The sequence below is a fragment of the Benincasa hispida genome, chromosome 12 (genome assembly GCF_027475165.1).
Source record: "Benincasa hispida cultivar pf3 chromosome 12, pf3_genome.v1.1, whole genome shotgun sequence".
NCBI lineage: Eukaryota > Viridiplantae > Streptophyta > Magnoliopsida > Cucurbitales > Cucurbitaceae > Benincasa > Benincasa hispida.
In genome coordinates this window covers 66,154,486-66,226,574 of record NC_143489.1, presented here as the reverse complement: position 1 = coordinate 66,226,574, position 72,089 = coordinate 66,154,486, and the positions used below count along the sequence as shown (strand labels likewise).

The window sequence follows — 72,089 nt, the reverse complement described above, 5'->3', positions numbered from 1 at the left end:
TATTTATAATAATATTAATTATTGGATAATTATCTATTTTTCTCTAATAACCAATTGAGTGGAAGGTTATTGGTTTTTTCATGGTAACCGTGAGATAAAAGGAAAAATGTTTTCCTAATTCTAGTAAGAAGTTAATTTGAGTTTTCCAATCCCGGAAAATACTCATGGAGAGTTATCAAGTAAATGAAATTTACTAAGCCACAACTTGGATGAACTAAACGATCGTGGAATGTTATTAGGCGATAAACACTTAGCTAAGCGATGAGCTAAACGATCGCATAGCTTTTGCTAGACGATCGCATAGATTTTTCTAAACGATTGGGTATCGATCTATACGATAGGTTCTTCCATCCCCCACTACTCAATCGTTTACATGATTGTGGTTCCTCCGGTGTTCTGCCTCAAACCAAGTTCACACAGAGCCCACCCTCTGGATTCTCACCCCAAGAATACCAAGGTAACCTTCTTGGTGGTGTCATACTCAACTTGACACTGGCGAGGTTCTGTGCAAGCTGTTCGTGGTGTTTGGGGTGTTCGTGACCTTGGCGATCACTTAGTTCGAGCGCGCGGTGTTTGTGTAGTGTAGCGATCGTGTTGGACGAGCGTTCGTGTGTTTCTTTGTTGCCGCGATCGAGCGTTCGTGATCAAGGAGCTTGAAGATGAGTCTGCTAAAGTGTGTTGTTCTTGTCCTTGATCTTTTGTGTAGCATGCTATAATTTATGTATTTTGCATAACCATTTGTTTCTGTTTGTGATTGTAATTGTAAAGTTCATAGACGATTGTAATTTGGAATGATCCTTCTGCTGCTCATGAAAATCCTCGTATTCGATTTCCTTCGCCAATGGACACATGAATATATCTGTAGTGCGAGGAGTACAATTGTCGGTCTTTAGTGGAGTACCCGACAATTAATGAATGTTGAATAATTTAATTAAAGGAGTTCAATTAATTATTCAAGTACCATTGGGGTTTCAAGCTACAGGTCCATGAGGTCCCCTCTGTAGCTCAATAGGGAATTTATGAGAATCATTTTTTGAATAATATTAATTGTTCAAATTATTTGAGATAATTAATTATATGTGATATATTTAATTTAATTTAATTATATATGATATAATTACTATAATCATTATAATATAAATTTTATTTAAGAAGAAATATATTTATTATATGAACTTGATTTATATAATTAAATTTAATATAAATGGGATTTATATTAAATACCATCAATGAGAGAAGTAAAACTATAGGTAATATCGTATGTGATAAAATATTGAACCATAGGTTATATGTTTTATGTCATGTAACCTCTCTCTCTATATATATAAGGTAGTTATTATATATAATAGATTTGACGATGTTTTTTGTATCTCTCTGAAAGATTGACAAAAAGTTTTTTTTTTCTTACCTCTCAATTTCCTTTCCATCTCTTTCACTCTCCAAAAATCACAGAGCCCACAAACTCATGTGATTCTCATCCTAAAAAGTATAGAAGGCTCCAACTGGTGGTGACCATTAAGATTTCGAATACGTTGCAGTTCGTGATCAATTCCAGAGAAGAGTGTTCGTGAAAAAGGTTATTCTTCAAAGGTACGGGTTTCTTGTAACCCTAAATTTCTTTTTCCTATTCATTAGAAATGCTGTAAATTTAGAATTTATGCATAATTTTTCCTGTTTGATTTTTGTAAAATTCTTTGTTCTGTGAAAATAATTTTTAGGACCGATCCCCGCTCTCGCACTGGATCTTCACCAATTCCATCACGGAGGACATTCTAAGATGAACCGTAAATCGTCAACAACTAGAACCGTATTCAAGTTGGACTTCCACATAGAGTAATTTTTGCCGATTAACTTTTCATTTTTAAGCAATGTGATAATTGAGGAAGACATTGTTGAAATTAAACAAACAATGACCATATTAGTTATTTTTTTCTTAACCCATTACACAAGCAAACAAAGTGCAAGGAATCCAATCATTTAACAAAAATAAGCAATCATAGAAACCCTAATAAACTATTAATTTACTTTTGCAACGATGCTTGAGAGGTTTTGAGCAACAACCACCGAAGGGTGATCAACTACTCCTCTGAAATGAGACAATTCTCAGCTAACTCTAATGCTAGAATAACTCATATTCCTATAGACATGCTAGAATAACTCAAAATAGATTTATATTAGAAAGTTTAATTAAAATATAAACTTTATATTATAACGTATCTCCATACATTATATTATTTTCCTTTAGTAAATTTGAACATTTCAAATTATTATAATTATGTCAATAGCCTTTATGATCTACTAGTGGGACCTAATGGACCTACAGATCAGAAGCACCAAAACATATGAGATTAATTGGCTAAACTCATTAACCAAATTAATCAATATTCGCTAATTGTGGGTACACTCCACTATAGACCCACAACTGCAGTTTACTACAGATATATTTCTGTGTCCACGAATATCGACCAATAACAGCAAGTTTGTTCTTCGCGAGTGTTCGTATTTCTAGTTACGTCAAACTACCGTTTTACCCCTGGGTTACCTCTACATCCTTAAGTACCAATGCTCCTCTAAGGAACAACCTGTTTATGGTCCTATCATTAAATAGAAACTCATCTCGAAACAGTGAGAGGGTAAGGGCTTTTGTTTAAAACCCGGTGATACCACTTAAGAGAACACTCATATGCTTACCTTAAAGTCGGGAAGGAGTGAATTCCAGCTCGTGAAAGTATGTTCTCAACTCACCACTCGATCTTGTCCCCAAAATTGTAGGCTTATTGAGTCGGCAAATTGGCCACTTTCACCCATACAAATCCAAGGACAATCCTTCATGAACAAGAGTCAATAACTCACTCAAGATTGAGATTAAGTTGTCTGGGTCATCCTAGTGAAATAGAAACCTAACTAGTCAACGGTGTTACATCTAGCGGTAACTATTTCGAGGTTCGGTCTTATGTAAACTCATTGCATAGGATACCTCACTTGCATGTCCCCTACATGAACGCGTTGGATCATTGCATTTGTATCAAATACAAAGTGGGTCGTATCCATAATGTCACAAGATAAGGTACCCAACCTTATCTATATACTATAGATCCTTTAGGCTATATCTTGAACACTGATCCCTGTATGTCTCCACATACGATTCAAGACTCATACAATAGTCTTGAATATTGGTTATTGGATTAGGGTTAGTTAGGCAAGATAAATACAAGATAAACAATAACTATATATTGTAATAAACATTAATAACACTTTATAAATGATCGGTTAAATGTTACATTTATTACTATGAGTTTTAGGGCATAAAACCTAACAAGCGCAACTAATAATATCAAATTAGACTAAATTAATTTTATTCAGTCCAACGATCATGATGAAAACATGTGGCATCATCGAGATTTGTCCATTTATATCTTCAATTTCAATTTTGGTACATATATCAACTTTTAATTAGTCTCAAATTTAATGATTTATAATTTTGTCATTAATTTGAGAAATGACATGACAATTTTTTATTGGTCCAAAATTTCTTCTTCAACGAAAACTAAATCATACGTTTTTAATTTTTCTATGATTATCTTTATTATAATTTTGTTATAAACGTGCAATATCAGAAAATATAGTTTAAAATATTGAATCATATTATTTATTTTAAAGATTATGTTAGGAAGAATAGAAAAATAGAAATTTCATCAAATTTCTAGTAAACACACTCTCACTCACGTGTTCCCACTTTTTTTTAACCGTAAAATGTCCTCATCTGGAATTTCAATTATACTGTAAGTAATTCTGCCCTTTGCAGATTTTTTAACATGAATCTTGATTTTCTCCTAAATTATCTCCTTACACTTTTTAAATTTTAAAAATCGAATGTGATCTTTTTAAAAAAAAAAATCCATATTTGATCTTATCTTCGATTTGTGATTTATTTTATCTAATTTTTAAATTTTATTTTATTTTTTTGCTCTTAGTCAACGACAAGTTTAATTAATTTGGAGGCTTGACTTAATCGATCAAATCCACTTGTGCATAGATGGAAGGCTCGACTTAATCGACCATCGACCAAGAGTTCAAGTTGTAAAATCTCTTCTTTCCAAACTAATTCCTATCGAGCCACCATGAAAAGGTAGGCCAAGCATATGGATAGTGTTGGTATCAACTAGCTTGCCTTGGCCGTCTAAACCTACCTTAATAGATTCAATCAAGGAAGGATGTCCCATTGTCAAATATTGTTTGTTTCTTTTCCGTTCATGAGATCTCCACAATTGGCATCAATACACATCATAATTGGTTAGTAATTTCAATTGACAATTTTTAATTGAGATTTTCATACTCCAATCTAAATTGGTTTCTTTTTTCATGAATGGTCAGTCCAACCTTCACTTTCTAAACTGATATTTTCGTTTTTTAAATCTTTTTTCAACTTATTTTTATTTTTATTTTTTTGCATTTTTATTTTTAAATTAGTTTGAAAAATTTATACAATCAAATATCATATTTAAATATATATAATGCCGGTTAATCTATTTTTGTTTTTAAAAAAGAAAACTTAAGTTATTTTAACTCAACAATGTTGCAGACCCTTTCCCCATCTTCTTCTTTATGTTGATGGCTTCCTTAAAGTAGTAGAGTGAAGATTGAAGACGGACCAATCACATTTAAAGTAGTAGAGTAGAGAAAATTATGGTTGCAATGAGAGATTCAGAGACACCATTGCTAGGGGTTGAGGTCGACAGTGGAGCATGTGTCAGAGGAGTTGAGATAGAAGAAGATGGTACTAGAGTGATCACTAGTGGCTCCGAATAAGCAATAAATGAAAACGATTGAGAAAGAGCTGACTATGATAGTGTAGACATACATGCAACGGAAGAAATCAAAATCAATAAGCACTCTAATTACACTTAATTTGAGTTTAAAAGCATGCATGGAAACCATTTACAAAGAAGGGGATTTCAAGAATTCAATATTTTTTATGAAACTCTTCAATTCCAGCACCTCTCCACAAATTGGATCTTCAAAATACCATGGACCATCAATATGATCTTCTCTACTATTCTACAGCTTAGATTGAGAAGTGGAATCTCAGATTGAGGTCAATTAAGTGAAGGAAGTGAGGAGGGTTTGAGAGAGATTTCAGAATTTCTGGAATTGAACCTGCTTGAAGTGCTCAACTTCAAAAATTGAGGCTTTTTATTTAGTAATAACATGCAGCCACTACTCAACTTCAAAAATTGAGGCTTTTTATTTAGTAATAACATGCAGCCACTAACTCCTCTTTTCCATTTTCAATTTTCTTTTTTCCAATTTAGTTTCCACCAAAATAAATAATAACCAAATTCAAATATGAATTTGAATTAAAAATTGAAAAATGTTTCAGTAAACAAATTTAATTAATTAATAATTTAATATCGAATATTAAATTAATTAAAATACCTAATTTATACATGAATCCTATTCATATTAATTAATATTTAAATTAATATTTAAATATTTTAATCTCTCTGATTACGTTTAATTTTGATAAATTAAACGTTTATTTATATCAAATATAATTATCCAAACCCTAAATTGAATTTTGAACCTTTCAAATTCAAAACCCTAATTTCAATTTTGAACATTTCAAATCCGCTCAATTCACTAATTCAAGGTATAATTTTACAAACTAGTAGAGGGACACACCACTATAGCTTGATAGTTGCACTTTCCTTACTGTAGATATATTTCTGTCCACTTTAACCATAATCAGTAAATCGATCCTTCACAGATTGTTCGTATTTACAGCTAAGCCAAAATTACTGTTTACCCTTATAAATACATCATGCTCCTTAAGGTCCCACTGATCATCTATTGAATAATTGGTTTATAGTCCAACTAGTAAACCATGTCCCTCTCGACCATGAGAGGGCGAAGCCCCATTGTTCAAAACCAGAAATCAGTACTTAAGGGAACAACTTATCTGCTAAACTTAAAACAGGTAGGAGTGGAATCCATCTTGCAAGACTATGCCCCCAGCTATCTATCCAGTCTTATCCCTAAAATTGGAGGCTTATTGAGTAGTATTGTTGAACTACTTTCACTTATGCAGATCAAAGGATAATCCCGAATAAACAGGAGTTCATAGTGAGCTCAAGATTAAGATCGAGTTACTCTAGGTCATTGAATTTGAAATAGTCAATTTTAACAGTTAACAGTCGTTATAAAGAAAAGTGACTATTTCGAAGTCCCGTCTTATGCAAACATCCTTTGCATATGATGCCTCCACTTACATGTCTTTACAAGAATGATTTTAGGATCACATCATTTGTATCAGTATACAAAGTGAGTCGCATCCAATAGTGTCACCAGGATAAAGTACCCAATTTTATCTATATACTTATAGATCATTTTGGCCATATACTAAAACTTGATCCACTTTTATGTCTTCACATAAAGTTAAAGTATTCATATTATAGTCGTGGATTCGTTTATTGGAATAACAGAGTGCAATATCAATAACCTTTTATTGAATGAATAACTCAATAATACGTTTATTGATAGATAGAATATGTTTCCATCATTTACGAACTGCGAGTTTTAGGACATTCCCAACAAACTAGTGGTGGCGTTATGGTGGAAGGAGAAGGAGCCACATCTGTCTGAGCAAGGATGAAGACATAACTGAAATTAGAGGTATTGTCATTATTGGTGGAGGAGCCAATTTTGAAAAGGAAAATGGCTGAGACTTGGTTGGAGAAGAGGTCAATGCAGTGCTCACAGCCTACCCAAGAGAGACATGGATAGTCTCTAGATGTTAGTTTTAATTACAGTGTAATTACGAATATTTATTAGTAAGTCAATTGTAATCTCATTTGTATGGTTGGGGGCAGTTTAGACTTTTATAAATTAGTTTTTTTTTTTAATTTGTTTTGCTATTTTTACGAATGAAATGTTGATTTTCTATTTTTGCAAATGAAATGTTGATTTGCTATTTTTACAAATGAAATGTTGATTTACTATTTTTACAAATGAAAAGTTAAAATATGTCATTCTTCTTGTTAGCCCTATTTTATTTTAAGACTCTGCACCATTATGATTATTATTATTAAAAGCTTATCCATCCTCTTTATGATGTTAGGTTATTGTGTAGTTATCAAGATCGTTGGCATTGGCTATTTGATCGTGCTTCATCCCAGGACGTGGATAAAATTGTGATCATTGTTTGATAGCTTTGGGAGGCTAAGAATAAGATGTTATTCCAATTGCAATCAGCCAACGTTGAGTCCATCTATGGATCAATAGACAAGCACTTGTATAAGAATTGCCTTGGAGTGGATGGCTTTGATGGAAAAGGCTCAGAGAAGACCCATCCTCCGAGGCCTCATTTATTATCTTGCAATATGAAGGATTGCAGTTCAGTTCATGGAAGTAGCACTCACTTGATTACTTTTATGACATTTACCCAATTCTATAAATGTAAAGCATTAGTAGAGCCCACGTTTTAACATTACTCACATTCTTGCAATTTAATTGCTCCCACTTGAGGTGTCAATCTGATTACAATGGATGAACGTATAGGACCTACTTGGATTTTGGCATACCTTGCCTTGCCTTCCCTCAGTTTATATACCTCAATTTAAGCAAAAACACACTACTCTTTCCTCTTAAGGCAAAAAAAACCCCAAAAATATCAAACTTCATACACATATTTTCTTTCCATCTAAGCACTTTTCCTGAATCCCTCATTTTCACTGCATTTTCACTTTTAGTCATGCTTGATCTTGCTCTCGGTCTCACTCAAGTAAAATATCGCTCTCGCTCTTTCTCCAATCCTTTCTATGTGAACAAAACCCAACACGCTAAGTATTTTTTGCTCTGATTTAAGATTGAAGAGCGAGATTATTGTTATTTTTTGGGCTTAAAAACTTGAATTCAAGTTCCAAATATGTGATTTCATCGATAAATTCCTCTCACTCTCGTTCAGGCTTGATCTTGCTCTCGCTCCAATTTACTCTATAAAAACCAAGCACGTTAGATATTTCTAGTTCTAGTTTAAGATTGTAGATCGAGATTATTATTATTTTTTAAACATAAAAAATAATATAATATTCATTATATAATTAAATATTTTGTTTATGTGTGCATATATATATATATATATATAATCAACTAGAAAATATCTATTAGAAATATTCTATCAGTTAAAAAAACTTATTTTGAAAGAATAGATCTACAATGAAATAAAAATGTGAATTAGATTAACGAAATTTAAAGTTATTATTGTTTCTTTTTATAAATCCTTAGTTTGAGTATTACATCTTTTAAAATTTTAAGGGTATTATGGTAAAACATCACTTTCTATTAACAATTACACAGGTAGGTAAACATAATCAAAAGTAATCTCATTATGTTTGGGTCCACTGTTTCTACATATTCATAAATACAACCAAAGATAATCCATTTACTATTACATTTCAATTACTTTACAATACAAATACAATTACACCAAAATCTTAAACGAGATGGTAAACATGACCTAAATTCATCTCCTCTTATTAGGTGGCAGCCTCCTGCAATGTCCTTGTGGAAACTCAACACTGATATTGTGTAAAATCCTATTGCTAACTCAAGAGGCTTAGGGATGGGTGATTTAAGATCACCTTGGTCGAGTTCATATTGGTGGATCAAAGTTCATTCCTAAATGCTATGAGGTTAAGGTTTGTTAAGCCATGACAATTTGCCTTGGATTCGAGAGCATTTTCACAATCCTTAAATCTAATCTCTTGGTTGAGTCTGATTGTTTGGAAGTGGTCCACCTATTGAATAATGGTACGACAGACATTTCTGATGTTTTTATTGAAGTAATCGAATTTCTTGTAGAAGCGTGTGAACACCATACAATTTGAAATTGTGAAATATAGAGAAGAATAAACAAAACAAAACAACTTAATAAGCATGTTGCTGAGATTTGAAAAAAGATCATGAGAAACTTACACTTAAAGACTCCTCTTCATGATGTTTCCTCTCCAAGGCTCGAACAATTTCGAACTTGATCTCCCTCAAACAAAAAACTTCTACAAACAGCACTGACCACGAGCAATAGACACCACTGAAAAAACTTCCTTGCTATTCTCTAACAAGGAATAAAGATTGTAAGATCCTTTATTTTGTAAGAATAAAATGATAGAGAGTTGGAGAGGAAGTGAAGGAGCTCGCGAGAATCATTTTTCACGTTAAAAAAACCTACACTTTTGCATTCACAATACGGATTGTGAAGAAAAAAGGAGGATGAGAGTCATTTTAACTTCCATTCATCGTGAAATGAAAATAACTCCCCTGTAATAAGGAGTTATTCAATATACATTATTATCATATAATAGGGTATATTATATGATTAATTAACTAACTTAATTATCTTACAATATGCATTTTAATCACATTGAAATGCACTTCTCTCTTATAACCTATAGTTTTAATATGAATCATATTCACAATTAAATTTTAACCTATAGTATTTGTATAAGTCTCATTTGTATAAATAGATTCAAACATATCACTCTCATATATTATATAGTATTAATTATAAATCAAATTTATAATTAACTATATGTTATAATGTATCAATTTGAATCTCATTCGAACATTTATCTCTTTTATTGATTATAAATCATATTCATAATACACTATAATGTATCAATATACACTATATTAATTCCCTTATGCATAGTGTTAATTATAAATCATATTCATAATTAACTTTGTATTTTAATGTATCAATATATATTATACTTTATATTAATCACATTAATTTTTCTTAAATAATTTGAACAATTCAAATTATTCCAAAACTATTTATTCATTGTTTTATCCTTAGTGAGCTAGTAAGGGAACCTAATGGACCAACAAATTAGAAGCTTCATTGATACGAGATTAATTAATTAAACCAATATTCATTAACTGTCGGTGACTCCCCTAAAGACTGAGAACTGCACTTTTCGCATCGTAGATATATTTATGTGTCCATGGATATAACCAATCAACAATCAGTTGACCCTTCACGAATCACTCATAACTATAGTTGGATCAAAATTATTGTTTTATCCCTGTAATTACATATAACTCTTTAAGTACCATTGATCCCTCTAATGAACAATTAGTTATAGTTCAACTATAAACTAGATCACTCTTTAGCCAGTGAGAGGGTGAGGTATCTCATCGTTCAAGACTTGGAATCGGTCCTTAAAGGAGCAATTCATCTACTTACCTTATGATCGGGAAGGAGTGAATTTCATCTTGTATAACTGTATTCCCAGCTTCCCACTCAGATAAATCTCCAAAATGATAAGCATATTGGATCGACGAATTAGGTCACTCTCACCCATACAGATCAAAGGATTTCCCTCATAAACAGGAGTTCACAACTCACTCAGGATTGAGGTCACTACCTATGGTCATCCTAGTGAAATGTAAGTCTTTTCAAGTAACGATGTTATAAAGAAAAACTAATAATTTCGTGGTCCGATCTTATACAAACTCTTTGTATAGGATATCTCCACTTACATCTCTCCACATGAATGATTAGGATCAAATCGTTTGTAACACTTAAATAATTGTAACAATTACAAAGTGGGTTGTATTTGTAGTGTCACCAGGATCAGGCACCCAACTTTATCCACATACTACAGATCATTTAGGTTATTACTTAACCATGATTCACCTATATGTCAACCACATACATGTTAAAGTTATATTAAATAACCTCAAATTTTATTTATTGGATTGAGTTACACAATTCTAAATGTCAAATAAAATAATTTCTTATTTTATTAAATAAATGCATATTGTCGTTTATACATTACAAACCACGAGATTTGGGGTACAATTCTCAACAATTGTATCATTGAGGAGGCCAAGCTATAGTGCAGTGCTTTCAAGGTTCTTTCTTTCTCACATATTCGTCGCTATCAAAATGCGTTGGCGTATTATTCTTTGACAAATAAGGGTTTAGCGGAGCAATAATCTTCCCTCTTTTCTACTCCTTATCACAAGTCATTTTTATGATTATGTCTCGTGATGCAAATTTATAGTTGTATGTTTTTTTTAGTTTTAATTGTTTTGTGATAAAACAAAAAACAATGAAAAAAGGTAGAAAATTTCTCCATATACAAGAATAAACTACCAAATTTAAAGCCTATTTTGAGCCACTAAGCATAATTCAATGTGTGAATGATTGACATGTGACTTTCCACAAGTTGCATCATTTTACATTCATGGATTGTGAGTCTTTCGCAAATTGCATCATTTTACATCCATGAGTTGTATTCCTTTACCTAATCATCAAGTCTTTTCACTTCTTCAACTAATTAATAAACTACAAAACCAAGTGTAATAACAATCTACACAACATTGAAATGCATAACTTTGTTGTGGTCGTCGAAGACCTATGATTGTATTCACTTGCATATCCTGATACAATGATGTTTTGTCAACTCTCATTCATGACTTCCCTTCAAATTTCCCCCTTAACGTAATACAACAATTTTTAGGTTATTATGTTGATTGTTTTCAAGAATACAGGGTGGGGTGAGCGATTTGAGTTTTGTAGGGTCAAGAAAAACTTTAAAAGTACATTATGATTGTCGAGTATTTTGTCAAATGCTTGATCGTGGTCATGAGTGAACACACTGAAGGGTTAGACAAATTTGAGGGCCCATTATTTATACTAGCACTTACAAGAATATAGCGTCGGAAGTGTTCCTAATTTCGTTGAAAATATGTAGACATCTTTGAAATATTAACCAAAAGAATTGAAGATGGAAGAAATGTGTCATTATCCTTCTTATAGAAATAAATTGTGTTATTGATAAGAGATTTTCAATGGAACATTCCAAACACATGTATTTGCATTTTTTTTTTCCAAATTTGTTAAAGCCTTATTAACACTAATTTTTTTTGTTATTCCAACACTGGATAGATTTTGGATGAGTTGCAAATACAAAGTATTTGAGTGCACTAAATGTTTTTGCCTCTATTATTCTTCTACCAATTTTCCAATTTTAAGTGAATTTTAAATCAAGTATTTGCATATTTTTCTCAAATCTATTAAGGTCTTCTTTACATTATTTTTTTTTACCTTTTGTTATTCCAACACATGAACACTTAGGTCCTGTTTGGTAATCTTTTATTTTTTTTCTTTTCGTTTTTTAAAATTAGGCCTATGAATATTACTTCCAACTCTAAACTTCATTTATTTGTTATCTACTTTTCACCAAAGGTTTAAAAAATCAAGTCAAATTTTGAAAACTAAAAAAATTGTTTTTAAAAAATTGTTTTTCTTTAGGAATCTAGTTAAGAATTAATCATTGTATTCAAGAAAGATGCATAAGAAATGTAGATGAAATAGGTTAAATTTTTAAAAATAAAAACAAAAAAATCAAATGGTTACGGCATGGGCCTTAGATTTTCAGTAAGTTACAAAAACCATGTGCTAAATATTTTTGCCTCTATGTGCCTACCGTGTTGGTGAATTATCATTGCAAATACCATGTATTGTATTACACATTGTAATTCTTATAAAATTCATTAAATTATTATTAATCAATTTAAAATAGATTTTTTAAGTGAAGATTAATCAAATATCGATTGTTATAATCCTTCTAAATCGATTGGACACAAATTTAATTACTAGTAATTTTGTTGACCTTTTTATAGTTGAATGATTTTTTATTCATGCAATTTTGTTTGATTTTGTTTCTATTCAAGATTTATTTTAGTTGTTATTTTATAATTCACGATTTCACAATTCCATGATTTAAGTAAATTTATTTATTTTTTATTTGCTTCACAATAGGTATATTCAAAATTTAAGTTTAGGAGTGTTGGAGTGGTTTAGTTTATGAGATCTAAGTTAGATTTTTTTTTTTTTTTTAAAAACACAATAATCATGGGAATTTGGCAGTGAAGGTATTTTTATCCATTGCTAAAATTTAAATAGGATCTAAATGAGTTGTTTGATCGTTTTTACAAACAAAATTCTATTTGGTCATTTTTCTAATGTAGTTCTGTTTTGATCATTTATTCGATCGTCGTCCTTTACAATATTGAATACAGTATCCGACGCGGTTAGTGAACTTTGACAACTACAAAGGATCATCATTATTTTCAAAGTTTGGTCAAATGGCATTATAAAGCCTTCAAATTTTAGGTCATCTATATATATAAAAGAAACCCATACAACTGAAGACAAAAATATATTTTCACAACAAACAAGAGAGAGAGGAGGATTTTATGCACGAAACTACATGTCGAAAAATGATACGACAGATCGTTAAATCGACGAACCGTCCAGATTGCGTAAAGGAAGAATTGCGTGTAGCGAGTCGTGCTTGTGAATTCGCCTCTCGAAAATTTCATGGCCAAAGCCCTGAGCCCTCTCCTGTAAGACTGCAACCTCATCATGTCGACATTCCAGTTCCAGCTTCAACTTCAATTCTTCGGTCCCACATTGATTCTTCGCGCTTAAGCAAATCAATCTGGTTTACGAGACACCGATTCGTTCATAAAGGAGTTTCTACTGGGACTTCTTCAGATTTATTGCTATCTTTTGTCTTCAATTGAAGATGAAGATCAACATCGATAGGGAGGCGCGGAAAGTTGCCGTTGATAATCGAATTCCCCTCCGGAATTACTTCCGGATCGCCGATAATCTCTTAAAACAGGTGATCTTTCTGGAACCGTTGTTTTCGATTGTTACGATTGATTATCGATGTTGAATTGTTAATGGTTGACGATTAATTCGAAGCTTTTTTAATTTTTTCTTTCTCTACATGGATTTTGAATTGATTTTCGTTGCAGTTTTCTTTATCGGTGGTTTAAGTACTAGAATTGCGCTATGGTTGCCATGAATCCTTTTCCTACGTGCTTCTTATTGTATTTTGATATTATTGAGTTGTTTTCTTAAAATGGCAGGCTGATATTTATCGGGAGGAGAATAATGTTGTGGATTTGTTTATTATACTTCTTAGGTTTTCAAGGTAAGGGTCTAGTTCATACTTGTATTTTCCATTGCCTAGGGTTGTCGATTCTTTGTGGAGGAATTCGCTTCTCAACTTGTTCTTATTTTCTCAGCTTGGTTTCTGAAACTATACCACGGCATCGTGATTATCAAGCATTTTTCCCAAAGGAGAAGATATTTTATAAGAAGGTGAGTTAAAATTCCATATTTCGCTCCTTTTTCAAGAATGGTGTATGAATGTTGTTAATATTGTTTCATGTTGTCCTGCCAGAAACTATTGAGTGTAGTAGATGAACTTGAGTCCTTGAAGCCTGAATTTGATCGTCGAGTGAATGAACTGGAGAAAGTGTATGGAAGGCCTCGTCTTCCACCACCTGACGAGCAGGGAAGTGTTTCAAACAGTCTGCGGCCTTCTTCTATGGAACAGCCATACGCGAATGGAAATTATTCGTTGGTCTTGGATCAAAAGCAGGTATCAACCTTTTTTTTTTTTTAATGATACTTCCTTCTCTTGTAAATGCATCAGTTATCAATGGAATTTCTACCAGTTATTTACAGTTTCTATTTTATGATTACTTTCAAACTTTCTCCATAGACATTTGACTGTTGTTCTATTGCTAGTGATTTAACTTTAGTAATTCACATCCTCCCCTCTCCTCTTGTTTCATAGCATTCGAATTCCCGTCCCCAATCTTCATGGAGGTACGGTGATGACCGAGGTCATGTTTCACAATCAAATTCCTTAAGGATTGAGAATAAGTTCTCTAGCCTGTGAGTATACTTCTTGCCCATTTATTTCATGCATGCTTATAGAAATCCATTAAGGGCATAGAAGCAAAAAACAAATACTTCTCTTGATGATGTATGGAGATAAATCACTCCAATATTCATATTTTAGTGTAAGCCAGAAGAGGTCATTTTGTAGTTCAAGTAGCTAGTTAGAGAGTAGAAGATAGAATGACACTGGCTACAAGTTGCATTCTGAACATAGTTGACTGAAAATGAGAAAGTATGTTGATAATGTCAAAGATCTTCTGCCGCTGGTCTCAAGATTGAATTGAAAGACTGTGTCTTTAGTACAAGGGCTATAAATAATATATTGTCATAACTTGAATGGAGGCCATAAGAATAAAATTGTAGGCATACTCATCTCGTCACCAATTTTAGTAAATACGGACGAAGGATCTGATTATTGGTGCTGGAAATATGCAGGTCTCTTAATGTACCGCTCCCCAAACCCGAAACTTTGTCTAGACATTCTATTTTGGGACCCAGTGGTCTTCAGGGCCAATGGAAGGGACCAAGTACAGATAAGGTGAGTTATTGCATATTATTATTATTATTTTTTATGTTGTTTCTTTTGTTTCTGCCGACTCTGAAATTCATTAACAGGTTAATCCTATTGTTCTTTACAGATTCAATATCCAAGAAATCAGGATTTTACGCCTGAGGATTCAAGGTTAGAGGCGTGTATAACTCATATTAGTATCTGAATATTTAAAATCCTTGTCTTCTGTGTTTTGAATATTTACTTTCCTGATGACAAACACGTAATGATATTAATATCTTGGTATTGTTAACTTTTCCTTTGATCATCTTTTTTTGAAATGTTTTATCTGGAACCTTCGAATTCTTTCAGACTGAATCAAATTGAACAATGTGATCTAGTGGCACATAAAGATAGTGGTCCAGGAGGTGTTATGTCGATGATGGAGTCAGTGCTCTCACTAGATGATGGTAGATGGCCTCATCCCGCAGACATGTCTACTCCTCCGTTGATAACAGAAGCAAGGGAGGATCCTTTCCCATTGGTCAAACAACCTTCTCCTCCTCCTGTTCTTGCTAAGGTTCAGCAGGAGTATGCGACGATTCCCCCATCTAAAGTTGCGGATCCAAGACCTGGAGTGGCAAAACAATCTCTGGATGAATCTGAATCATTTCAACGTTTACACATTGTAGGCATTTTCTTTTTCATCATTGTTTAACTTCAGAAAGCAATTAATTATTCACTACGTTCCTTTGCTATGTAGTGATTCCTTTTGCCATGTCTATCTGCAAACATACTTTTACTTATTGCTGCAGCCAGTAAAAATGCTTGATGATTTCTTGAGATTGGCTCGGGAAAATACAAATAAGAATCTGGAGACTTGTGGTGTTTTAGCTGGCTCTCTGGTAAGAGCAAATTAATGGTTTAAACTTTAATGTAATTTTTTAAAAAAGATTTTCTAATATTGTTCTCATACATCGTTATATATTGCAGAAAAACAGGGTTTTTTACATATCTACGCTCATAATCCCAAAGCAAGAATCAACATCAGATTCCGTAAGATTATATTTACTTTTCAATTGTTTCAAGTTTAAATAGCCATGCATTCCATGTTATTGTTTTTCCTTGCCTTTGAATGTTTGGTTTTCATTTGACTGGTGATTGTAGCTTTGAACATGTAAGCTGAAGTAGGTTGTGCATATGTTTGAGTTTTAATTGTTTTATGTCTTGTGCATGTTCTATTACTTTTACGTACATTCCTATGCTACTGGTTCATATATGGTAAGGGTTGACTCGAGGATTGCTTGATTAAGCTTCAGTTAGTTACAACTGTTGCCTTTAATCAATACGTAGAATTGTTTTATGTCTTGTGCATGTTCTATTACTTTTATGTACATTCCTATGCTGCTGGTTCATATATGGTAAGGGTTGACTTGAGGATTACTTGATTAAGCTTAAGTTAGTTACAACTGTTGCCTTTAATCAATACTTAGAAAGCATTTTTTCTTTTTTTGTAATGTTCAGTGTCAGACGTTGAACGAAGAGGAAATATTTGAAGTTCAAGACAGATTATCACTTTTCCCTCTTGGTTGGATCCATGTAAGCTTGTTGGCTCTCTATGCAATAGATAGTTTATGAATCTGATTATTACCAAAAAAGAATCTTTGTTTCCAGAATTTGGGAACACAAAATTAGAAAAGTTGGTTATCTGAATTCTATTGGTGCTTCATAATTAATTTGCTTTTGTATTTACTGTTCATCGCATGCTCTCCATAGTCCCTTTATGATTTACGATACAGATAGAACAGAAGACAAATTGCGGTAATATTCTCTTGCACATAAGAAAAGGTCACAATCTAGATAGACATTCAAGAGGTCTGACACTCTACTCTCTCACCAAAGTTGACTCATTTTTGCCCATGGACAAACCACATTCCACATATAGACAAACATAACATTAGACAATGCAGCTACCTACAAGTATAACCATCCATAACCATCCATAACTGCCCATAACTACCCACAACAGCTCATAACCATTATTTTAAAAAGCTATTGAGGCTTACACCTTGAGGCTTGTCTCAAGGCAAGACAGTTTTAGCCTCGAGACTTGTGTCTTTTTGAAAATGCATAGAGGCTTTTAGAAATATTTGATTAAGTGAAAATTATGGGGGTGAATTTTTTTATTTATACTTTTTATATGACTATCAAGTTTAGTACCAATTTATGATTTGTAAAATGTTTTTAATTCATTACTTCAGGCTTATGCCTCATACCACCTCGCCTCTTCGAGAGAAAAAGCCTCAAGTCCAGCTTTAGCCTTTTAAAACATTGCTCATAACTATCCAAAAGACTCTCCTGCCTCTAGTCTTCTTTATGATCCTTGCGTTTTTGCATGGTGCTTATCTTCTCATCTTATAGGGTTACCGTAGAATACTCATCGGACTATATTCAGTCCAAGGATGGAAAGCAAAACATTTCCTTGATAGGATGTTATTCGTAGAGTTTCCTTGGGAAATATTTTCCAACTCTTCGCAATTTTATGTGCAAACATCAAGCAATATGTAAATAGGGAGACTTTAGTGTGCATTGGGCATGCACTTCTTACTGTCATTAATAAGAAGTGGAGAGAGTATCGTTACCGTTCTTTATAATTAATACCTTGCATTATTTCACTTAAGTTGACTGGCTATGCAGTGATGCCTTGACTTGGTATGCAGTCTTGTGGGGCATTTAGATTGAGAGGAACAATAAAATATTTAGATAAGTGGAGAGAGCGGGTGAAAAAAGCTTGAGAGATAGCTAGGTTAGCTACTCCTTGTGGCCATCAGTCACTAGGTTTTTTATTGTAATATTATGAGCTTGGTCTCATTCTCTTGGATTGGAGTCCTATTCTTTTCTAAAGTTAGGGTTGCACTTTTTTTTTTAGACGTATTTTTTGTGTGCCTTGTATATTCTTTTATTTATTTCCATTAAAGTGTGGATTCTTAAAAAATAAATATAAAAATGCAAAGTAGAACAGTGGGATATAACTTCCATTATATATTTTCTCGAGAATATATGATTTTTTGGCGTTAAAGTTTCTATTTGGTCGTATTATTTGTTCAAGAACCTTCTGTTTTACCTCTTTCTGATTCTGGTTTGATTCTCAGACACATCCATCACAAACCTGTTTCATGTCGTCTGTGGATTTGCACACGCATTACTCATACCAGGTAAGATAACAATTCTACTAATTTTTGCTCTTCAGAACAATCTATTTTTTCTGAGTATCCACTCACAGAATAGGTTTAGGATATGTATTTGGTTTAACTTTTCAAGTATTTAATTTTCAAAATAAATCATTTTAGAAAAAATTGAAGTGTTTAGCAACCACTCAAAATAGCTTTTGAGATACTTTCAAAGTGTATTTTAAATAGTTTTTCTCAAAAGAGTTTAAATAAAAATGTTTTTTCTTTAAAAGAACACTATTTTTCTCTAGTCAATTCAAACAAACCCTTAGTTATTTTCATATTGTAAAAGGTTCCATCATGAAATAGGAGTGCTAACTTGTGAAAACTTTTAACCTTCACAACTAACGGAAAAGCTTTGTGGTTTTGCCGGTTTGCATTTTTTTTTCTTCCTGTTCTAGTTTCTTCTGCCTCTTCTAAGGAAATTTTGGCTTCTTCAGATTATGCTACCAGAAGCAATTGCAATCGTCATGGCTCCAACTGATGCGTCAAGGTGCATTTCCCCCCCTCCATTTATTCAACTAACCGTTCTCATTTCTCCGATCTTGTATTTGTAACATTGGCTAACATTTGTCAATACTGTTGCAGTCCATATGGAATATTTCATCTGTCTGATCCAGGTGGTGTGTCGGTCATCCGCAACTGTCAACAGCGTGGATTTCATCCCCACGAGGAGCCTGAAGATGGGAGTCCACTCTATGAACACTGCTCTCATGTTTTGATGAATCCAAACGCAAAGTTTGACGTTATCGATCTGAGGTAAAATTTTGATTGCTGACACTATTTAAGGGAACTTGTATAGCACCCTGGAAATAGGTGAAGACTTACACTCCAACAACCGCTCTGTAAATTTTGTAATTTGCAAATCCAATTGAGTTACTGGCATTGTTGCGAGACTTCGGACGGTGGCTATAATAAGCCTTTGTTGTGCCGAAGATCTCTTAGATTAAGGTTACTCTTTGTTGAAAGAATAGCTTCAAGTTATATAATGTACATGATAACTTCATCTCTTTTCTGGGGCAGTTTTTACCATCTTTACATGTAAACTTCTGTTGTGGACATTATTTGTGATATGGTATTATTTTGGGGTTTATTGCATCTCTACTCTCCAACAAATTATAGATTTAAATTTTCTTCCCTATTTTTGTGATGTAATCTTTTAAAATAAAGGAATTTGAGGGGATTAGTTCAATTTCACGATGACCGTTTATAGTTACTTTGATTGGAATACCAGAAGGGGGTAGTAGTTCTTTTTCTTGAGGCTCAGGTGGAATAGCTAAGCAAGTACAAGTGTTAGTAAAATAGGAAGTACAAGTGTTAGTAAAATAGCAAAATTGTGTTCCTCATCATTAATATAGCTTCGAAACAAGTAACTACCGTAGGTATGGGTACCAACTAACATTAAGAACTTTTCATACCAGTGGAGTATTCACTATGGGATCCTACTACGTAGAATTTCATATTATGAGTTTCTTTGATGCCTAAGTTTTATTAGAGAAAAATACACTTATGGTCTGTAAGGTTTTGATTTAGATTGCATTTGGTTTCGTGAAGTTTCAAGCTCAACAATTTTATTTTCTGAGATTTGCTTTATAGGAGGACCTCTATTAGGTTTTCCCTTAATTCCTAAGGGAAAGCTGTGATATTTTTCAGTATATAATTTATTCGTTTTTCCCGTTTTTCCTCTTCTCTTCTTTCTCCCTCCCTCTCATGGTTGCCATCTCCATCAAACATGAAAGAAGAAAAATATTATTTGTCTCTATTTTTTTTTCTTTTGGGATGAAAGGAAAACTTTGTTTTTTGTTTTTCAATTTGGTTAAAATATGGAAAATATACATTTTCAATTATGCCACTAAAATTTCAGAAGTTTCATGTTTACTTTTAATGTTTCACATTTGATTTAGAAAATACCCTGGGTTGAAAAAGAAACTTCTTTCCAAATAGAAAATAGCCTTGGTTTAAAAAGAAAGTTCCATATTGACACGATAGCTCATGTAAAATTCAGTAAAAATTTGATTGTATGTGATTATTTATAAAAATTACATGAAGATTCCTTCTTTTTTTTTTCTTTTTTTTTCTTTTTTTGAAAATTTTAAATTGTAGTAACAACTAAAAACATATCATAAATTATTTACACACCGAATTTTTACGCATCTGTCGCATCAAATTATGTGAATGGTGCTGTAATTAATGTCACAAATATTTTAGCTTTTATACATTTGTGGCTGCATCAATTTCCGAAAGAACCCTCAAATAATATTCTTTTAACAACTTTTAAAGTTCAATTTTTTAATATTTCAATTTTATCTGCCTTTATTCGTCTATTTGCATCATAATTGAAAGTTTTTCCCCCTGAAATCGAAATTTAAAGAACTCTCAGAAAGCATTTCAAACTGCTGGAGGAAACTTTCGTTGGAAATCGTTTTAAATTGAGAAAATTTCTTCTTGTAATTTGAAATGTTTTTCTTACAAAAAATTTTAAAAGTATTTTCGACTATATAAATATTTAGAAGTTAAATACATTTTCTAAAATATGCGAATGTCCACAGTATAGCTTTTTCCTGCCATTTCTAATGTCGAGTCTTTTCGATTCGATTGCATTTTATTAGTAGCCTTAGGTTAAATTACAACCTATTTAGCTTTTAAACTTTAACAAGTGAATATGACCCGTAATAATTATATGTGCATCTCTTTAGTCTATGAGCTTATTAAAAAAAATGTTTAATAGGTCTATTGAATGAAAAATTTTGATCAATCACGAATCAACTTGTCATTTCTCAAATTAACAGTAGTTGGGAATGACTTAGGCCAAGGTCTATAGCAAAAGTAAAGAGGGAAAGGATTAAAACGTCGTACATTAAATTATATCATAATGGTTGGATCTAAAATGGTTTCTTCGTTTTTTTGTCCATTGGAATGCCCTAGCTGGTATCTTCATCTTCTTCACAAATAGTGGACATGAATCTATTTTTTTCTTCTCTACTGTTTTTCTATATTGTTCTGAGCATACTCTTCCAATAATTCCAATCCTTTCTCCGACGAGTGCACACTTGAGCTTGGAGTTGTGTTAACCTTGGGGAGCGACTGGCATATGCGATTTAGCATCAAATTTTCTTTCAAGACATTGGATCTTGCACGACATAACAAACAATCGACATTTGGTTCCTACAATTTGAAAGCAAATTATTTTTGTCGATCTAATGTGTTCTCAAATCTATTCGGACTCGAGATCAACCAAATTGACTCTTCAATTGGATTCTCTCTTGGCCTCAAATCTCAAGATCTTACCGCCATCACTAGATTTCACTAGATTTAGTGAAATCAGGATCTAAAGGCAACATTAGAGGGGTGAATAGGGTTGACTACCAATTTTTTTTTTTTTCTAAAATAATTTTATCTTCAAACAATGCTCAATAAAGTTAACCCACTAATTTGATTAAAGAAAATTTATGCAAGACAAAACTTAAATCATGCAAGCTATGATAACTTCAAATTTAAAGACAATTTAATCAAGGATAAATTTAAATAACACACTAAAAATTAAATTATACAATTTGGAAAGATTAAAAAAAACTAAGACAAGAAGCAAAAAAATTTGAAAACAAGAAATAAAAGAGAGGGAGGAAGAGAAAACACCGAGAATTATAGTGGTTCGGTAAATTGCCTACTCTACCCTCCAAGATTCCTTCTTAGGTATTTCACTAAGAAACCCAAGATCCTTTTTACTGGTTAAGAATCAAACCAATTTCTTTTTCTCACAACCCAAAGTGTACCCACACCTTAATATAATTCCCAATTTTTTTTTTTTTAAAAAAAAGCAATAACTCACAAAAATAACTCTAGGCCAATTTAGGAGCAAGGAGGACAAGAATTTGAGAGTAGAGAGAATTGAGAGCTTAAGACTTGATAGCTTTTTTGTGTGTCCATGAAGAGTAAAATCAAGTCGAATTTATAGGCGATGGGGATAAATTTTGGCCATTGGATATGATTACAAATGAAGGGTGGAGATTGAATAAAAATAGAAAATGAAAGGATTTGAAAAGGAATTTTGAAAGATTGAAATTATTGAGATTTTGAGAATAAAAAGGATTTGAATGATGAAAATTTAGAAAGGAAATCAAATTTGAAAATGCTGAAATTTGGTGAGAATTTGGAGAAAATTGGATCAAGAAATTAAAGAAAAATAAGAAAATGAAAATGAAAATAAAAAATAGCCAGATGATATGAGCACCACGCGCACAGGAGAGGAGATTGAGCGTCACGCGCCGCATTCTGTGAAGAAACCACAGGCACGTGCGGCACACGCGTGCGTCCGCGCGTAAAGTTGGGTGACTGCCACTTGTCATTATCTCATTCGTCTACAGTTGCCATGTCACCTCCACATTATGTGCCACGTCAGCTTCCATGTCATCAATATTGACCGTTTGTGTGCCACGTCGGATGCCACGTCAGCAAGGTGCCACGTGTCACTGCCATGTTGGATTTCCTCTCTAATTTTCTTTTGCTTATAACTTTCTCGTTTGAACTCCGATTTGAGTGATTCAAATTGCGTTGGAATCATCTTTCCGAGCTCTACAAGAGAGTGACTCTGAAACACTAAAAATTAGTATAAAAATCTGAATTTGTTATCATCAAAATACTTGGTTTGATTAAAGCCCTAAAACTAACAATCTCCCCCTTTTTGATGATGACAAACCACCATATACCAAAAATACTTCTCCCCCGTTTGTTATCAACAAAAAGATATACAAGTGATTTTTCTCCCCCTTAATCATACAAATAATGTTCCCCCTCAATAAATTATAACACATAAATTCATAGAAATATGAATAATGCTCCCCCTATCAAACATAATTAGGCAATTCTAATAATACCAAGTGCAAGTTTATTTTTACAAAAGGCTTCTTTATTTAAGCCTTTGTAAGAATATCTGCTACCTAGTTCTCAATATTAACATAATTAATGACAATATTCTTATTTTGCACATGCTCTCGAAGAAAATGATGTCTAATATCTATATGCTTTGTTCTAGAATGTTGAATGAGATTTTTAGTTAAATTAATTGAACTAGTATTATCATAAAAGATTGGTACTTGTTCAAAATTTAAACCAAAATCATGCAACGTTTGTTTCATCCATAAAACTTGAGAACAACAACTAGCAACACCAATATATTCAGCCTTAGATAATGCAATAGAATTTTGCTTTTTACTATACCAAGATACTAAAGAACTACCTAGAAAATGACATGTTCCACTAGTACTTTTTCTATCAGTTAGACTACCAGCAAAACCAGCATCAGAATATGCAATCAAATTTAAAGATGCATTTTTAGGATACCATAAGCCTAAATCAACGGTACTAAGCAAATATTTAAAAATTCTTTTTACAGCATGCAAGTGCGATTCTTTAGGACATGATTGAAATCTAGCACACATGATACACTAAACATAATATCAGGCCTACTCGCAGTTAAGTAAAGCAAGGATCCGATCATACCTCTATAAGCTTTAATATCTACATTTTTACCTTTTTCATCCTTATCAAGCTTTATAGTGGTATTCATCGAGGTCTTTGCTACTTTTGCATTATCGAACTTAAACCTTTTGAGTAGATCCCTTGTGTACTTTTCTTGATTTATGAAGATTCCATCTTCAAGTTGTTTAATTTGAAGCCCAAGGAAGAATTTAAGTTCTTTGATCATGCTCATTTCAAACTCACTATGCATACACTTAGAAAATTCTTCACAAAGAGAAGAGTTAGTATCACCAAATATAATATCATCAACATAGATTTGCACTAATAAACTATCATTATCTTTAATTTTGATAAAAAGAGTAGTATCAATAAGTCCCATTTTAAAACCATTTTCTAGCAAAAATTTACTCAAACGGTCATACCAAGCTCTAGGAGCTTGTTTAAGACCATAAAATGTTTTATTTAATTTAAAAACATGATGTGGATTATCAAAGCTTTCAAAACCAGGAGGTTATTCAACATACACTTCCTCCATTATGAAACTATTTAAGAAAGCACTTTTTACATCCATTTGAAATAAAGTAAAACTCTTATGAGATGCAAATGCAAACAACATGCGAATAGATTCTAATCTAGCAATAGGAGCAAATATTTCCTCATAATCTATCTTTCTTCTTGACTATAGTCTTGAGCAATTAGTCTAACTTTATTTCTAACAATATTACCAGATTCATCCATTTTATTTCTAAATATCCATTTAGTACCTATAACAGGATGATCACTAGGACGCGGGACTAGTTCCCACACATTATTTCTTTCAAATTGATTTAATTCTTCTTGCATAGCAATTAACCAAAACTCATCAGATTCAACATCTTTAAAAGACTTTGGTTCAATTTGAGACACGAAAGCAACATTATTGAAAGCATTTAAAGAAGAGCGAGTTCTTACCCCTTGAGATACATCACATATTATTAACTCCTAAGGATGGTGAGTGGAGAATCTCCAATCCTGAGGGAGGGATTTTTCTGGCTCTTTCTAAGATTCATTTGATACTGCTTCCCTATCTTTAATACTAAGATCTTCAACAGGTATTTCTAATTCATAAACTTTATTAGTGGCAACATGTGTTTCATCAAAAACAACATTCATTGACTCTTCAAGTACATGAGTTCTTTTATTAAAAACTCTATATGCTTTACTACATGTAGAATATCCTAAGAATATGCCAATGCCCATTTTTGACTCAAACTTTCCAAGTTTCCCTTTGTTTTCAAAATAAAACATTTACAACCAAAGACTTTGAAATAGCTAATATTTGGAGTTTTATTATTAAAAAGCTCATAAGGAGTTTTATCTAAAACAGGTCTTATTAAAACATGATTCATTACATAAGATGCAGTATTAATAGCTTCAGCCCAAAAAGATTTTGGTAAATCATATTCATTAAGCATGGAGGTAGCTAATTCTTGTAAAGATCGATTTTTCCTTTCTACAACACCATTTTGTTTAGGTGTTTTCGGAGAGGAAAACTCATGAGAAATTCCATTTTCTTCACAAAAATTTTCAAAATAAGTATTTTCAAATTCTCCTCCATGATCACTTCTAATTTTCGAAATCATAAAACCTTTTTCATTTTGAATTCTTTTTGAAAAGCTAATAAAAGATTTTAAAGCTTTATCCTTATGAGATAAAAATAAAACCCAAATAAATCTCGAAAAATCATCAACTATAACAAACGCATAATGTTTTCCACTTAGACTTGCAACTCTAGTAGGTCCAAAAAGGTATATATGTAACAGTTGCAAAGGTCTAGAAGTAGAAACCATTTTCTTTGGTTTGAAAGAAGACTTAGTTTGTTTACCCATTTGACAAGCATCACAAACTTTATCTTTTTCAAAGTTTAATTTTGGAAGACCTCTAACAAGGAATTTCTTAGAAATATTTGAAATTAAATACATGCTAGCATGACCTAACCTTCTATGCCATAACCACAAATCTTCATGTAATGCAGATAAACATTTATTTTCTACTATAGGACAATCTAATAGATCAATAGTATAAATATTTTTATCTCTATTTCCTACAAACAGAACTTTTCCATCACATGCATTTTCTATTGTACAATTTTTATCACTAAAAATTACTCTATATCCTTTATCACATAATTGACTAGTACTTAATAAATCATGTTTTAAACCATCAACCAATAAAACATTTTCAATAAGAAAATTCGAACCGTTACTAATATTACATTTGCCAACAATATTACCCTTTTTATTGTCACCGAAGGTAACGTATCCTCCATATTTCTTTTCTAGGTATGTGAATTTTGTGTGGTCCCCAGTCATATGTTTTGAACATCCACTGTCTAAGTACCACTTATTCTTTATAGATCTCAAACATACCTGAGAGAATTAATTCTCAAGATGTAACCTTAGGTACCCAAATTTGTTTGGGTCCATGGGCGTTAGCTAACAAAAATTTAGGAATCCATCTCTTTTCATTCATAATATTGATTTTTCTTAAATTGCATGCATAAGCTTTATGACCATGTTTTCTACATGCATGACAAATAATAGAACCTTCTTTGACAAAGTAGTTTGTAAATTTCTTTTGTTTTTGGTGAGGTTTATAACCTAAGCCACTTTTATCAAATATTCATTGTTGCTTACCCATCATGATATCTAAATTCTTTTTCCATTTGTAAACTTTAAAAGAGTAGCTGAAATATCTTCATTTTTATTTTCTAATAATTTATACTCTTCTTTTAAAGCATGCAAATTTGATTTAGATAAATCTAGATCTTTTCCTAATGTCTCATTTTTCTCGTTTAGATTATCTAGCTCAATTAATAAATTATTATTTTCAAGAGCTAATTTAGCATTTTTCTTCCTAAGAGACATATATTTGCAACCTAGTTTTTCAAATTCAATTTTAACTATGCATCAATGAGCTCATCAAAAGTAAGGTTTTTAGGACTTACCTCATCGTCGTCGTCATCTCCAAAAGTCATAATGCACAGATTTGGTACTTCTTCCTTGCTTTCAGATTCGCTTTCATCGCTTTCGTCCCAAGTAGCTTTCATGGCCTTCCTGCTCTTCTTTGAAATGGCTTTTCTTTGAGGACAGTCCCACTTCACGTGTCCGGGCTTTTTGCATTCATAACAGATGATTGTATCTCTGCTGCTCTTTTTTCCTTTGCCTTCTTGATTGTTGACTTTCTTTGAGAAGTTCCTTTTCCTAAAATGCTTTTTGAACTTCTTGGTCAAGTAAGCGAACTCCTCATCATTTAGTTCAGCTTTAGTTTCAGAGTCCTCTTGAACTTGAGTGGACTTTAATGCTAGGCTCTTCTTCTTTTTGACATCTTCTTCCACATTGGCCTTCATGATCATCTCATGTGTCATGAGAGATCCAACGAGCTCCTCCAGTGGAAGTTTTGAGAGGTCTTTTGCTTCTTGGATTGCCGTCACCTTAGCTTCCCAACTCTTAGGCAATGATCTAAGAATTTTTCTCACATTTTCAAATGTGGTATAAGATTTTTCTAATCCCTTCAAAGCATTAACAATATTCGTGAACCTAGTAAACATTTCAGATGTAGTTTCATTTGCATCCATTTTAAACAATTCATAATTATGAACTAACATGCTAATCTTTGACTCTTTAACTTGATTAGTTCCTTCATAAGTTACTTTAAGCATATCCCAAATTTCTTAAGCAGAATTACATGCAGAGACTCGATTAAACTCATCAGGACATAAAGCACAAAACAGACAGTTCATGGCTTTAGCATTAATAGAAAACTTTTCCAAAATTTGGATTTTAATAAAAAAGATTTCAAAGATTAAGAAGTAGAGAAAAAAAATAAGGTTTTAATAACCAATTTTCAAGAAAAAAATTTCTAATGAAAACAGCTTTTAAAACTCAATTTTTCAAAATTTTTGCAAAAATTAGAAAATTTTCAGATTTAATAAGATTAAAAAAACAGAATGTAAAATCAAGAAAAAAATTACAAAACCTTTTTGAAATAAGAAAACCGAGCTACCCGCTCTGATACCAATTGTAGGATCTAAAGGCAACACTAGAAAGGGTGAATAGGGTTGACTACCAATTTTTTTTTCTAAAATAATTTTATCTTCAAACAATGCTCAATAAAGTTAACCCACTAATTTGATTAAAGAAAATTTATGCAAGACAAAACTTAAATCAGGCAAACTATGATAACTTCAAATTTAAAGACAATTTAATCAAGGATAAATTTAAATAACACACTAAAAATTAAATCATGCAATTTGGAAAGATTAAAAAAAAAAAAAAAACTAAGACAAGAAGCAAAAAATTTGAAGCCCTAAAGCTAACAAGTATAACCACGACCATCACCTTGCCACTTGAGAATTAGGGCGTCAGCAACGTTAGTGTTTAGACCTAGTCTAATTGCTCCGAGGAAGGAAATAATGGTGACAGAATGGATAGAGTTGTCAGTTTTAGAATTTGCAACGATGCAAAGACATGATTGAGCTTGAGAAAAGGGGTTTTAAGCGAGAAGATGGTGGCAAACTGTCACCACAGTCAATATATGAGAATGGGTGGCATGGAAAGATGAACTTTACAATAAAATCTCTTAGAGAAAAGGTGAAAAGATTGTTTTCCCCAAAATTATGTTTTAATGTTCTAATCTCTAACAATAAAATCGTGTGCCAATCGTTTTGTTTTCAAATCGTATCAAGTAATCAGATTATTGAGTCAATCGTGTATCGATTCATTGCTATCGAGTAGCTCTGAGTACATCATTTTCACCTTCGAGTTTCATCGAGTATCGTTCAAGAATCGTCGAGTATGATCGAGTATTAGTTTTGTTGTCATCGAGTTGCATCGAGGATTTAACAGAGACTAGTTAGACAAAGAAGGGAATTTTGATCGAGGATCGAGTAGTAAGCACTAGAGATGTCCATAAGGCGGGGCAGGGCTAGGGATGTCATTCCCCATCCCCGTCCCCATTCCCCATTTCATTCCTCATCCACGTGAAATTTCCCTCGGGGATCGGGGCGGGGATTCCCCGCGGGAAATTCTTAGGGATCGGGTTCCCCGCGGGTAATTTTTTTCCCGTTACCTTTTTTTTTTGTAAAATAACAAATTAATTTAAATCATTAATGTGAGCAAATTTTAATTAAATAATTAACTTTATCACCAAATTATTTATTATGGTTACTTTTATATGAAAATTTTAATTTAAAGATAAATTCCTCAAACCTTGGCCTAAAAAGCTAATTGATTTTTTTTAGTAGAAATTTAAACATTCAATTTAAACATATTCATTATCTTTCCCAATAAATAATCAAATTTGAAATTTAAATGTAATATTTATATAAAAATAATAATAACATAACATTAAATAACTATACTAAATAAATATGTAAAAGCTAATCGGGGCGAGAACAGGGAACAGGGTGGGGCCGAGGACTGGGAATGCATTCCCCGTCCCCATTCAGCTCACAGGAAATTTTTCTCCCCCACTCCCTCCCCCATTCCCCACCTAATTGGGGAATCCCGCCCCGTTGGGCCCCGTCCCCATGAAGAAATTGGACATCTCTAGCAAGCAGTCGAGCATCAAGTTCCGAGTATGGAGGATTTGGCAGAATTGTTCTAAGTCATTTCTTCATCTCTTCAACATTGATCTTGAGTATTTGGGACTTGTCAAGGGTCATTAGCCCAACAATTATTGGTATCAGAGCATTTAAAGGTCATCAAGGTCATCTTTCTTGGAGCTTCAAGATTTTCAAGAAATGAAGACTCAATACTCGTTTGAATTAGAAATGGCCGTTGCAAGGTATGAGATTAAGAAGTTTGATGGGAAGGGCGATTTTGGCCTATGAAAGGCCAAAATCAAACCATTCTTGGATATCAAAGAGCACACAAGGCCCTTTTGGACTCATCAACACTGCCAACCACTATATCAGCATAAGAAAGAGAAGACATGGAACTTACAGCATATAGGACTCTGGTTTTGAATCTTAGCAACGGTATTCTGAGGCAAGTAATTAATCAAGACATAGCCTACAAGATGTGGGTCAAGCTAGAAGGTCTTTTTGCCACCAAGGATCTCCCCAACAAAATGTATCTGAGGGAGAAATTCTTCACGTTCAAGATGGATTATGCCAAGCCTCTTTCAGAAAATTTGGATGAATTCAAGAGGATAGTCTCAGAGTTCAAGAGCCTTGGTGAGAAAATTGGCGACGAGAATGAGGCTTTTGTGTTATTAAACTCTCTACTAGAATCCTATAAAGAGGTAAAGAATACTCTAAAGTATAGCAGAGAATCAGTCACTACTGATGCCATCATTTCAGCTTTAAGAACAAGAGAGTTAGAGCTTCAGTCAGCCAAGAAGGAGCAGCCTATTGCAGAGGGGTTGTTTGTCAAGGGGAAGAACAAGCAGAACCAGTCTAAGAGGAACAAAAACTAGTCAGGTGAAGAGCACAAGCCTACAACCAAGTTGAGATGCAATTACTGCAAGAAGAAAGGTCACCTAATGAGAGATTGCTACAGTCTGAAAAGGAAAAACCAAGAAAAAGAGAAGGATCAGAAGGGAAAACAACCAGAAGCATCAGTGGTTGATGGTTCCTATTTTTACTTTGATGCCTTAGCCTCCACCAGAAATCAAACCAACCAAATTAGTCCTCTTGGGAAGCATGACTAGGTGCTAGACTCCGGATGTACCTATCTCATGACACCTTTCAGACCTTGGCTTAATGCTTACAAGGAAATAGATGAAGAATCAATGTGCATAGGCAACAATGAAGCCTGCAAAATAAACGGGGTTGGTTCAGTGTCCTTGAAGTTAAAGGATGGATCAATCAAGCTTCTAAGAAATGTTAGATATGTACCTTTGTTCAAGAGAAACTTGATATCTCTGGGCATGTTGGACTTCATTGGGTGTGAATGTAGAGGAAAAGGTAGAGTTATTGAAGTGATCAAGGATTTCAAAGTTGTGTTGGTTGGTGAGAAGGTCAATGACCTTTACATTGTGAGAGGAGTAGAGATGATGACAAGTGCCTACACAGCTTCAACAACAAGCTTAACAAAGGTTGACTTGTGGCACAAAAGACTCTCCCATATTAGTAAGAAAGGGATGCAGGTTTTGTCCAAGCAAGGATTCTGCCCAAAGGTATCAGTGAGCACCTTTTCTTTTGTGAGCATTGCATTTTAGGTAAAGAAACAAAGTAAAGCTTCATAAAATCTCAGCACACCATCAAAAGAGCTTTGGACTATGTCCATTCTGACCTATGGGGACCATCTCCTACACCAAGCCTTAATGGCCCAAGGTATTTTCTAACCTTTATAGATAATTTTTCTAGGAAAAGCTAGATATACTTTCTTAAAACTAAGGACCAAGTATTTGTAAAGTATAAAGAATAGAAAGACTGATAGAAAATCAAACATCTAAAAGGTTAAAATACTTTAGAACCAATAATGGGCTTGAATTTTGCAATGGACATTTTGATAAATTTTGTAGTGAGAATGGTATAACTAGGCATAGAACAATGAGGTTTACACCTCAATAAAATGGGGTTGCCGAGAGGTTAAATAGAACCATAATGGAAAGGGTTAGGTGTTTGCTATTTGATGCTATCTTAGGGAAAAGTTTTTGGGTAGAAGTTGCATCTTATACCGTGTATACCTTAAATAGGTGCCCTCACACACTTTAGATTTGCTTACACCTGAGGAAAAGTGGACTAATCATCCTCCTAACCTAAATAACCTCAATGTCTTTGGATGTGTAAGGTTTGTACACCAAAACAAGGAAAAGTTAAAGGCCAAAGCAGTCAAGTGTATGTTTGTAGGCTTTACAGAAGGTGTCAAGGGTTCAAAATGTGGCATCCTATTGAGAGGAAGTTCTTAGTAAGCAAAGACATCACCTTTAGGGAAGAGGAGATGTTTATACAAAAGGAGAAAAAGGTAGAGGATGAAGAAGGGTCATCCAACACCAGTTTTGAGGTGGAGTTACCATATGAGCAGCCAAATAAGACTAGCCATCCTAATAACAATTGAGGAAAATGTAGAGGAACATAAGGAGACAACATGTGAGCAATCTGGTTTAAGCCAATATGTCCTAGCTAGGGATAGACAAAGAAGAACTATCAAACTTCCAGCTAGATATACTAAAATGAATTATATGAATCTAGTTTTAAATGTTGTAGTAGCTCCTTCTAGCCAAGAACAACAACCTTTGAGGAAGCAACAAATTGTGCTAATGCAAGGGATTGGATTGAGACAATGAATGAGGAGATGCATTCACTAAAGGTGAATGACACTTGGTCCTTGGTTCCTATACCCTCGAGGCAATGAATGAGGAGATGCATTCACTAAAGATGAATGACACTTGGTCTTTGGTTCCTCTACCAAAAGGGTATAAACCTGTTGCATCTAAATGGATTTTTAAACTTAAAGAAGGAGTATCATGTGATCAAAAGCCTAGGTTTAAAGCTAGATTGGTTGCAAAGGGGTTCACTCAAAGGGAAGGAATAGACTATGCTAAGATTTTCTCTCCTGTTGTAAAACAGACTTCCATAAGATTTCTTCTATCCTTAGTTGCTCAAAATAATCTAGAATTTTATCAACTAGATGTAAAAACTGTTTTTCATGGACATCTAGAGGAGGCAATCTATATGATGCAACTTAAAGGATTTGAAGTTAAAAGGAAAAGAAAATCTCTTTTGCTTACTCAATAAGTCTATATATGGGTTAAAAAAATCACCTAGATGCTGGTATAAGAGACTCAATGACTATATTTCTAGCATTAGGTTCAAAAGAAGTTCATTTGACATATGTGCTTATGTAAACACGGGTTCTTACAAAGACAAAGTTTACCTACTCATATATGTAGATGACATGTTGCTGGCAGGTAGGTCTAAAGAACATCTAACTCATGTTAAAAACCTCTTAAAAAGAGAGTTTGATATGAAGAACTTAGGAGAAGCAAGCAAGGTCCTAGGAATAGAGATCCATAGGAATAAAGAGGAGTCTATTCTAAGCATCAACCAGTCCAATTATTGTGAAAAGATCCTTAAAATGTTCATCATGAATAATGCCAAACCTGTGATTTTACCCATTGCCCAGCACTTTAAGCTTTCCCCAGCTAACTCTCCTCAGGATTCTGACCAAGAATACCAAAAACAAATGGCTGTCATACCCTATAGTCAAGCTGTTGGAAGCCTAATATATTTAATGATTTCTACTAGACCTGATCTCTCATATTCAGCTAGCTTAGTTAGTAGATATATGTCTAATCCTGGTAAAATATGTTGGGAGGCTACTAAATGGATCCTAAGGTATCTAGTTTGGTCTAAAAACTCTAACTTAGTCTATCAAAAGTCAGCTGAACTAAAACTAAAGCTTTATGGATATATTGATGCTGACTATGTTAGTGATTTGGACAAAAGGAGGTCCTTAACAGGTTGCCTTTTCCTTTTTGGTCCTAATCTAATCAGCTGGAAAGCATCACTATAGCCTATAGTAGCCTTATCTACAACTGAAACTAAATATGTGGCTCTAACTAAAGCAATCAAAGTGGCTTTGTGGCTCAAGAACTGCTGAAAGACTTTGGAATAGATCAAACAGTAGTGAAACTCTACTTTGATAACCAAAGTGCTATATGTTTGTCTCGAAATCTATAATTCCATATTAGAACAAAGCACATTGATATCAAATATTACTTCATTAGAGATAAAATTGAGACAGGGGAGATAAAAATTTTAAAAGTCCATTCTTCTGACAATACAGTTGATATGTTAACAAAACCTGTTACGAAGCTTAAATTGTTTAAATGTTTAGAACAGTTTGGTTTTGAGCTTCCAGACACGGGTTAGACAAACAAGTCAGAATCAGGAAGATCATGAAGATTGCAAGGCATTGGAGTCAAGGTGGAGAATTTGAAGAAACTTTGACTCATATATCTCAGGGTTTTGTTTGTTATAACTAACATTTGTAACGGTCAGCTGGTATACTCTTATAAATACCACTGATTTCAAATTCAAATTACAGAGTTATCATCATTTTCTTAGTTTTCTACAAACATCAAAATCTGTCAGCAATCTTCATTAAGTAAAAAGAATTCAGATCTTCCCATGGACGTAGGCATTATTGCCGAACCACGTAAACATTGTGTCTTTTTCTTCTTCCCTTATCTTTCTTATTCAATCAAGTAATTCTTTACTGCAAATCGCGCATCAATCGTTTTCTTTTCAAATCGTATCGAGTATTCAGATTATCGAGTCAATTGTGCATTGATTCATTGCTATCGAGTAACTCCGAGTACATCATTTTTTAAGGAAATCTAAATAGACGTCTAATGAGCGAAAGCGGATCATTCCAAATCCCATTGAGAAAGAATAACCGATTATGCATAATTAAAAATTACAACATGCTACTTATAAAGGAACAAACAGGGATAGAGTATGCAAACCTTATAAAGGAACAAATAGGGATAGAAATTACAACTCTTCTTCAAGTATCCCTTGATCATCTAGCAAATCGTGCAATTCGCACAAACTCGAACGTAGTGATCAGAACACGATCTCAACGAAAGTCTGAATGAACCTCGATCCCAGTTGAATCCAACTCGATCCTTGAACGAAATTAGAACACCACCACAATGGCTACCTTGGTATTCTCGATGTGAGAATTTAGAAGTTGTAGGCTCTGTATGATTTTGGATTGAGAAAAGCAGGAGTTAGACGATTGAGTAGACGATCGAGCAAGTGGGAGATGAAGATTGTTTATCGTATAGACAAAATACTCGATCATTTAGAAGATGGAAGCCTATCGTATAGACTTTGCTACTCGATCGTGTAGCAAAGATTAAGCAAGTAACTATCGTATAGTAAACTCGTAGTTTGATCATGTATGCTCTCTATGATATCGCTTAGTAAAACCTTTTTACTTGATAGCCTTTTTGTGAGATCATTCCGAATGAATCATCAATCTAATTTTTTCTTTAAAACCATTTTCCTTTTATCTCAAAGTTACCATAAAACTTCTAATAACCTTCCACTCAATTCAGTTATTAGAGAAAAAGAATAATTAAGTATCATATAATTAATATGTTATAAATAAATATAATAACCAACTTATTATATTATATTTATAACCTATAGGTTTAATATTTCATCATATGAAACATATAAACTATAGTTCTTTTTCTATTTTATGGTATTTAATATAAATCATATTTATATTAATTCCTCCAATTAATATATCTAATACATCATATCAATTATATCACATATAATTGAATTTCCTCTTGTTAATTTGAACACTTCAAATTAACCCAAAATCTGATTCTCAACTTGAACCCATTGAGCTCCCAAGGGGACCTCATGGACCTATAGCTTGAAGCTCCAACGGTACATGAATAACTGATTAAACTCTTTAATCACGAGATCTACCCATCCATTAACTGTTGGTCACTTCACTAAAGACTGACAGCTGCACTCTTTGTATTACAAATATATTTTTGTGTCCATATAACCAAACAACAGTGCGATGACCCTTCATAAATCGCTCATAAGTACAACCAGGCCAATTCACCATTTTGCCTCGGGTAGTTACATCTAACTTTTTAAGTACCATTGATTCCTCTAATGAACAATAAGTCATAGTCCTACTATGACTAAGTCCTCTCGGACCAGGAGAGGGTGTGGCCACTATGTTCAAGACCCAGAATCAGTCTTTAAGGGAGTAATTTATCTACTTACCCCTACTTCGGGGAAGAAGTGAATTCCATCTTGTATAACTGAGTTCCCAATTCCCCAATCAGACGAATCCCCAAAATGGTAGGCTTGTTAAGTTGGCAATCTGACCACTTTCACTCATACAAATCAAAGGACCGCCCTTATAGGTAAGAGTTCCCAACTCATTTAGGATTAAGGTCATATCACCTATGGTCATTTTAGTGAGATGTAAGTCTCAATTATCAACGGCGTTATATAAAGAGACTAATCATCTCGTGGTCTGGTTTTGTACAAACTCTTTGTATAGGATGCCCCCGCTCGCATGTCTCCATATGAATGGTCAAGATCAAACCATTTGTATCACTTTACAAAACTTGTAACATCTACAAAACGGGTCGTATCCGTATTGTCAACAGGATAAGGTATCTTTCCTTTATCCATCTAATACAGACCATTTAGGTTATTACTTAAGGCATGATCCACTTGTATGTCTCACATACATGCTTAAACTACATGAAATAACTACGGATCTTAGTTTATTGGATTTGAGTAAATGCTTTAAAATAACATTTATTTTATTAATAACAATATGTGTACAAAATGTTTACAAACTACGAGACCACCGGGAGAATTAGGACACTAATCCGAGTAGTTTTCACTTTTGAGTTGCACGGAGTATCGTTCAAGAACCGTCGAGTATGATCGAGTATTAGTTCTATTGTCATTGAATTGCATCGAGGATTTAATAGAGACTAGTCAGACGAAGAAGGGAATTCTGATCGAGGATCGAGTAGCAAGCAATCGAGCATCTAAAGGATCTTTTATACAAGAGTACCTCTGAGCAGAAGTGGATCGTTCCAAATAAATTGTTACATAATTACCACATTTACATTCTAACAGAACATATATGCAATATACTACAAATTACTGGCATGCTTTTAAAACTAAACAATAAGAGAACAAGAAATACGTACCAGTTGAAGAACACTCCTTCACCAAAAACTCTTTCTCTCCATACGAACTACTGCTCTTGCTCTCGTTGGAACGTCCAAGCAGTCGTTCACCAAATCTCCGGTCGTCTACTCACGAATGGCCTCTACACGAACACCGCAACAATGAGGATGACACCACTACTTAGAACCCTCGGTATTCTCGGTGTGAGAATCCAAACTGTGGGTTCTTTTGGAATTTGGTAGAGGGTGGGAGGAAGGAAGATTGTATACAATGACCTCCACACGAACATCGTATAGCCAATGCTTGATCGTTTAGAAGAATGTACACGATCATGTAGTAAATAGATTGCGATCGTATAAATGATCGTTTAGTAAATGCTCGGGCGCTAGATGATCATTTAGTAAAACTTAGGTGATCGTTTAGAAAGAGACGCATGTGTATATGATTGTGTAGCAATGATGAGTTATCGTGTAGTCTCTTGGTTTGCTATGCGATAGGCTGTATACAACTCGTGAGCAAATTACGTGATCTTTTGCAAAATAAAAACGATTTTCATTTTATTTTTCAGTTATGAAAACTTATTGAAACCTCCCACTAACACATGGTTATGGAGAAAACGCCGGCCCATTTATCCCATAATTGCCCAATTAAAAAAAATATAATCATATTATATTTATTAACCTATAGTTTAATATCACATATAAATCATAGTGTTTTCTCCTCCACTAGATATAAATCATATTTATATCCATTTTCCTGCAAATTAATGTATCTCATACATAAAGTCAACCATAACATATATAATTAACTAGTTCAATCATATCATATATAATCGAACTCCCTCTTGTCAATTTGAACATTTCAAACTGACCCAAAAAAACGATTCTCAACTTGAATCTATTGAGCTACTGAGGAGACCTTATGGACCTATCTCGAAGCTCCAACGGTATGTGAATAGCTGACTAAACTCTTTAGTCACGAGATCTACCATCCGTTAACTGCTAGGCATTCCACTAAAGACCGACAACTGAACTCTTCTTACCACAGTCTATGGATCTCCCCAGCATCAAAGAGAGACTCCATCAAAATCTGCCACTCGTCTGTGTCCATCAGATATAACCAATCAACAGTACGATAACCCTTCACAGATGCTCGTAAGTACAGCTGGGCCAATTTCCCGTTTTGCCCCTATAGTTACATCTAACTCCTTAAGTACCACCGATCCTTCTAATGAATAATACAACATATCCTACTATGTGTGGACACCTCTCGAGCCATGAGAAGGTGTGTGGTGCCACATCATTCAAGCCCCGAGATCAGCCCTTAAGGGAGCAATCTATCTACTTATCTCTGCTTCGGGGAAGGAGTGAATTCCATCTTGTGTAGCTGAGTTCCTAACTCCCAAATCAGACGAATCCCCAAAGTGGTAGGTTTGAGTCGGCGACCTTGCCACTCGCACCCATGCAAATCAAAGGACCCCCTTCGAAGGCAAGAATTCCCAACTCACTCAAGATTGAGGTCATGTTACCTATGGTCATTCTAGTGAAGTGAAGTCTCTGTCATGAACGGCGTTATATGACGTGACGTTAACACTTCCTGATCAAGTCTTATACAAAATCTTTGTATAGGACGCCCATGCTTGCATGTCCCCACATAAATGATCAGGATCATACCATCTATAGCAAGTCACAACACTTATAACTATTCTACAAAGCGGGCCATATTCGTAGTGTTACCAGGATAAGGTTTCCCTCCTATATCCATATACTACAGATTATTTTGGTTATCACTTAAGACATGATTCACTTGTATGTCTCTACATACATGCTTAAGTTACATAATGACAACTAAAGATTTTAGTTTATTGGTTTGTAGTAGAGCAAATAAAACATCCAATGTTCATAGACAATAAGTGAAAAAAAATATCATATATCATACATTACAAGCATTTGTTCAAAACTGTGTTTACAAACTACAAGACACGAGAGTTTAGGGCATCATCCCTAACAGCATCGAGTTCCGAGTATCTAGGATTTGGCAGAATTGTTTTAAGCCATTTCTTCATCTCTTCAACGTTGATCTTGAGTATTTAGAACTTGTGAAGGGTCATCAGCCTAATAACACTAAAGATTTGAAGACTGAGAACTTAGGAGACTAAGACTCCAAGCTCCTAAAGACTTCGAAGTTGAAGCTCTAAGAAGATTTGGAAGACTTAAACTTCTTGTTACTTTCGAGAGAAAGAATCAAAAGAACATATATTAGAGATTGTACCTACATATACAACAAATCAATACAAATACAAAGTTCAAATGTAGCGAACTAAATTTCTTCTAAAATCTCGTCAAACAAGGTCTTTAAAACTTTCAATTTTGTATTAAATAGATTCATGAACTTTAATTTTGTATTCAATAAATATAGTCTATTCAACATTTTTTTTTTAATTCATGGACATATGAGACTAAGAATTGTATTAGACATAAAATTCAATTTTATTTTGAATGTATCACTTGATGCTTATTTGAATATGTTGGTGATTTATCATAGATCAAATGAGCTCTATATTTAATGGCTCATCTCTTGGCATTTTAAATTAATCTTTGAGATTAACTTTTCTTATAATATTTAATGAAAAGCTAATGTCTAAAGAGTAGCTAAGAATGGATTATTTGAAAAAAATAATAATATTGACGAGTGGGAATAATAAATCTATAATTGCGTATTTATTTCATAGATAATTTGATGGAATTTTAGACAGATATTTAATACCTTTGTTTGTTTTACAGTATTTTATTTTTTAAAATTCAGGATACTATTATCCAAGAAACTTTAAAACCCATATGACATGAATTTTTTTTAATACCCTCTATACATGTTGGATTTTTAGCCTACTAAATTAATAAATTAGTATCAATTAATAATTACTATTAATTTTAATAATAATAATAATAATAATATTATTATTATTATTATTATTATTATTATTATTTGTGTTTGGATATATCTATATATATTATTTAGACTTAATAAATTTCAACTACTACATTTATCATTGATATTTTATGCTATCTTAACTATTTAATATAAAATATTCATTAATATTCTATTAATTTATATTTATTTAATTGTTTTTGTTAATCAAATAAAATAATTTAAATAATATTTAATTAAAAATTATTCATAATAATTAAATTTAATCATAACTATTACTTGTTCTCATACATCTGACTAAATAATTATTTAATTTTAATTTCTATATATAAAATTGATCAATCAAATAAATTCATTTAACTTCAAGATATTGATTATTCAGTAAATTCAAACACAAATATTAATTATTCACATTTAAATTTAAGGTATTTAACATTCACACCCATAAATCTATATCCACGATCCAAACCGCCTTACGAGATTAATGGGAATTCAATTCAATAATGAAATTTGATCTTCAAACCAATGGAGGACGTGGCACCAGTAATTTTGGACAGCTGTCCAATTACTTCCATAATTTAATACGCAATTATTCATAAATGGTTAAAGCTTGTAGTCCACAATTTTAAAGCCATTTAGTTTAATTAGAATGAAAATAGAAGAAAATGGAACCAAAAAAATTGTAGAATGAGGATCAGGTTTTGAATATTGCATTTTTTTAGAAAAGAAATATGAGCAGAAAAGTGTAATTGTTATTGAAAAATATATATTTTTTTTCTAATGAATTGAATGACAGTTAAGAATAGTTTTAAAATAATCGTAATTATAATAAAAGAAAAGATAATTAAATTATGAGATAAAATGGTCAAAATGATGTAAGGATTCAATTGGACTCTGGGTTGCGAAGCCTGTAGGTTGAATTGGATGCTTTTGCGAGCACTTGGAACGGATGTGTTTTGCTAGTTTGGAATAAGTTCCCAGATGTCGAGAACTTAAGATCCTAGAAGCGATGATCCATCCGTTTAGGGCTTATTAGTATACAGTTATGTAACTTCAAACATATCATAGTCGAATCAGATTGACTAGACTAACTTAATGATATATCATTGGACCTCTCTAAAGTATCATTCTTCATTAACAAAGCTAAGCTCTGGATGCAAGATGTAGAGTTGCTTTTCTATTTATCATACATCTCTGTTACAATGTATCCGTGCACTCTTTTGCGAACTAAGGTTTTGGAAGAATAAATTTCTTTTCTTCTCATTTTTTCTTATCTTGAGTGGTTTTATTGCCTAATTTAACTTTTTTCTGTATTTAACTTTTTAAGAAAAGAAAGTCGTTTGAATGAACAAATTTAGAAATGATTTTCAATTTTGTATAAAATTTGTGAATCTAAAATAACTTTAATTCTTTTATTGTAGTATCTTTGTTGCATATTTCAAATCCACGAAATTTTATATATAGTAGGTTAGATGTGTTAATAACTCAATTTAATACCATTTAATTTTTTTTGACTCTAGAATTATAAATTTATGTACTCTTTTATGAAAATAACTTTAATGCTACTTTTGCACGTTTTCTAGATTTTTGTTGTTGTTTTTATATAGGGTTTTTTTGGGGGAAAAATTAATATGGGTGATAAACATGGCATCATCACAAACAAAGACACAATCATTATTTTTTATTTTATATTTTTTTAAGTAAAAGATATATACATAAAACTATTTTTTTTTTTTAAAGAAAAATGTCTTTGGTCTCTAAGTTTTGGGTATAGTTTCTATTTGGTTCATAGGTTTTCAAATGTTACATATTTGGTCCTTAAATTTTGAGTTTTGTTTCAATTTAGACCTTATCAAAATATTATAATTTTACTCTTGAGATTTGTCTGTTGTTTCAATTTGGTCTCTAGGTTTCAAGATTTTATATTTTCAACCTTAATTTTTAATTAAATACTTACTTTCAATCATTGACGTCAATTTCTATTGATTAATTAAAAATAATTATAAAGTGAAATTTTTAATTGATAAAAAATAATGAAACTTAATTATTTATAACTCTTTTAGTGATTTTTAATTTATTAACATAAATTAATACTAAAGACAGAAAATGAGTATTTACTGAATAATCGAGATTAAAAGTGTAATCTTGAAACATAGGGGACCAAATTGAAGTAAAACTTAAATGTTAAGGGTAAATTTGTAACATTTTAAAACCTAGGGACTAAATTGAAACCAAGCTCAAAACTTTAGGACTAAATGTGTAATATTTTGAAACTTAGGAACTCAAGAGAAACTAGACCCAAACCCTAAAGACCAAAAATGTATTTTTTTTCCTTTATGATTTAATTATCTAACGCAAATTTTATGGGAACAAAACGATTTTTTTCCTTATTTCTCTTAATCAAGGTTTTAAAATATTGATGTCCATATCGATATAAAAATTTCAATTTTACGGATATATGGATAAAATATCGATATCGACGGATATTTCTATAAAGACACGAAATGCATAAAATTTATTTAGATTAATAATTAAGTTGTTTTTACTCCAAAACTAAGTTATGAATATTGTCATTAGTAGTCATATTCATATTGGACTAAATATTTGACATATTTTATATTTATGAACATTTAAAAAAGATGTTGGAGATATTCATGGATATTTAATATTGATATCAAACCCTTTGATTTACGAATATATTGATATATCCATGAGTATTTTCATCTTTGCTTTTAATACACATGCTTGTAAAAATGTAATCTCATATTACCTAATTATTTCCAAAATACATACCATGACAATTAAAATGGATGTTTATTTCACTCATCAACTTTAATTAATCGTCTTCTTACTTTTCAAAATGAATATAACACAATTCATATAAAGTTTATGTCATCGATCTTGAAGTACGAGATTCTATTTTCCCATTCCACGATTTGTAAAGAAGAATAAGTTTATTTTTTTATTTCTTCTTCCTTAGTTTTTTTTTTAAAAAAATTTAAATTAAAGATGACAAAAAAAAAAAAAACGCATAAAAGTATTTGAAAATGAGTGATTAAGAAAAATGTAAAAAAAAAATCTCACATAATTTCAACTCCAAATATATCAATGGTCGTTAATTGTTATTAAAAGTCTTAATTCACTTTTAGAAATTTTGAATTCTACTTATATTAAAATTGTCTTAACTTAAGTTCTAGACTATTTAATATATCTAGCTTCATTTCACACACATACATAAAATATTTTTTCAGCGAAAAAAACACGTACAAATAAAAATTCAAACATTTAAGGTACGTTTGGACAAGTTGTTGATTATTATAGTCATAAGTTATTATAATTGAATTATAATAATTTGTGTTTTGGGTGTAGATTATTTTAGTTTGAGTTATTATAACTTGTGTTTTTTAGTGTAGATTATTTTAGTTTGAATTATAATAGTATGCGTTTGAGGTGTAAAATATTTTAGTTTGAGAAGGAAATAGTAAACACTGTAGAAAAAAATAGCAAATGAGGATTTTTAAATAGTGTTGACTATAATTAATTGGATAATACAAAACAGTATTTATAGCAAGAATGTAGACCTATGATTTCATAACTTCACACCTTGCTCAAACACTTTTTTAAATATATTTTAAACCTACTCTAATATATTAGAGGATTAAAAATATATATTTTGAAAATTAAGAAATCAAATATACATATTTAAAAAAAATAAGAAAACTAAAGATACGAAACAAAAAATACATATTCTTCTAAATTGAGGCTAAGGTCATGTTTACTTCGATGTTAAACGTAATCCATCAATCAATCCTAATATGAAAAGTCGGTCTAATTAAATAGTACAAGTTAACCATATTGTTTGAATTATGAATAATAAAATAAATTCGTTACAGTGGAAGCAATTTGATTACAGTGATTACGTGGAGAGGGGTTCTCCAATGTCAGATTGGAATTAAATTAGAATAGAAGGGCAAATTTGACATCCGGAATTTGTAGGCTCTCTCACGTTACAACTTTTATTTATTTATTTATTTTTAATTTTATTTTTGAAATAAGGCTCTCACAGCTTTATTGGCGCTGCCAAATAAAACTGATATATATACAGAAAAATAGGCTTATAGAATCATAGACTCATAGCGTAGCCATTTTTATCGCACAAGCTTAGTCGTACAGCGGTACTGCCGTCTCAGCCATTCACGAGCATCTCCACTATTTTACACAGAGAATTTAGAGAGAGAGGGGGAGAGGGAGAGGGAGGGATCTTCCATTAATGCGGTTTGTGAAGGAAGTTGAAGGAGGAGTCTATGTAAGGCGTTGAGAGGAAGTTTTTGCGATCTCCTTTGAAGGCAGTGTTCTGTTTAAGAGAGGATGGGGAGAACGCCGTGCTGTGAGAAGGAGGGACTGAGAAGAGGCCGTTGGACAGCGGAGGAAGACGATAAACTCAAGAAGTATATCGAAGCGAACGGCGAAGGTTCATGGAGATCGTTACCGAAGAATGCTGGTGAGATTGATTTTGATTTGTTTTCTGTGCGATTAAATGCTGCGATTCTTCTACTTGTTCTATCGGAGATTACGAATTGATCTGAATTTGTGCTTCTTCTAGTTCTATCTTAGATTACGAATTGATCTGAATTTGCTTCTTCTAGTTCTATGTATCTGAGATATGAATTGATCTGAAGGTGTTTGTGTGAAAATCTAGGGCTGTTGAGGTGCGGAAAGAGTTGCAGGTTGAGATGGATTAATTACTTGAGAACAGATTTGAAGAGAGGGAATATCACTCCTCAAGAGGACGAAACTATTCTCAAATTGCATACGACTCTCGGAAATCGGTTCGTCTTGCATATTTCTTTTTTCTTTTTTTTTTCCCCTTTCATAGCATGGAATTTCGGGCAGTTTTTTTCGCCATTCGTTTTCAAAATAATTATGCTCCTCGGTTTTTAATTATCGGCGAAATGCATCATTTAAGGTTTAATTGGAGTATATAATTTCGAATAAATGGCACTTGTATCAGTAAATCACCGTTTGATTCTTCACAACCGACATTTTGCTTCGTTGAGTCTGCATCGCTTTCCTCTTGCTAGAACTTTTAATTTCATTTTTTTATGATCTTTTCTGCATACATTTTTCCACTTCTGATTTTCATTTCAAGCTTTACGACTGATTTCAGCCTTGTCGTTCTTGGCTACATCGTTATTTTCCTGATGATCATTATAATCAATTTTTTGGCGCATTCCAACCTTTTTAATTTTTATCTCCTTATCCTTCTTTTTGAGATTCTGATCATTTCAAGCTTCACTGGCTTCTTGTCCACATCGTTCTCGTCTTTTGATCATCATAATCAGTTTCTTTTGGCACATTTGATCTCGCTCTTTTTTCTTTTTCTTTTTTTTCTTTTTCTTTTTTTGTAATTTCCTTTTCATTTGTGATTCTATAATACTATTATACAAAAAATCCATCGCTAATACTTATAGTATCAAAGAATTTTGTCAAAGTTATCAACAGAAAACGATAAAATTATTCGGAACATTTTAAAAATGTTTATGTAATTTTTTATAGAACATATTCTTTCATAATTTCTCATAGGGTATCCTGGTATCCCCAAGTACTAATTTAAAGAAATTCATCTGAGAATAATAACATAGAATTCATTCTAAAACCTAGCAATAGAAAACGACAACAAAAATGAATTTACACTTGAAGAATGAGAATCAAACACAATTTGAAAAAGATTCCAAACTAAAAATCGAAAAAGTAATTAAAAAAAAAACTACTATAAAAATGTATAACTCTTTGAATTAAATTGAAAGTGTACGATAAAAATATACTGTTTTAGAGATTATTTTCTCTGTCTAGTAACCGAGTTGTTTTAATTCAGTTTTCAGTTTTTAAAGAACAATTTGCTTACCGTGCTTTGGTGTGTTAATTCTATTTGTTTTTTTATTTTAAAGTTCTTTCGTTAAATCTCACAACTAGTACGTATTAGCTTATTTTTAACTTTAAAAAATACATGCTCTATTAATCTTCTAAATTTTAAAAATATATTCCCTACTTTTTTCTTAAATAAAAAGTATTATTATTATTATTAGTTTTACAAAGTTCAAAAGTTTTCTTCAACCTTATAAGAAAAGACTTATTTTAAGATTTATTAATACATAAACTAAATTTGAATATTAAAATTGAAATGAGATTAAAGTTTAACTAAAATAGTATTTTACTTATGTTTAAATTACAAATTTAGTTTTTGGACTTTGAAATTTTCATTTATTTTATCATTTTTCAATATATTTATAAGCTTTTAATTTTGTATCCAATAAGAAACTTTCAATTTTTCGCCTCATAAATTCCAAAAAAAAAAAATAGTTAACATAAGAGTACGAATTTTATGTTTACTGGAACCTCATACTTCCAATTTTTGTGTTCTATCTTCTAACAGATTGTAAACTTTTTTTAAAAAAAAAAAATCAAAGTTTATAGATTAAATTTTAAAATTGGTAAGTTTTTATTTATTTAGTTTTTTATTTTGTAGTACTTTATGTGAGAATCGAATTTCTGATTTTGAAGTTGACTGTGTAAATACTATATCGCTTGAAGTAGATTGATTTTAGTTGAAAATTTACAAATTTGAGGGGTTAAATTTGTAACTTAGAAGGAGTTAGTTATTATAGTTTTAGATTATTATAGTTGAGTTATAATAGGTTGTGTTTGGCGTGTAGATTATTTTAGTTTGAGTTATAATAATATGTGTTTGAGGTGTAAACCATTTTAGTTTGAGAAGAAAATAGTAAACATTGTAACAAATAATAAAAAATGATAAATGTAAAGTAATAAAAATGATAACAAATAGTAAATAATGTAACAAAGTTTTTGCGTCTTTGTTCCAAACACCTACTTAATATTCAGTTTTTTTCCTCTAAAACAATTTGCTTCCGTTTTTTTTTCCCAATTAATTAGTATTTTCTTTTCAGACTGACGATATCGAATAAATATAATAAAAATTACTTTAATTAAAAGGACACAAACACGTGTAACACATTTTCCCTGTAATGGCATTATTTTTCCTTTTTTTGTTGGGCTCACGGGCCTAGAGCTAGAAAGAATACATCATTTTCATGCTCTTTCCACTTTGCGTGTCCCATCATCCACCTTTAGATATAAACAAACATGTCATTAAGACTTTTCGTATTTTTATTTATATTGGAGGCCATAAGTTTCTCTTTTATTAATTAGTCTTTGGTCATTTAGTGCCTAGCTCATTCATGAATGCCAGCTAATTATAGAGTAATGGGGCAGTTGAATTAATTACTTAGTTCAGTAAATGATCTAGAAGTCATAGACTTTTATCTTTTATTTTCTTAATAAATTTTGAGTTCTAGAAGTATATAAGTTTGGGAACTCAGTTTTTATCATTGAAGGTTGAGATATAATTATAATTATTATTATATTTTTAAGTGTAGTTTTTATAATTTATCCTTCCTTTTTCTGATTGACCGCTATATATCAATTTCATGATACATGTACTTTGCATATATACGTTTCAAACTTCAAGTAATTTTTTTAATGTGATAATGCTTTTTAGGGCATATTTTAGAGGGATAGAAATGGTTTAAATCATTTTTGTCAATTTTAAAATCACTATAAAATCAATTCTGATGAAAGTGTATTAATTTCAGGTGGAGACTTTTTGAAACGTGTCTTAGTGTTATTGTAGCTAAGAAAACGAAACGTAAAAGTTAGTAAATTGGGCTTAGAAACATAACACAGCACTCTTGGACTATGTGGATTTTTTATAGATACTGTTAACTGTACCTTTGTTTGATGTAAATTGAGAGGGTCTTTTTCCTACCCATTTTGAGTAGAGTTCCAGCGGTCGAGAAATGTAGTTACCAAACCATACATCAAACTAAATTTATTTTGACCCGTTTTTTGAAAATGTACTCATTTCGATTTTTATTTCTGTTTTTGAAAATTAATTTTATTTACTTTTCTTATTAAAATATGCAAATTAATAAGAAATTAAGTATATTTACTTTATTTCTTATTAATTTGCATATTTTTCAAGTAAAATGTTGAGGTTTTTTTTTTTTTTTTTTTTTTTTTCAAATTTTGCTCTGGATTTTTCAATTAATGGTAAAAAAGAAAAATAACAAATGAAGAAATTTGGATGTGGATATAGCGTAAGTAGACTTAATTTTCAAAAATAGAAACAAATGAAATGGTTACCAAACTGACTTTTGTTTTCTACTAAACGTATTTTTTTAAATCCTCAATATAGCTCATTTTAAAATTTAAAATTTAATATGACACATGTCAATTAGTTTCGTTTTCTATAATTGCCCCTTTATTAAAATGAAATAAACGCTTACATGAACTATCAATATTCTGTTTTTTCCCATCGGGAGTTTAAACCCAATCAGTTTTAAAGGTCTCTAAATATGGCCTACATTCAAATCAAACAAGCTCGGGCTTGTTTAACGTTTCCTTTCATTGTACACACTAAACTAGGCTTAAATTAGAAATATCCATCCTTGAAAGGGTGAAAATGATCCTTTGAACTTGGCAGGTTTTGTTTTCTTAAAAGATATGATTAAAATTGCTATATGGCGAACATGATTTTAAAAACCAACCCAAATAATTAATTGTTCCAACAACATTTTCTCTCCCTAAGCTTTCTTGTGTTTAAATCACTGGTTTTGAGTGATGGTAAATTTAGTTATGTACATTTAAGACTAATAAAGAATTTGTGAATATATCTTACTCCCTATTAGGGATAGAGTAAGCCAAGGATTTCGAAAATTTGCAAAATTTATTGCATTGGCAAATTGCTGTCTATTAATTCTTTGGACACATTTCAAAGAAAAATAAAAAAAAACCCCAATTTTTAAAAGAAAAAAAAAACGTTGCCCCAGTCTTTATGTACCATGATGTATGTATCGGAGTTTTCGAACTTTTCTGGGTTTTGTTTTTTTTTTTTTTCCTTTTTCTTTTTCTTTTTCTTTTTAAGGATCGTTGCCCTAGAGTTTATGTGCTCATGCATTTGTGTGTATGTTTGGTGTATAGGTGGTCACTGATTGCTGGACATTTACCCGGACGAACAGATAACGAAATAAAAAACTACTGGAATTCTCATTTGAGTAAGAAAATCTTCAACACCACCAAAAAGGATGCTCCCCAAAAATCTGGTTCAAAGCGAAGCTGCAGCAGCCGAGGCCAACCAAACAACAAACTAACTATTATACTCAAGAAGAACAAGACGAATAAGACGACAATACCAAAAGAAAGTTCCCAATCTAATTCCATAGCTGAGGAAGAACAAGAACCTGAAACGACCATGCCTAAAGAAGAACAGGAACCAAGTAAAAGTGGTCATAATTCAACAACGAAGGATCCAAAAATAGAGGAAGAAAATTGGGAATTGACGACTGATGTTGAGAAACGACAAAACGGAGTGATAAGTACAATTATTGAGAGTGGGGAATGGTTTTACTCTGCTTGGCCTTCTTCTTCATCGAACTTTAATAATGAATGGATGAATTGGGACTGGGAAGGTGATGGGGTTTTAGGTCAGAATGTATGTGAGAATTTCAAAGAGCCATCGTCTTGGTTCTGGGCTAATAATAATACTAATGGAGAAGGAGAAGAATGTCGTTAAAAAATATAAAATAAAAAATTATTCCTATAGGCTCTCCCAAATCTGCTGTAATAAGGTCTATAGTGTACTGAAAATTGAATGGGAGTTTTGTTTTTTCTACTTGAAAATGACCTGTGTCCTTTCCTAGAGGACAATCATTTTGTTAAATCACCAAATTCTCACTATAGTAGAATCACTCTCATAGCCAGACAAGATGGCGTCAAACTAGGGGCTATAGTTGATAAGCTATGCTAATCGACAATTTGAAAGGAGTCCTGCACTTGGATCTTTGTCAGAACCATAGCCATCTCTTATGACCCCACCATAGATCAAGTTTCTTGTGGACTTCTTGAGTCGTTGGAAGCAAGAAATAGAGTTGCTTCGTCGTGAGGTCCACAGTTAATTTTTTGTCATTTTAATTATTAATGTCATAGAATCTATGATAACAAGTTTTTACTAGGTTTAAGGGCTCCTAAATTGAGCATCGATTAAAAAATTATAAAAGAAAACCCATATTTGATGACTTATTAAGAGGCAACCACCTTCTTCGAATAATGTTGATTCTAAAAAGCTTAACCAGATGAGTTTGCCAATACTTAAACACTCCACTACTTGCAGTCTTTTATAAGTCCCAAAAAGTATATCAAAACTAATTAGAAAGGAAACGACGTTAATGAAATTTGAACACAAAGACCTTGTGTTCTTATACTATACTAGATCACCAATTAAACTAAAAAGGCTTTAACCTCTTCGGTTTGGTGGTGATTTAAAAATTTTCAGCTGACAGATGAAGCCAGGGGAAAAGAGCATATCCATTCTCAATAAATTTTCAGGCCTATGATGTTTCCCAACTAAAAAGAAAAGAAAATACAAATGAAATTGCAGTAACCTGTGCCTCCCAAAAACTACCAATAATGATGGCTCGATTAAGTACACAAATGGCGGCCCATTCGACATCCCTATTTGTGCACGTGTGTTAAAGTGCTTAACTTAGCAAAATTCGCATTCGAGCACAACTTGAATGATGATATAATAATTTGAATTCCAAGCCGAAATACACTTCACAAGATACAATTTAATTTAGATGAGGAAAGTGAATACCTGGAAAATATGGTTGGTTGGCTCTTTTAAGGAATCACAATATCAGCAAGCACTTCTTCAACTAAAGAATCCAGAATTTGAGTCTCGACTTCAATTCCGATCGTAAAAGCATCGACTTCAAAGTCCATCCATCTTCCATACCAGCAACTCATGTCCTTATCGACCAGTTCGTCCACCATACAATCCCCCATTCCTCTATAATCTGAAACCTCCTTCCATATCTCTTTGGCTAACAGTTCTTTTCTTCTCAAAACTCCCACTCCTTTCTCCCACATTTTATACCCTCCACCCACATATTGTCTACATCTCAAGTCCAAACATTCGCACACACAATCAAATAATGCCTTCCGTTTAAGCCTGGATTTACCACGGCTTCGTTCCGATCCTTTGCTTTGATTCTCTAATATATTGAATAGATAAGGGTTTATAACTTCATGAGAACGCCCCAATATGTAGTCCTTAAACATCAACTCCACATCGCAGAGTATATCCTTTATGTATTCTAGTTCCCATCTGATGTGTCCTTTTGAACCTCTCAAGATAGATGAACTAGTGAACGTTGGTGCTTCCTCGGATATGGAGGTTGCAGAATCTAGCAACTCTGTATCAACTTCAACTGAATTGAACTTAGATAAACCTATGCCAATAACATCTTGGCCTTGGACCGAAGAGCAAAGCCTGTTACCTGGTAATTGGAATACTTAAGACTCTGTAACTTAAGAGTGAAGAGTAATGCAAATAAGAGAAAATTCTTCCTAGTGCAGGAAAATAATCTACCTTCTCTGCCGTTACTATCTGATGAGTCACAGCTTTCTGAAGAAAAGGAATGTTCAAGAATGGAGACGGGACTCGGATTTCGAACTTGGAGTGACTGCCCAGCATCAGGATCCTTACTATTACTGCTACATTCTTCAATCCCATGTTCTAACTGAAAAAAAAAAATGTTTCAGAGTACACAGACGAGCTTTAACATATCAAGGACATTTTAAAGTAAGACCCATCGAACTACAAAAATGGAAAATCCAACAAATAAAACATGACATCTGTTACCAAAAACAGAAAAAGGAAAAAAAAAAACAAAACAAAACAAAACAAAAGAAACATAATTTTAATTTTTAGTTAAATGGCATTGGATGAAATTAACAAATGTATTTTAAAAAGTAGAGAACAAAGTTCACATACCGGGAATTCATGCTTTAATCCTTGTGACGAAGAATCAGCTGAAGAGCAATCAAAATTGTATTGGCTAACCAGCTTGCCGCTAACAGAACTGTGCTGGTTCTTCTCATTCAGCTCTGATGATATTGTATCGAATGTATCAAGAGAGGGTGAAAGATGATCATAAGTTGATATACAAGAACTCTCAGATCCTCCAACGATAGATCCAAAGCTAGGGGACTCGACCTTATCAATTAATTCTCTTAGCTTCTGCTCTAAAAGAGCACTCAAGGCATTTTCTCCAATAACATTGCACTCTATAGAGGATGACTTCAAACTATCTGACCCAAGCGTCTCTCTAAATTTTGATTCTATGTGCCCAGAGGTGTCTCCAGGCACCTTCCTTGTAAGTGGTGCAGTAAATGTAAAAGAAACAACATCTGTGCCCTTTTTTCTGCATTCTTGAGCCAAAGTACTAGAAGATCTGTCAACGATATTACTTGAATGAACTGGCATCTGGGTTTTGTCAGTTAATATATTATCCGTTGCCTGTTTCTTGTCAAAGCGCTGATCCCTATCTATTGACCGTTTCTTCCTACGAAGATTTTTTGCATTAGAATGCAAGTCTTCCTTTTCCCTGTCAGATATTTCTAAGCTAGACTTCCTAGCACCAGCTTTTGAGCCAACGACTACTCTTCCTGCATTTCTTCGATGTCCAAAAGATGAATCTCCCATTAGCGGTTTCTTGCCCTCAGAGTTGGAAATTGAGTTCTTTGATGCTAATCTTACCCTGTCAACATGACAGTTCTGTTTCTGGTTGTTCTGCTTGAGTGGCTGGTTAGAAGAAGCATTGCAAACAGTGGATTGCACGTGCAGATTTTTCTTAGAGCTTGCCAGCGTTTTAAAGGATTGGCTTGACTTGACCTCAGTCTGTTGTTTCTGGCCAGTCAAATTTCTGTGGCTATCGGTATTCACATTTTCTCGTCTTTGTACATTAACTTTTGCTTGTATTGCAAGCGATATGGATTTTCCTTTGTTCTTACAACCATATTCCACATCAGGTAAAACCTTGTATGATGATGCATCTTGAGATCCATCCCAGCTTTTGTTCATAGACTGTCCCTTCAAAAGCCTGGAAGCATTTGATTCAATAGGCTTTCTAGAAGTTTCAAGAAACCTGGTTGATTTATGAGAAGCTTCTGCCTTCTCTTTTAATTCTTTGACCTTCAAGCTAACTGAAGAGGACCTAACTGGAGGCAGTTTTTGTGGTATATCTATCTTCTCTTTTGGAGCTTGAAATTTCAAGGGTGCTGAAGAAGATCCAATCAGTGACATCCTACTCTTGGTAGTTGCTGAAGGTCCAGGATCTATTATTTTTGCAGCAGCTTCCATTATGTGAGCAGCATTCTTACTTGGTATGAAAGCAGGACTCTTAATAGGGGATAATAGCTTATGGTGAGTAATTGGAATTGATTTTGCTGATTTAGGAGGGAGGATTTCTGTTTGGAACTTCTCTATTGGCCTGCTCAGAGTCTTCTGAGGTTTTGGTTCTGAAGGTTTCCTGGCAGGGGCAGGTGCACGGTCATCAACTTGATCAAGCAAATTACTAGAGAACATGATTTGGCAGTCATGACGGTAGTTGAAACTTTCCCTATGACTGTGAGCATCTTGAAGAGATTGAGTATCAAATGATGGGGTAAAGTACGAGTCTGAAAAATGAGATGACGGTAATGAATCTAATCCCATAAGCCTAGCAACTACCCCTGGGACCTTAACTCCGCATCCTTCATCTTCCGTTACAGATGAAGAACAACTATAATCACTGCTTCCTTTAATACTTTGCCTTCCTCCACATTCATCCAAATCAATCTGGAAATATTCGAAGGAATCAACCAGATATCTAGACAAATGGAAAAGAAATCGAAATAAAAATGTTGTTCCACTCACCAGATGAACCTGTGTCAATGGCGAGTTTCCAGCACTTCTATTCCCTTGTCTAGAACGCTCTGTGGAGAGAAGCAAAAATGAAGTTCATAGACAGTATAACATATACAGGAGTGTGAGAACACAACCAGGAGAAAAGACTTTCTAGTTTCTGCGTACTCTATACTTTTTATTTCTTTATTTAAATACATGCGTACTCTATACTTTTTATTTCTTTATTTAAATACATGCGTACTCTACACTTGAGAAACTGATATTGTACCTTGTACATCCGGTTTGCTAGAGAACAATCTCTTTCGAGATTTAGCAGTCCAATCAAACAACTGAAAGAATCCCCCAACATAACTTCCTCCACTTTTCAAACCTTCTTTCTCAACTCCCATTTTCTTATATGAAAACAGAGGTCATTCAACAGATACGGGGAAAAGAAACAAGACAGGATAAAGTATTCGACTGTTCTATCCACCTATCCATCTGCATCTGCAAGCTGTTTATTTCTTAATGAATTAGCATATAAAATTGCAATTCAGTCCTGCAACTGTCAAAATTGAACCAATCCAAAATTTCATTAGGTTTAGCCTTTCAAATAATCCACGAACCCATGATGAAAACAAAGTCAAAGATGAGATAAATCGGGAGCATAACGCGCCCCGTTTTTCTTGATATATGGTTGTTAAGATGTTATCTATTGCATCGATCGATATAGACATAGGGGTAACATCTCAACTAAACCACAATATTATAAATCCGAAATTGACGGGAACTGACATCGACTTAATCATTTTCAAATTCTTCTAACTACCTTTTTCAAAGGGTAAAGCGTCCGTAAAATCACAAAGAAAATGAAGGAACGCAGAAAAGGAATATAACGCCACCGACGAAAGTTCAAGGTAAACTACAAAACGAGAGATTTAATCGAATAGTATTCTACTTCTTGTTACAGTTTACAGAGTTGACCTAAAATACAGCAGAATCGGAGAAACCAAACATCGAGAGTCTAGAATCCGAAAATTAGTTAAGAAGATCTCGAAACAAAAACCTAAAGATAAAAGAAAGATCAGTTAAGCATTGCGTTCTTCTTCTGGCTACTATCTCTTTCTTTCTCCTATAAATGCTTATTGCCTAATGCATTCATCGATTTACTCACAACGATAACATTCATCTAAACTCCAGACTCACAGGTTCTTAATCCAATTTGATGGAAACTGAAGTCGATTAATCATTTTAAACTTCCAGTACCTATATGTTTCAAAGAAACTAAACAGTCAGAAAAATTCAAAGACAAAAGGAAGAAATGCAGAAAACGAATAGAATATTATCACCAAACTCAAGGTAAACAACAAAACGAGGGAATCAATAAACTAAGCCATCAAGTTTCTTGTTTTTGTTCACAGAATTACTCTATAATACAGTAGAATAATAGAAATCGAATAATGAGAATCTACAGTCCGAAAATTAAACAAGAAGATTTAAAGCCAAACCTTACATAGAAATAAGGAGCCGAATCAGAAAAGCTTTGCGCTCTTCTTCTAGCTATTATCTCTTTCTTTGACCTCAGAATGTACTTCAAACGATTGCGATTCTCAGAGATTTGCAAGCCGGAAAAAATGGAGACTGATCGGCTACAGTCGAGCGAGCGAGAGAAAAAGAGAGAGAGAGAGAGAGAGAGAGAGAGAGAGAGAGAGAGAGAGAGAATTGGCGAAAGCTCTCTTAATTGTTACTACAGACGCACAGCGGAAGTGGGTCTCCGAAGTAATGAGTCGGATAAAATAAGAACGTTATTTTTGTTTCTTTATTTTCGTCCCAATACCATATATTTTTTATTTTCAAATATTCATCTTTTAATCTTATGCTTCTAATAATAAATTTTAAATGTCTAAATATAATAATTATTTTTTATGAAAAAAATACAATACCTGAATATATTTTCAAAGTTATTGTAAATAAATATATTTTCAAAATTTATGATAATAGTGACAATAGATACCAAATTATTTTTTAAAAATCGACCACAAAATAGACGTGCATCAAATTTAAGATTTATTGATAACACGGATTAAAATTGGACAAATAGGGAGTAAAATGGTATTTAACTTCATTTTACAAATTTCAAAATCTAATTTTTTTAATTAAAAAATACATGAATTCAAAAGCTATATATTTTTATTCATTTTTAAAGAATCGAAAGAGTTTTTGTAACGTCTCTTTAGATTGTGGAGAGAGAGAGAATTCAAATTCAAAACGCTGGAATCAAGTGATTGGTGGTGAAAGGCAATGATAAAATCACCTACCTCAACCGGATAACGGTCTTTACGATTAGTGACGTGGCAGTTCGTGAACGTTTCAGTGCCTAACCCTCGGAATAGCTAGGACTAGAAAGCACACAAATTTTCATACCTCACGGTGAACTTTATATTTTTTTCTGCTTTAGCATCCCCTGCTTTTGCTTTGCTTAGGCATCGCGAATTGCGAAAGTAAAATCAAAATCCTATTTGACAAAATAAATTCAAAAAGAAAAAATCATTAAAACATTTCATTGTGTTATATGTAATCATTTAATTTAATATCAAATCAAATTAAAGTCATTTATATACTTTAAACTGATTTTATTTTTTAAAAATTAATAAATTTAGGTTCTTTTGTGTTTGGGAGAATGAATCCAGGTTCATGACCCCACAATATATGATGGTGATGCATTAACATTTTAATTTTCTAATAAATAATCTCAAATTAAAAAGTATTACTTGTTTAATTCATCTATTTGTTGTATAAATTAACCTTTTAGTAAGTTAGCTGGTATCAGAGAACAAACAGTTTCAATAAGGCCAAACAGATGGTAATAATATCAATCCAATTCTTTTTTAGTAATATAATAAGTTTATATTTAAAAGAGCACATTATAATTTTATTTGGATATTCCAATTGATGCAGCGAAATAGTTATCTAGGTCAAATCCATATCAAATAAAGAAAATTCATTCCGAAGGATGAATATTTTATAAAGAACAATGTTCTATTCAAGTGAATGATCATAAGTTTTCTATTATAAACCTAAAGATACTATTTATAACCTTACAAAGAAACAACATGAATAACTAATTAATTATAAAATAATAATTAAACATTGATTAATCTAAATTAATCACTAAATTAATATTAAATTTAAATATACTAATTATCTTATGATTCTTCCTCATCACTTTGGATAAGTAAAAATGACTTTTTACTTTTAATTATATGTTTCAGAGTGCTTTTGAAATGGGTAAAATTATTTTTGTTGTGTTCAAAATCATTCTAGGACACATCTATGATCACTCAAAATTAATTCAATATTTAACTTTACACTTTTTAATCCAATTGAATTTAACTTTCAATGTTCATATCATCAAAATTGGATTGAACGATTAAAAATATGTTTAAAAGTGAATTTGAAAATGACCAAAAAGGATTTTGATCATTTTAGAATCACTCCCAAACATGCTCAACTTATCAAGTTGTATTAATTTTCGCTCTAAACTTACAATAGCATTAACGAGACTCTAAACTTAAAAAAAAGATGCAATTTTAGCTCTAAACTTGTCAGGTTGTATCGATTTAATTTCCACTAATTCGACCACTAACTGTAAAAGAAAGTAATGTTAAAATCTTTATAAACTCATTCATTTTAGTAAAATAAAGTTTTGCACAAAAATAAATCGATCAATCCATAAATTAGTCGTGGAATAATTTGGTCAACCTTCATAAATTTCAAAAAAAAAAAAAGAAAAACAACTCTAATGGCCTCCAAATTTTGTTTATCAATTTTGTAATGCATATATGCTTCTGTAATACATTCAACACATAATAGAACTTTTTTTAACAATAGTTGGAGAAAAATTTATTGGAAGATAAAAACTGCGATGCTTTTTAATGTTTTATGTTGTTTAATGTTTATAGTCAGTATTGCAACACTTATCTAAGTCTGAAATTCAATTTGATGAAAATAAAAATTTAAGATTAAAATTGATATAAATGGACAATTTAGGATCAAAATTAATTTTCCCATTAAATATATACTTATAAAAGTAAAGTTGTACATTCTAACTTTTTTCATACATAAACTTTAAATTTTAAATTTTAGTAAGATTTTGGTAAACTTTTCTATTTCTTTCCTTCATTATGAAATTTTTTTAACCTACTTTTTTCAGTACCATCGAAGTGATATTTAAATAGTAGACATGTTATAAACGTTAAACTATTTTATGCTTAATTATATAAACTCATGATTTTAAAATAAGAAATATGATGTGTAATTATGTAATTAAGTTGACAAAACATAGTTGGCATTTTCGGAATTAATTTTGAAAATGAATGAAGATTATGTGCATGTAATAATTGAAGCTAAAGTTCAATTTGTTGCTTAGGCTGTGTTTTTGGATCCACCATTTTAGGATCAGTTTTTTGCATTTAATTAGCTTGGAGACTTTTATATAAACGTCCTTCCCCTCTATTCTATTTAAAATATTTTAAATAACAAAATTACTGAAAATATTTACAAATATAATCAAATATCATAGTCTATCTGCAAAATATCATGATAGATCGCGATAGACTACTATCAATATTTATCATGACACACATAAACATAAATAGTAGTCGATTGTGGTCTATCGCAGATAAACAATGGAATTTTGTTATGTCATGTAAATGTTTTGGTTTATTTTGTTATATTTGAAAACAACTCTTTTTTTTTTTTACAATATTTAAACAATTATTTACATAACTATAATAAAAATATTCTTAAAATATTATTTTAGTTTATGTAATTTATGTTGGATTTTGTTTTGGTCTTTTAACAATACAATTTTAATCTCATACTTTCAATCAATTTGGTCTCCATGATTTGAAGTTTGTTCAATTTTAGCCTCAATACTATCAATTGACTAACTTTAGTCACAATACTTTCAACAAATTTTAAATTAAATCTCTTAAAGTTAATTTTTACCGAAATTGATTAAATAATTCAATATATGAACAAGTTTTCAAAATTTTGTAACAAAAATGATAATAGATAACAATTTTTTTAAAAAAATTAATAATAAACTAGACGTAGAGACTAAAATATTTTATTAAAAAATATAGATGTTAAAATTGGACAACTGAATATATAATGACTAAAATTGAACAAATTTAACAATAAATGAATCAAAATGGTATTTAAACCTAAATTTTAATATTAGTCCATGCAGTTAGTTTTTTTTCAATTTTTTTTTTCAAATCACAATTTATTTTCTACTAACATTCCCTTTATAAATGGGTGAAAATACAATAACATAATATTTTTTTCTTACTTAAAAATTATTGTTGTTATTTAACAAATTTCTCATGTCTCTTTTCCGCTCTATTCATATATATATTTGAACAACCATGTACATATCTATAATAGAAGTATTTTTCTAACAACAACTTGAAACATGGTTAACTATTATTTTAGTATGTTGTATTTTGTTTCTTTGTATTCTCAATTGTTTAATTTTAGTCTTCATATTTTTATAAATCTTAAAATTAGTTAGTTTCTTGATAATGTTTTTTTAAATAATTTATTCTCTATGAGCATCCTATTTAGAAATTATGAAATTACATTTACATGATATCCTTTTTTTATATAAAAAATATTATAATTATTCTTTGACCAATTTCAACAAAATTTAATTTTGAATAACTAAATTTTAGGGGTTGTTTAGGGCACTGAGTTGAGATAAGATGTCTAGAGTTCATATGTTTTGGAGGATCTGTTTTAGGACCCAATATCCTATGGGGGAAAATCATATAGCCCCTATATCGTCGTTTGGTCCACTAATATACTATCTCCCCTTTTCACTTCCTTCAACATGTATATTAAAGAGGAGAATAGAGAAGTCTAGGTCAGCAACAGTAAAGCCATAGTGGCGCCATAGCTGAATACAGTCAGCAGGTAAATAGGTTAAGAATTTATCTAACATAATTGGTTAGGAAATTGTCTGATTGGTCAAGGACCACTTCTCTCCTCATGTCGTCTGTAAATTCAAGATATTCCTTTATTCTTTATTATTTTGCCCTCATTATTCTAGGGCTCTGGTGTATATAAATTAAGGCCTTACTGATTGAATATGATTATTGAATTCCAAGGATTTCTTGCCTCTTCATTTTCTTCTTCATTAAAGTGTTCTCGTCTCTTCGTTTTCCCTACTCCGCAATCATTAACTTGGTATTAGAGCTATTATGGTCAACGCCAATTTCAACGGTAGCTCTCCCTTGAACCCTAGCAAAATTTTTTTTAGTAGCCCTCCTTTAAACCAGCTCCTCAACCAAATTACTTCTATAAAGTTGGATCGGAGCAATTTTTTGCTGTGGAAAAATCTTGCCCTACCTATTTTGAGGAGCTACAAACTTGAAGGCCACTTGACCGGCCCAAAGCCAGTCCTCCAATGTACCTTCAGACTACCATGGGAGGAAAGTCGATTGCTACAGGAGCTAGGAATACTCGCACTAGCGAAGCAGCTGGAGCATCCACGCCTGAAGGAGGCTCAAGTGGAAGTGGTAGAGCTTCGAGCTCTACGTTGTTTCCTGAGGTAAATCCTCAGTATGAGGCCTAGATGGCAGTAGACCAGTTGTTACTCGGCTGGTTATATAATTCAATGACCCCTGAAGTTGCTGTTGTTGGGATTGGTGTCCTAATTCTCCCGGTGGTCTCATAGTTTGGAAATATTATGTACACACATTGTTATTAATAGAATAAGTGTTATTTTAATTGCATTTACTCATGTCCAATAAACTAAGATCCGTGGTTTTATTGTAACTTAAGCATGTATGTGAGACATACAAGTGGATCATGCCTTAAGTAATAACCTAAATGGTCTATAGTATAAGGATAAAGGAGAGATACCTTATCTTGGTGACACTACGGATACGATCTGTTTTGTTAATATTTACAAGTGTTGTAAAGTGCTATAAATGGTCTGATCCTGACCATTCATGTGGAGATTTGCGAGCAGGGGTGTCCTATACAAATATTTTTTATAAGACCAAACTATGAGATGATTAGTCACTTTATATAAGGTCGTTGATAACTGAGATTTACATTTCACTAAGATGACCATAGGTGACATGACTTTAATCTTGAGTGTTTTGGGAACTCCTGCCTATGAGGGCGGTTCTTTGATTAGTATGGGTGATAGAGGCCAGATTACAAACTCAACAAGCCTACCTTTTTGGGGATTCGTTTGATTTGGGAGCTGGGAACTCAGTTACACAAGATGGAATTCACTTCTTCCATGAAGCAGGGGTAAGTAGATAAATTACTCCCTTAAGGACTAATTCTAAGTCTTGAACATAATGGCCACACCCTCTCTTTGGAAGAGAGGACTCAGTCATAGTAGGACTATGTCATTAGAGAAATCAGTGGTATTTAAGAAGTTAGATGTAATTATAGGAACAAAACGGTAAATTAGCCCAATTGTACTTAGAGCGATTTGTGAAGTATTATCGCACTGTTGATTGGTTATATGGACACATAAATATATCTGTAGTGCGAAGAGTGCAACTGTCAGTCTTTAGTGGAGTGACCGGTAGTTAACGAATGTTGGATCTTGTGACTAATGAGTTTAGTCAGCTATTCACGTACCATTGGAGCTTCAAGCTACAGGTCCATGAGGTCCCCATGGTAGCTCAATGTGTTCAAGTTGAAAATCAGATTTTGGGTTAGTTTGAAGTATTCAAATTAACAAGAGGAAATTCAATTATATGTGATATAATTAATGTGATGTATTAGATACATTAATTGGAGGAACTAGTATAAATATGATTTATATTAAGTACCATAAAATAGAAAAAGAACTATTGTTTATATGTTTCATATGATGAAATATTAAAACTATAGGTTATAAATAAAATATGATAAGTTGATTATCATATTTATTTATAATATGTTAATTATATGATAATTAATTCTTTTTCTCTAACTGATTTGAGTGGGAGGTTATTGGAAGTTTTATAGTATTGTGAGATAAAAAGAAAAATAGTTTTTCAAATTTAGAGAGTTAATTCATTTGGGAAATTCTCATGGGAATAGGCTATCAAGTAAAAATAGTTTTTACCAAGTGATAGCCGTTGGGAGCATCCACGATCGCTTAGAGTTGACTCTATGATAGTTACTCAGTTGATCGTTGATACACGGCCGATTAGCAAACTCTATGCAATAGGCTTGCATTTTCTAAACGATCGAGTACATCGTCTATACGATAGACATGTTGGGTTTTATGTCATAAAACTCGCAGTTTGTAAAATGATAAATATTTTCTATTATCAATATACTTGTTATTAATCTCATAAATTGTATGAAAGTCTAAATTCAATAAACTAAGACCCATGACTATTGCATGAGTACTTGAACTTTATGTGGAGACATAAGAGTGGATCGGGTTCGAGTAAATAGTCAAAATGATCTATGGTACATGAATGAGGTTGGGTACCTTATTCTGGTAACACCATTGGATAGGGTCTACTCTGTAATTGTTACAAAGAGTTGTAAAGTGCTACATACGATGTAATCCTAATTTGTACATGTTATGACATGAGAAGTGGGGGCGTCCTATGCAATGAGTTTGTATAAGATCAGGACTAAGAAATAAGTCACTCTTACTTTATAACGTTGTTTACTATTTAAGACTGACTATTTCACCTAGATGACCTAGGTAACTCGATCTTAATCCTGAGCTAACTATGAACTCCTGTTTATTCGGGATTGCCCTTAGATTTGCATAGTTGAGGATTGGCTCAATAGCGTCGGCTCAATAAGACTCCCATTTCAGGGGTAAGACCGGATAGATAGCTAGGGATATAGTGTGCAAGACGGAGTTCACGCCTACCTGATTTAGGAGTAAGAGAAAGGTTGTTCTCTTAAGTACTGAATCCAGGTCTTGAACAAGGGGCCCCACCCTCTCACTAGACTGAGAGAGTTTGGTTTGGTAATTGGATCACAAACCAGTTGTTCATTAGAGGATCAGTAGGGACTTGAGGAATAAGATGTAATCTTGGGAGTAAAACAGATATTTGACCAGCCGTTATTATAAACAACCTGTGAAGGGTCGACTTGCTGATTATGGTTAAATCATGTGGACATAATATATCTACAGTGAGGGGAGTACAACTGTGAGCTTTAGTGGAATGACCCATTAGTTAACAAATGGAGATTAATTTAGTCTAATAAGTTTAGCCAATTAATCTCGGATCATTGGAGCCCATGATCTGTAGGTTCGCGAGGTCCCCTACTAGCTCGTAACGGACTAGCTCTAGAATAGCGTGATAAGTTAATTTGAAAAGTTTAAATTAGAATTAAGGGAATTAGTGATTATATGAGATATAATTATGTTTAATTTTAGAATTAAACGGAATAGGAGAATTTATATATTTATGATTTAAATATATAAAGATGGATATGTGTTAAAATTAATTTAATATTTGATATTAAATTAACTAAGTTTTATTTAATGATTAATTTATGAAATCAATTAATTTTTTATTTTTAAAGTCAAATAGATTTTTAAATCAAAATTTTATTTTTAGATAAAATTGAAAAAGGAAAAGAAAACAAAAACACAAATTGGAAAAATGGATTTTTCCATTATCTATCTTTGAACTAGCTCACACATATAGCAATACATTTGCTTTGTCTTCTCCAAGCATGAGTTGCAACTCATGCAGCTCATCTCTTTGCATGTTGATCTGCAATATAATGAGAAGATTGGAGTGAAAATCAGGCATGCAATCTACAGAATTTTGAGAGAAAATTTGGTTTGAAGAAAGGTTCTTCAACATACGTTGCTGCAGTGAGTTTTTCTCCTTCATCCCTTGATTCAAGCTTATTTTGAGTCCCACAACTCAATCTAGAGCACCAAGAGAATAGTGGGGAAGATCTTGAGGTGGTCTACAACAAGATATGGAGAAGATTGCAGCTGAAGAAGAAGCTTTGAAGAAGTTCTACAAGAGGTATGTCTTGAAACCCATTTTTCTACAGAAGCATGCTTTATATTATGCCAAAATTAGTGAATTTGAATGCTTAGATGATCCTTGTACTTCCGCTGTTGTTGAAACAATCCTACAAGATAGTGTTCATATCTTCCACTTACTCGATCGTCTACTCGATCGCATACCTTCTGTCTTTCTCAATCCAAGATCATACAGAGCCCACAACTTCTGGATTCTCCCAATAAGAATACTAAGGTAACACTTGTGGTGGTATTCTTACTCAGTTCGTGGATCAAGTTGGACTCGATTAGATTCGAGGAGCATCCAGACGTTCATGGTGTTCGTGTTCTATTCATTGCTTTTGAGTGTTGCTGTTGGACACATTGGAGATTGATCGAGGGATACTTGAAGAATGATTCTTCAAAGGTACACATGCTCTATCCCTTGTATTCTCTCATAGCATGCTGTAATTTTAGCTTATGCATAACTTATTAGTTTTCGTTTAAGATTGTAATTGTGATGCTCATAGAGATTTTGTTTGTGATTTTCTTCAGTCGGTATCAGAGCTAGGTTGTTCTGATATTCAAAATTTCATTGCTATATTGAACTTCTTTTACAGTCGTGGTGGGTTTTAAGTTTTATGCAATGCATTTAAGAGTTAAATGTGTTTATGGACGTGTTGATGAATGTTTATGGGATGGTTGCCTCTGTTTAAAGCTTTTTTTAAGTTTACAAAGTGTTAATTGTAAGGGTCCCTGCGTTTTTTAGCTTAATTAAAAAGCAATAGAGTTTGTATTCAAAGTGTTTAAATTTTTTTGAGTTGTTTGTGATGATGTTTTGAAGCATGGAGATGCAGTTCTCATCGAGGAAGAAGACCAAAGGTTAGTCGTATCGTGTACCCAGGTTAAACGATTATTGAGATGTGGCTAAACGATCGTGTAGAAAAGTTCTATTCGATCGTGTAGTATTTGCTAAACGATCGTTTAGCTAATACTAAATGATGGGGTAAAGAGTTTACTCTATCATGTAACATTGGTTGCTCGATCGCATGGACGCTTGAGGTAAACGATCGCATAGAGTATTTGATGCTCGTCAATTAATAAAAAGAACGCGTACTAAACGATCGCGTAGTTCAGCATGCCTCATCGCATAGTCACTGACTACACAATCACCTGGTATACAATACTTTGACGCATGCTCAGCAATCGTTTAGACGATTATGCTTCACCGCATCATTGTTGTAATGACCCGACCTTCTAGGACTTAGGTTAGGTCGTTACTAAAATAAATGCATGCATAGAATTTAAAACGACGCCCATTTATGTTGAAATAAATGTTAATTAAACAAGAGAAATTCAAAAGACATTTATTAAATGCAATTGTTAAAACAATAATAGGGTACCCATAATTCGTAAAGACTATTAAAAGTATATAAAAGAAATAATCCTTAATAATAAGTTTAAAACAATAAACTAAACATTAAGGGAAAAATAAGGACTCTAAATGCCATGATGCAGAAGCGTAAAAACTAGTCCCAGTGGCATAATCACGAATTCCGCTGAGCCATCGCCGGTGCATCTCTACCCTTACCTGAAACATCAACATAGGAAAGAATGAGCATGAAATACTCAGTAACTAATCCCACCACTGGGGTCAGGCTAGGTATCTATGTCCTCTAGATACCCACCTATGGCACATAAACAAATGAAACAAACGAGAGACTGAGTCTTATCCTCTTGTAGTTAAGTATGGCCACAAAACTGGTGAACCCCAAAGGGAACACAAACTGGTGAATCCCGAAGGAAACACAAACTGGTGAATCCCGAAGGAAACACAAAACTGGTGAATCCCCAAGGAATCACAAACTGGTGAATCCCGAAGGAAACACAAAACTGGTGAGTCCCGAAGGAAACACAAACTGGTGAATCCCGAAGGAAACACAAATTGGTGAATCCCGAAGGAAACACAAAACTGGTGAATCCCGAAGGAAACACAAACTGGTGAGCATCTAACTAATCAACGAGGATATTCACATAGTCTCAATGTTCTAAGAATCAACATTGTACAATTCTAGAACATACATGAAAATCCTTGATACTATGGCTCCATCACATACACATAATTATTAACAACATATCATACTATATGCATGTATACCTTACATCATAATTCCACAGCATGCAAGTATGCCTCAATACCAGCAGATCAGATATCAACATATGAAACCACATACCATCACATACTAATGATCGAGTACCTAGGTGTATCTTTAAACAAAACAGAACCCGTGCCAGAACATACTTGATTCAGGTCATACTATCAGCCAACATGCTAATATTTACTATAACTTACACTTATCACGTGAGCATACAAATAAAAAAAAACCTGACCCATGGGCAGTTCCAATGGTAAGATTACTTACCTTAATCGAAATTCCACAGATAAACTCCGACAGCCAAACGATGACCGCGATTTGAAGAAACGACCCTACCATACGAATATAACCATAAAATTTCAGTCTAATAATAATTGCGACACCTCATATTCGAAAACACAACACCCCAAAAGCTTACCCAAGGAACTTGATTAACAACTACTCAAAAATCTCCTTCCAACAGATTTTAACTCCCAATGGAGGACAACTTGGAACCTTAAAGATACAAGGGTTAAGTCAACTTAATTCAAGAATCAAAACGTGCCCACAAACCAACAATAAGAACCATAATTCTTACCAAAACTCTTGTCAAACGATCTCGAACCCGCTGAACAGCCACTCCAATAGTTTCCTAGATTCAAATCTAAAGCCAAAAATAATTCGAATAAGTCAACCTTTATTCCAAACTTAATGGGCCCAAACTTCTACCCAAAACTTCACAAAAGAACCTAACTAAAACTGCCAGATCCGGCAAAACCCAAAGATGACGGCAGTGGCGGACGGCAAACAGGGGGCGACAGCAGGACGGCGGACACACAGTTCCAGTGGCTAGGCTCGGACCTCGGCGAAAACGGCACGCTGGGGCTGGACAGTGGTGCGACCAATGGCGAGAGGCGCGGCTAGAGAGCTAGGCGACTGACGGCGTATTTGACCGGCAGGATCTGGCCAGTCGGAACCCATGAATGGCGGCGATTGGACAGCTGAGAGGGAGGTACAGTGAGGCAGCGTGGAAGCAGAAAACGGAGGTGGGGCTCGCGTGAGGGGTTCTTTTTATTTAAAAAAATGCTAATGCTAATAATAATAATAATAATAATAATAATAATAATAAAAGGAAAATAGTATAACTCTAATTAAATCCTTTCCTTAACCCACCTTATACTATTTAATTCCTTTCCTTTTTCCAAAAATAATTAATTCTTGCTATAACTTTTCAAATTGAATAATTTTTTAATCATTTTCACGACAACACTTAAATCCTCACACTTATCCTTTAAATTCAAAATTTCAAACATGCCGTTTCAACTAAGGACAATTACTGAAAAAGGAAAAGTTTTACATTATTAATAAATAAATAAAAAAAGGTGTAGGATGTTACATTCTTCCCCCCTCAAATAACTTTCCTCCTCGAAAGTTTATTTTTGAAAAAGCTCCGGGTACTAGGCCTTCATCTCATCCTCTCGCTCCCAGGTGGCTTCCCTGAACTGGTGGTTCTACCACAGAACTTTCACAAAAGCAATTTCCCCACGGCGCAATGTCTTTACTTTTCTGGCAAGAATCTCTATGGGCTTCTCCTTGTAGCTCAAGTTATCATTCAACTGTAAGGGCTCGTAGTCAACTACATGGGATGGGTCTGCCTCATACTTCCTCAGCATCGAAACATGGAAGACATTATGAACTGAAGACAATGTTGGAGGCAAGGCCAAATGGTAAGCTACAGGGTTAACTCGTTCCAGGACCTCGAAAGGTCCAATGAATCTCGAACTTAGCTTTCCTTTCCTGCCAAACCTCAGAATACCTTTCATGGGTGCCACCTTTAAGAACAGTTTCACCCTAGTCTCAAATTCTAGGTCCTTATGTCTTATATCGGCATAGCTCTTCTGTCTGCTCTGGGCTATCTGCATACGAGCCCTGATCTTCTATATGGCCTCATTTGTGGTCTGCACCAATTCAGGTCCTAACAATCTCCTCTCTTCTACCTCATCCCAGCACACAGAGGACTGCAACTCTTCCCATATAGGGCCTCAAAGGGTGACATCCCAATAATGGACTGGTAGCTGTTATAATACGCAAACTCCATTAAGTGCAAGTGAGCATCCCAGCTTTCGGAAAACTCTATGGCACAGGCACGCAACGTGTCTTCTAGTATCTAATTCAATCTCTTTGTCTGCCCATCAGTTTGAGGATGGAACACTATACTGAAGCTTAATTGGGTCCCCAATGCCGCATGGAGTCTCTTTCAAAAGTTAGACGTGGAACGAGGGTCTCTATCCGACACAATGGACACGGGTACTCCATGCAATCTTACCATTTCCTTCATGTATATCTGTGCCCACTTATTCACTGAAAAGTGGACTTTCCAGGTATAAAATGTGCTAGCTTCGTAAGTCTGTCTACAACGACCCATATCACAGTGAAAACTTTAACTGTCCGAGGCAACCCCACGATGAAGTCCATAGACACATGCTCTCACTTCCATTCTGGTACATTTAATGGTTGTAACAAGTCTGCTGGCCTTTGCCTCAGAGCTTTCACCTGCTGGCACACCAAACACTTATTGACGAACTCCGCAACCTCTCTTTTCATATCATTCCACCAATATTAACGTTTCAGATCCTGGTACATCTTGGTGCTACCGTGGTGGACAGAGAATAGGGAACTATGAGCCTTTGACAACAGTTCATCCTTAATGTCACTAACCGCCGGCACGTACAGACGCTCATGATAAAGGAGGTCACCTTCTGCTGACACAGAGAATTCGCTATCCTGGCCTGACTCCACTCTACGAAATCTCTCCTCCAAATAAGGGTCGTCTCGCTGCGCATCAATAATCTTCTGCCTTAGGCTTGGTTGCATCGACAACTGTGCTAACTGTGCCGTGACCTTCCCTACGACTACTGCAATCTCTGCCCTCTCCAGTTCACTGCATAGGTAAGTCTGTCCGATAATGAGAGCTGCGGAATGGGCCACCTTTCTGCTTAAAGCATCTGCCACTACGTTTGCTTTCCCCGGGTGGTACAAAATTTTACAATCATAATCCTGTACTAGTTCCAACCACCTTCTTTGCCTCATGTTTAACTCCTTCTGAGTGAAAAAGTACTTCAAACTCTTGTGGTCGGTGAAGATCTGTATCTTTTCTCCATACAAGTAATGTCTCCAGATCTTGAGAGCAAAAACCACCGCTGCTAACTCCAAGTCATGCGTGGGATAATTCTGTTCGTGTTTCTTCAGCTGACGTGAAGCGTAAGCAACTACTCTACCCTGCTGCATCAAAATGCATCCCAACCCCTTATTGGATGCATCACTAAAAATGACGAAACCACCTGATTCGTCCGGAACTGTGAGAACTGGGGCTGAAACCAACCTCTGGTTGAGGTTCTGAAAACTGCTTTCACAAGCCTCATTCCAAACAAATGTTGCCCCTTTCCAGGTCAACTGAGTTAATGAGGCGGCTATGCGAGATAATCCTTCACAAACCGTCTGTAGTAGCCTACTAACCCCAGGAAACTACGTACCTCACTGACTGTGGTTGAATGAGCCCAACCCGTAACTGCCTCCACCTTTGCAGGATCCACTGAGACACCTCCCTTGGATACTACATGCCCTAGAAAGGACACCTGCTTCAACCAAAATTCACATTTAGAAAACTTAGCATATAGCTTATTGGCTCTCAATGTCTCCAAAACTTTCCGCAAATGCTCCTTATGCTCGGCCTCTGTCTTGGAATAAATCAAAATATCATCAATAAAAACAATCACGAAGGTGTCGAGGAATTCCTTGAACACCCTATTCATCAGATCCATGAACACTGCTGGTGCATTCGTTAGGCCGAATGACATCACTATGAACTCATAATGTCCATACCTCGAACGGAAGGCTGTCTTAGGTATGTCACTGTTCTTTATCCTCAGCTGGTGGTACCCTGAATGGAAGTCAATCTTAGAGAATACCGTAGCTCCCTGTAACTGGTCAAATAAATCATCGATCCTGGGAAGGGGATACTTGTTCTTGATGGTCACCTTGTTTAACTCTCTGTAGTCAATGCACAGACGTAACGATCCATCCTTCTTTTTCACAAACAAAATGGGTGCATCCCATGGTGACACGCTAGGGCGAATGAAACCCTTGTCCAACAACTCCTGCAATTGGACCTTCAGTTCCTTCAACTCTGCCGGGGCCATCCTGTACGGAGCCCTCGAAATAGAGGTTGTGCCTGGCTCCAATTCAATGGCAAAATCTATCTCCCGCTGCGGGGGCAATTCGGAAAGGTCTTCTGGAAACACATCTGGAAAATCCCTCACTACTGACTCTAAAGTCAAGGTAACTTCATTCTCCTTAGTGTCTACCACACTGGCCATAAAGCCCCAGGCTCCTTGGTCGAATAGCCTACTGGCCTTCAATGTGGATATCACCTTGGGTAGGACTACGGTCCCAACCCCTTTAAACTTAAAACTGGCTCCTGTAGGAGGCTTAAAGAAAACCTTCTTACGAGAGCAATTTATGCTGCATGGTTAACAGCTAACCAATCCATGCCTAATATAACATCAAAATCGTGCATATCTAAAATTATCAGGGTTACATCTAATACGCGGTTGGCTACCTCTACCTGACATGCTTTTATCTTTTCTGTAGCTAACATGATCTCTCCCGATGGAGTGGAAATAGACAATGAAAATGGCAATGGTTCTGAGTCTAACATGGCGTGTCTCACAAATACAGTAGATATAAACGAGTGTGAAGAACCAGAGTCAAATAAAACAAGAGCATGGTTACCCAAAATGGGAAGTGTATCTGTCACCACGGTGCCTGACTTCTCGACCTCACGCCGAGTGGTAGAAAATACCTTTCCCTGCTATTGCTAGTGGTTCGGGCCACCCTGGAACGATCCTACGAGCTGGCTTCTGTGCTCAGGCGCATTCTTCCTTGGGCATCTATCTGCCATATGTCCCTTCTGGCCACATTGGAAACAATTCCCAGAGTCGGCTAAATAACGTCCCCAGTGTTACTTACTGCAAGTGGTGCATATCGGTCTATCCTCCCTGCCATTCCTAGCCTGGGTACTCTGTTGTCCCCACTGACGTGGAGCATGCACTGCGTTCTAACCCCTCTGCTGATGTTCAAGAGTCCTGTGCTCAGCCTTCCTTTTCTACCCTACGGAGGTCCCAAACCCGAGTGACCTCCTATATTCCTCTCCCCCCTAGGAGTCGGCATAAATCCTCACAGCGGCTTGCAATGCCGCGGCATATGTCTTGAGATCCAAGGCATGCAGCATCCCTTGCAACCCGCTCCTCAGGCCCTGGATAAATCTCTCGGTCCTTGCTGCCTCAGTGGCCATTAGCTCAGGAGCAAACTGAGATAGCTTATCGAATTCTTGCTCGTACTCCTCCACGGACATAACGCCCTGCTTCAGGTTCAAGAATTCTGCCTGCTTATTGTATCGGGTGTTGGCCGAAAAGTACTTCTCATAAAAACGTTCCTTGAACTGTTCCCAGGTTGCAAGGTCACCTCCAATATCGATCATCTTTTCTGCCGAACGCCACTAGATTGTCATGTTACCAATCAGTATGAAGACTGCGCATTTTTGGGGCGAGGGTCACAACCACAGTTCTGCCTTGGTGGGGTCTTCTAACGATCCATCAAAGGGGTGAGGGTCATACTTCCAGAAATTCATTAAATGTTTGGCCTCGAGAGACAGGCTCTGCGTGTTCTTGTCTTGCGGACGGGTTTGTCGTAACGGCTCGGGTGGCACCGGTTCCTCCTGAGCCTGAGTCTGTGCAGGCTGTCCTGCCATCGTGTTACGGATCAGTTCCTGCAGCTTCTCTATCAGGGCGGTTGCAACAACTTCACTAATTCGGGCTTCCATTACCTTTTCATCCACTTGGGTCATAGGCGAAATTGGCGTCGCCGGAGTAGTTTGATTACTCCCCTCTTTCTCTGCTTGTATTTATTTTCTAACTGTTTTCCTTGTTCTACGTTTAGGTGCCATGTCCTGTCATAAATTCATACGTTAGCTAACTATTTCGGGGCCTTTCTCAGACATCATGCGTTTAAAACACTACATCATTGTCCTCATATACACATGGAAACTTTCGTTAGTAGAACGTACCTGGCGATGACGAGGAATCCGTTACTGGCCACAGGGACTATTTAGACTTACATAGTAAGTCAGTCTACAAAATTTAAAACATGGGCTCTAATACTAATTGTAACAACCCGACCCCCTAGGACTTAGGTTAGGTCGTTACTAAAATAAATGCATGCATAGAATTTAAAACGACGCCCAGTTATGTTGAAATAAATGTTAATTAAACAAGATAAGTTCAAAAGATATTTATTAAATGCAATTGTTAAAACAATAATAGGGTACCCATAATTCGTAAAGACTATTAAAAGTATATAAAAGAAATAATCCTTAATAATAAGTTTAAAACAATAAAACTAAACATTAAGGGGAAAATAAGGACTCTAAATGTGATGCGGAAGCGTAAAAACTAGTCCCAGTGGCACGATCACGAATTCCGCTGAGCCATCGCTGGTGCATCTCTACC

The 72,089-nt window shown here is 33.6% G+C and overlaps 4 protein-coding genes across 7 annotated transcripts; 2 read left to right on the top strand and 2 right to left on the bottom strand.

The window, feature by feature from the left end:
• The first annotated feature begins 13,219 nt into the window (after positions 1–13,219).
• Positions 13,220–19,588, top strand: LOC120068122 (AMSH-like ubiquitin thioesterase 3). Its single transcript, XM_039019819.2, has 14 exons — positions 13,220–13,697; positions 13,948–14,012; positions 14,107–14,182; positions 14,265–14,465; positions 14,664–14,764; positions 15,206–15,308; positions 15,409–15,452; positions 15,633–15,948; positions 16,076–16,165; positions 16,254–16,316; positions 16,785–16,859; positions 18,413–18,475; positions 18,931–18,983; positions 19,079–19,588. Exons 1-14 carry the CDS (start codon positions 13,599–13,601, stop codon positions 19,251–19,253), a joined length of 1,524 nt encoding a protein of 507 aa, XP_038875747.1. The 5' UTR covers positions 13,220–13,598; the 3' UTR covers positions 19,254–19,588.
• Positions 19,589–43,560: 23,972 nt separating this feature from the next.
• LOC120067143 (transcription factor MYB106-like) lies at positions 43,561–49,331 on the top strand. Its single transcript, XM_039018589.2, has 3 exons — positions 43,561–44,076; positions 44,275–44,404; positions 48,633–49,331. The coding sequence occupies exons 1-3, from the start codon at positions 43,944–43,946 to the stop codon at positions 49,222–49,224; spliced, it is 855 nt and encodes a 284-aa protein (XP_038874517.1). The 5' UTR covers positions 43,561–43,943; the 3' UTR covers positions 49,225–49,331.
• A 660-nt stretch (positions 49,332–49,991) lies between these two features.
• LOC120067142 (uncharacterized) lies at positions 49,992–55,154 on the bottom strand. Of its 4 annotated transcripts, none has more exons than XM_039018586.2 (6): positions 54,888–55,154; positions 53,669–53,944; positions 53,410–53,468; positions 51,487–53,331; positions 51,082–51,232; positions 49,992–50,989 (listed from the first exon to the last, which is right to left on the bottom strand). In XM_039018586.2, exons 2-6 carry the CDS (start codon positions 53,787–53,789, stop codon positions 50,331–50,333), a joined length of 2,835 nt encoding a protein of 944 aa, XP_038874514.1. In that variant the 5' UTR covers positions 53,790–53,944; positions 54,888–55,154; the 3' UTR covers positions 49,992–50,330. The 4 variants fall into 4 exon arrangements, with proteins under 4 accessions (XP_038874514.1, XP_038874516.1, XP_038874513.1 ...); XM_039018588.2 differs by having other exon boundaries at positions 53,669–53,893; XM_039018585.2 differs by having other exon boundaries at positions 54,893–55,154.
• An 11,880-nt stretch (positions 55,155–67,034) lies between these two features.
• Positions 67,035–67,445, bottom strand: LOC150032144 (uncharacterized). Its single transcript, XM_090308415.1, has one exon. It carries the CDS (start codon positions 67,443–67,445, stop codon positions 67,035–67,037), a length of 411 nt encoding a protein of 136 aa, XP_090164541.1.
• Positions 67,446–72,089: the final 4,644 nt, after the last annotated feature.

Excerpts from the sequence above, each read along its gene's own strand:
- LOC120067143 (XM_039018589.2), top strand. The coding sequence starts at position 43,944 with ATGGGGAGAACGCCGTGCTGTGAGAAGGAGGGACTGAGAAGAGGCCGT. Across the intron at positions 44,077-44,274 it reads ATCGTTACCGAAGAATGCTG|GGCTGTTGAGGTGCGGAAAG; the intron begins GTGAGATTGATT and ends GTGAAAATCTAG. Across the intron at positions 44,405-48,632 it reads CATACGACTCTCGGAAATCG|GTGGTCACTGATTGCTGGAC; the intron begins GTTCGTCTTGCA and ends TTTGGTGTATAG.
- LOC120068122 (XM_039019819.2), top strand. The coding sequence starts at position 13,599 with ATGAAGATCAACATCGATAGGGAGGCGCGGAAAGTTGCCGTTGATAAT. Across the intron at positions 14,765-15,205 it reads GAGAATAAGTTCTCTAGCCT|GTCTCTTAATGTACCGCTCC; the intron begins GTGAGTATACTT and ends GGAAATATGCAG. Across the intron at positions 15,453-15,632 it reads TTTACGCCTGAGGATTCAAG|ACTGAATCAAATTGAACAAT; the intron begins GTTAGAGGCGTG and ends GAATTCTTTCAG.
- LOC150032144 (XM_090308415.1), bottom strand. The coding sequence starts at position 67,445 with ATGCAGATAGCCCAGAGCAGACAGAAGAGCTATGCCGATATAAGACAT.
- LOC120067142 (XM_039018586.2), bottom strand. The coding sequence starts at position 53,789 with ATGGGAGTTGAGAAAGAAGGTTTGAAAAGTGGAGGAAGTTATGTTGGG. Across the intron at positions 53,332-53,409 it reads CATTGACACAGGTTCATCTG|ATTGATTTGGATGAATGTGG; the intron begins GTGAGTGGAACA and ends GAATATTTCCAG. Across the intron at positions 51,233-51,486 it reads GATTAAAGCATGAATTCCCG|TTAGAACATGGGATTGAAGA; the intron begins GTATGTGAACTT and ends TTTTTTTTTCAG.